We start from the raw sequence: 72,089 nt of genomic DNA on the forward strand, positions 1-72,089 counted from the left end.
GTCAAATAGTCACTAACGGTTCACATAGTCAAATGGTTACAAACGGTTCACATAATCCAACGGATCATCTAGTCAACGGTTATAAACGGTTCACATAATCAATGGTTACTAACGGTTCACATAGTCAAATGGTTACCAACGGTTCATATGATCAAATGGTTACAACGGTTCAAATGATCATATGGTTACAACGGTTCAAAATGTAAAACAATGTGTCCATATGCTGGATGAGCATATGCGACAAAATGTAGTATATGGAAATCAATGTGCTAGCATGTTACGTGAACATACATAGCAAAACACAATGAAATCGTGTACTAATAATGTACTATTGAACATAGTAAGTATATGATATAAAAACATGAGAAACATGAAAGTATCAAGTAGGCACATGTGTTCCACCCCAAAACAGTTTGAAAACAGTAAAAGAGGGGACTATGTACTCACCTGAGGGTGCTTAGAAGTCTTGAACAACAACCAAGCAAAGCTAGAGTGATCAGGGAATCAAACGGCACCCTATATAGGTAACTATGTAAATAACCGGACCTAAATCGGGAGATAGGATAGAATGAGGTTCTATAAATCAAATGAGTAATTGAACTCATATGGTATGATTTAATAGACCCTACATTCTGATTGAAAGGCCTACCTAAGTGCTCTTGACCCGTTTCGATACATTATGGTAACATAAGCTACTATAAGGCGTCGTTAGCGTAAAACTATGTTCGAATGGTTAACTATGTGCTATGCCAAGTCTTACATGCCCAATTATCCCTAAACATGTTACTAAATCAGATTACTTGTCAAAAATATGTTCACATAGGCAAAATACGGATTTTAGCTTCAAAAGGGCATTTTGGTCATTTCCTATGGGCATACAAGCTAACAAGCAAATGACTAACCAATCCTATGTGATCATAAGGTATAACCTCAGTGGTTATTCCCTATGCAACTATGATCACTAACTAAGCTTGGTCGGATCCTAAAGATCGACCAAACGGGTCGGGTTCGAAAGGCTAAGCGGTGGTTTAGACCGCTTACCTCACGACCCTAAACAAGCACAAACTAGTAGTGTCGTGTTAGACATGTCAAAGCATGTCTAACCTACTGATTTGGTATCAAAACAAAGTGTTTTGATACCCTAAAGTAGTTCCGAGGCAAAATGCGTGCTAAAACGCATTTTGACCGAAACTTTGACTCGACACTACAACTAGATAACGTGGTAATCAGCGGTTATAATCGCGAAGGATTATAACTATCGTGATTACAATCACGTGTCAAAGTTCAATTGAACTTTGACTTGACCAATTGATGGTCAAAACCGAAAGTCAAACTGTTGGCCAAACTGTTTGACTTTCTGCACTACATAAGGAAAAAGCAAGAAAAAGAATGAAAGAAGCTCACTTAAGGTCCTTGCTATCTTTTCTACAAGAAGACAAAGTCCCAAATGCTTGAGAGAGAGCTCCAAAGCAGATGTGAAGAGAAGAATGAGAAGAATGAGCAAGGAATGAATGAAATGGATGGGCTATTTATACTTGTGGTGATGCTCTAGGATCATCACAAGTGGTTTGTTTAGCCATTAAGGAATAAATCTCATCCATACAAGTGTTAGGAGCAGGTGCAAAGCCTTGGAGAACACTTAAACTTGCTCAACACACCAAGAATTTACCAAAACAGCCCCTGAATTTGCAAACAGATGCTGAAAACACACTTTCTGCCCAGATGAGGCGCTCGCGTAGCGCGACTGCATAGGCCATAGGGCTCGCGCTACGCTACGGTGTGTCTGATTCAGCAAAGTTTCAAAAAATGGCAGAAATGGTCCCTGCACGTGTTTAAAGCCTTTTTCGATGCGTTTAAACCCCGTTAACCTCATTTCAAGGCTCTAAAATGAAGTTAAAGCATAGGGGACTCAAAACATGCTCAAAAATATCTCGGATGTCGGTTCGTTTGGTCGTACGGTCACGTTGTTCGGTTATTTACGACGAAACTCGAACGGACGCGAAAACGATCCAAATTAAGCGACGAATGGAATTTTTGCATGGCGATCACTAAAACAAAAATATTTTAGTGTGTACAAAAATTTTGGATGTCCAGATGTGTCCAGAACGTAAGATATGCGCGAAAATGCAAACTTACGCCGTTTATGACACTTTTAGTCCCTGTAAGATCATATAAGCATGTTTTCACACACCGAACCTATCAAAGCTTATTTCTAAGCCATATTTAGGTTATATATGGTATGTTTAACTTATGATCAAGTTCCGGACTGTTCGACACCATACGAATCGGTATAGTTTCGCAGTTTGACACAAATAGTCCCTGCGATCGAATAAACTTGATTTCGGCATACCAAACCATCCAAAACTTATTTCTAAGTTATGTAAAGGTTATTTAAGGTATGTTAAGCCTATGTCACTATTCCGGAGTGTTTGTTGCATTAAACTGGTTATATTTACGCATCAGATCGTGTATAACCTTCCAGAAAGCGACTTAAAGCCCGAAATCGAACAAGAATTGATATGTGCAAATGATACACATATTTTCACAATTCCCAAGTATGAAATACAAAATTTCATTGGTTTGGCATTTGTTTGACGGTCACAGTGACACAGGTTTCACACTAATAATGTTACCTAATCAATTTAGATGTCAAAATTTAGGTTACATATGCTTAAAATGAATTTATGCGTAAAAAGGGCATTTTGGTAATTTACCTAAGGCATATAAACTACCTGTCATATAACTACTTAAACGAAGTGACCACAAGGTATAACCTTGGAAGGTTATTCCCTATGCAACTATGGTCACATAATATGCTTGGTCGGAATCTAATGATCGACCAAACGGGTCGGGTTCGAAAGTATAAGCGGTTGTTTAGATCGCTTACCTTACGACCCTACATAAGCACAAAACCTAAAGTGACGAGCTAAACATGTTAAAACATGTTTAACGAATTTAGAAAACAGGTTTTGTATCAAGACAAAGGGTCTTGATACCTAAAAGTAGTTTGGTTACAAAATACGCAAGAATACGCATTTTGGCCGAAACTAAGACTCGTCAGTATACCTAAACAATGTGGTAATCAGTAGGTATAGTCACTAGGGACTATAACCATCGTGATTACGCTCACGTTATGAAGTTCAAATGAACTTCGTGTTGACCGTAAACTGGTCAATGCAGAAAGTCGAACAAAGTTTGACTTTCGTGCTAAAAACGCATAAAAGAACGAAAGAGGACTTACAACGGGTCCAAAAACGGAAGTTTTGATCCGATTACTCTCAGGTATGAAGTGAATACTCCGACTTAGAGAGCCAAATCAGATCAAAAGTGTGGGTTGCAACAATGAATGGGTGGGGTATTTATAGATTTCATAGAACCGTTAAGATCGTTCATCGAAAACTGAGCTTTGATCTGGACCTTACATTTGTGCCCATGGTTTTCTAAAACCATGGGAGCCCCTAATATGAGTCCATAGTATCAAAAAAAAACCATTAAATACCATTGCATGGTTTTGCAAAACCATGGGTTAAAACCATCAACACTTCAAAATTGGACTAGGTTCATTGAATCTGGTCAGCAATTTCAAAAATGGTCTCTGCAGTTGTAAAACGTGATTTTTTGTACTTTTAAGCGCCGTTTACCCCATTTCAAGGCTCTAAAATAAAGTTAAAGTATAGGAAACTTAAAATATGCTCAAAACCATCTCGGATGTCGGTTCGTTTGGTCGTACGGTTGCGTTGTTCGGTTAATTACGACGGAAATCGTAATGAACGCAAAAACGATCAAAATTACGCGACGAATGGAATTTTATCATGCCAATCACTAAAATAAAATATTTAAATGATTACATAAATTTTTGGGTATCCGGATATATTCAGGACATAAGATATGCGCGAAAATGCAAACTTATCCACTTTTGACGCTTTTAGTCTTTATTGATCAAATAATTCATTTTAGCATACCGAACCCCTCAAAGCCTATTTCTAATCTATGTGAAGGAAATTTGGGGTATGTTTAACTTATGATCAAGTTCCGGAATGTCCGTTACAGTACAAATCGGCATACTGTCGCAGTTTGTCGAAATTAGTCCCTGTAAGCGAATAAACTTGATTTCGCCACACCAAACCCTCCAAAACTTATTTCTAAGTTATGTAAAGGTTATTTAAGGTATTTTAAGCCTATTTCACTATTCTATAGTGTTTGTTGCATTAAACTGGTTACATTTATCCATCAGTGCGTGTATAACCTTCCAGAAAGCGATTTAAAGCTTGAAATCAAACATGAATTGATATGTGCAAACGATACACATATTTTTACAAATACCAAGTATGAAACACAATATTTCATAAATTTGGTATTTGTTTGATGGTTGCAGAGGCACAGGTGTCACAAAAATGGAAGTCTTTGACCACTTTGATTTTCTAACATCGGTATGATCTTTAATAAAACAAACTATATATATATGTATGTGTGTGTATATATATATTTATTATTCGGTTACGTATTATTATCTTATAAATGATTAGAACATCAAACATCTATATGCAGCTTAATGCACTTCAATATAGAAGAATGGAGTTTGATGAATTCTGTGTAGCGGCATTAAGTGTGCATCAGCTTGAGTCTCTTGATAGATGGGAGGAGACTGCACGTTCCGCGTATGAAATATTTGACAAGGATGGGAATATGGCCATCATGATTGATGAACTCGATTCGGTATGTAATAAAATATAACCAAATTTCGGGTATTTTTTCGCATAAACAAGTTGGGTAACAAGTCAAAATCGTTAAATGTTAGGGCGAGTCAAAACGGGGCAAGTAGGTTGAATACTATTCTCAATATATATATGTATATATATATATATATATAGTTTTATTATTATTATTATTATTATTATTATTATTATTATAAAAAATCTATTTACTTTTTTTTTTACGAAAAAGTCCCTCAACCTAACTTTGGTATGTTAAAGTCTCTCAACTTGTAAAAAATACACGTAAATATAACTAATGTAAAATATAAATAACTGATGTTTGTATATTAAAGGTCCTAAACTTGGTTAATGTTGACTGGTTAATAACTCTTAACGGGGTTGGATCCCAGGGGTGATCTTTTATGTGTGCTCAATTGGGTCGGATTGGAAGGGGTAATCCTATATGTGTGTCGAAACAGGTTGAGTCGAAAGGGGTATTTTTTTATATATGTTTAAACGGGTCGGACATGAAGAGATAATCTTTAATGTGTGTTCAAACAGGTCGGATCTGAAGGGGTAGTCTTTTATGTGTGTTCAAACGAGTCGGATCAGGTTCGATCGACTTATCCACTTTTTTTAGTTTCATAAACAACATGGTATCTAAACAGGAATATAAAATCTATATTGTTCAGTTAATCATTAGAGTTTAAAATATACATAGTTTTATTTTAGCTAAGTTTACAACATGGTATCATTGGGTTAAAACAGTGTTTTGAAACCACTTTTGAAACGACTGTCCGGTTAAACAGCGTTTTGAAACCACTGTTAGGTTAAACAATGTTTGAAACCACTGTTGGGTTAAACAGTGTTTCGAAACGACTGTTAGGTTAAACAATGGTATCAAAACACTGTTGGGTTAAAGAAGTGTTTTGTGGAGAAAACAGTGGTTCTTTTTTTCCAATATAAGAAAGTGAAACGTAACAAAATCGATATAAACTATGGATTGGAAATAGTATGTTATGAGTTATGACCTTAGAAGTCAAATATGTACTTTCAGGATATGGCTGCACACTCAGCATGTGACTTTGGTGGAGGTAAAGCAGAGAAGAAGGCTCTGGCCAGATACCGTAAAGCAATATGGCAAGGGGGTCATGAACTCACGGTTCACCGATGAAGAATTAAGGAACCAGGGTCATTGCCCTTTGACACCGGAAGAAATCGGCTTATTATTGACCGCTTTGGGCTTTGACAATAGTACCTGCTTGTACCTCGCTTCTCACAAGGTAAATCTACATTTTTTTTACCAAAACCCATCATTAAAATAGTCAACAATTTGACTTCCAAGTGTCAGTTGAGTTTTAAAATTTTGGGCGGTGATTCGGGATACAGGTGTACGGTGGTGAAGCTAGGATCTCATCCTTAAGGAAACTTTTTCCACAAATTGAAAATAAAAAGAGCCTTGCTTCTGTTGTCGAACGTGCTCAGATAAATGGGAAAGCTTCTTTATCAGCTGCTGTTGATTATTATGTCAGCATGCATAGTGATATCTTTGTGTCCGCTTCTCCTAGAAATATGCACAACGCAATGGTACGCATGCATATAATTTAAGGCTGGCAAAACGAACGGTCAGGTCTGGTTAGGTAACAGGTCAAAACAAGTTCGGGCCAAACTGGGTTCTGGTCAAAGCAAGCTGTTTTAAAAATATATATATAAATGTATATCAAATTGGCTCAATTACACTTGGTCGTCAACTTTTACTTTTAGAGTCACATTTATACGATACAGTAATGGATGTTTGATTATATAGTAACAGACCAGCTTGAATTTGGACAGGTGGGGCATAGAACATACTTGAATTTGTCAAACCTTTATACATGAACAAAATTAATAATAATATATATAAGTAACTTTCTTCAACCCGGGAAGCAATCCCGGGTAATAACCTAGTTTTAATATATATATATATAGGGTTAGGTTAAAGTACAATATCCCTTATCGTACAATATGTACGCGCTCATCTCAGCCGTCAGATCTTCATTCCACATTGAAATCGCATGTTGTTTTTTTGTAACAATTTCGCATGTTGGTTTTTTAACATGCGATTTCATCAAAACTACCACATGCGAAATTGTTACAAAAAACCAACATGCGATTTCATCAAAATTATCACATGCGATTTCATCCATGCTATTTTATAACATGCGATTTCACATCGCGTACGCATATGTATAATATAGGGTAGGGATATTGTAAGTACACTTTCTCTATATATATAGGGTAGGGATCCTAAGAGAAGTCCACCCCATTGAGAAACTTGAGAAGAATTCTAAACTACACATTCTCCTAAGCTTTTCGTAATATACACATATGTATAATTTAAAATTGACTATATACATATGTGTATAATTCAAGATTTGACAATATACATATATGTATATAGTCAATTTTAAACTATACATATGTGTATATTACAAAAGGCTTAGCGAAAATGTGTGGTCCATAATGTTTCTCATGTTTCTCAATTAGGCTAGTGTTTCTCATATGATCCTAACCATATATATATATATATGTATATATATATATATATATATATATATATATATATATATTAGAGTTTCACAAATTTATACATTCATTTTTTTAATTTTGGAGCTTGACAAAATAGGATTAATGAGAATCCATGCAAACGAATATTATTAAGAGTTTAAATTGGGTTTGCTGTAGCCCACATGTCCACTAAGAGAATAACTCACATGGAAGCTTTTTATATACATGGAACGAAAAAAAAGACACGAGTAAATCTGTGTATGTTTAGGTTACAATCTATTTAGTTTTTGAATCTTTTGACTGTGTATATGTGTAAATGTTCATCTTTTTGTTACTTACACATGTGTAGACATATTTTGTACATATGTGTAAATGTTGATATTTTTGTTAAAAAAGATTGTCAATGTTGATTAAGTTATATCTTTTGAGTGATGAATCTCTTTTCCGTCCATTTACATATACGTAAATAGACAATTTGTTTGAATAGTGGAAGCTTAGTATAAAGATTTACCTATATGTAAGTAGATGATCACTTTGAAAAATGAAATTTAGTATAAAGATTTGCATATATGTAAACAGACTATTGGTTTTAAAAGTGAATAATTAATATGAAAATTTACAGATATGTTAATAATGTATTGGTTTGAAATATAGATGATAGTAAGGGTTATATATACGAAATTAATAGACGTTCATCTTCGAAAATTTGAGACCAAAAGATTTACATGTATAAAAATAGTAGAATTACACACATGTATAAGTAATTGTACAATACCTAAACAGTTTGGTCTTGAATGAGTTTAATGCATGATCATATTAAAGATCATTTTAGTTATTCACGTATGTGTAAATATGTAAGTAATTAAACATTACAAAAGGAATATAATATATTTATTTAAAATAATGATCAAGTATTTTTTAGGGAATCAAACATTACAAAGTGTATATTTTGGATTTATGTTTCAGTTAGGTAACCTTTAAAACATTTGAATGAGTAAAAAGTTCTATTAGGAAAATATTGCTCATGATTACATATCTTATTCTAAATGGAGAGAGAAGAGAAAAACAATTCAATAATTACCTAATTAGAGAGAGAAACTATATATTAATTTACAATTATACCCTTTTGTATTTATTTTTAATTGTCTAAGATTGATTAAAATGAGTGGACTACAATGGTTCTTAAAGTTCTCACTAAAAATGGGGTTCTGTAAAGAGCCCATATATATATATATATATATATATATATATATATATATATATATATATATATATATATATATATATAGAGAGAGAGAGAGAGAGAGAGAGAGAGGAAGTGTAGGATACAAATCCCCTAATCCTACATTACGTACGCGATGCCCACAGCCCTACACGTGTCCCTAATCTCATTTTTCTTAGATAAGGGTATATCAGACATTCCGTTCAATCATTAGAGGGCAAATTAGACAATTCTTTCAACAAGCAAGCAGATCATGAGTTTCGTTAAACAACTATCTCTGTCAGTTCGATTTTTAGGGTTTTATTGATTGTTTGATTGATTCATATCAGATAAGAGCATTACGTTTGAAGAAACCTAAACACATGCGATTTCATGAACAATAACATGCATATTAAAATAATAACATGCGATTAGACGTTGTGCAAATTAAATAATAATATACATATGCGATTTCATAACATATAACATACACAATTAAAATAATATAACATGCGATTATGTTTTAATGTCACATGCGAATTCCCAAAAAAAAAAAATGTAACATGCAAACTCTAACAACTAACTAAAATATGCACTTTAAAGTATAGAACATGTGAATTTCAATTAAAAGTAACATGCGAAACTAACTAAAAATAAAAGTAACATGCGAAACTAACTAAAATATGCACTTTAAAATATGGAACATACGAATTCAAATTAAAAGTAACATGCGAATTCCCACATTAATAACATGTAACATGCGATTATTTTAATGAATTCCATTAAATGAATAATTATTGCAAATTGATGATTCACATGCGAATTCCCACATTAAAATAACTTGTAACATGCGATTATTTTAATGACTTCCATTGCAAAATCATAACATGCGAAATCTAAAACATGAATAAGTATTGCAGATCGCGACGATTGACGATTTTAACTTTGGCGGTATGATTTATATATATTAATTTGATTAATTAAATCATATCAAATAATTAGACCCGCGTTTAAATGATGGATGATCCTACGGCTGGGGTAATCGCATATAATATGTAGGATTAGGGCTATTGTACAATAACCTATATATATATATATATATATATAGGGGGAAAGGTTCAAATGAAAACCACTTTTATTGTGAAAACTTGAAAACTAATTAAAAAAAGCCTAAAAAACACACAAATTCTTTTTTTTCAATTTTTTTTTATAAAAATCGCTGGTTTTTATATATATAAAAAACATTTTTTCAAAAAAAAAAATTTGTGTAGTGCACATGTGTAATAATACACATGTGTAGTACACATACACATTTGTAGTATTACACATGTGCACTACACAATTTTTTATTTTTTTTGAAATTTTTTTTATATATAAAAACCTGCAAAATTTGGTTTGCAAAAAAAAAAAATTGTATGTTTTTTTGGCGTTTTTTAATTAGTTTTCGAGTTTTCATAATAAAAAGTGGTTTTCATTTGAACCTTCCCTATATATATATATATATATATATATATATATATATATATATATATATATATGGGTTGAGTTCATTTCAGAACTCTAAATTGTAGGATCGGTGTACGACCTAAACGAGTCGATCAGAAGAGTTCTTGATCAGTACCAGAGGCGGAAACAGACGTATTGATGTTGAATCAGCTTCATATACTCTAAGAATTACTTTAACTGTCACTTGTATTGATATAACAACGTTTTACAGCCTTGGCGACACATTGACAGAGCTTCGCTTCCAGATTCCAAAGTTACAAATGAATGACCAAGCTCAAGTATTTATAGGAGAGGCCAGTCCCCATGAACCTGACATTACCACTTCATGCGAAGTGGCCACTTCGCACGAACTGGCTTTGCGAGTTCGTGTGAACTGGTCAAACAACATTAAAACCCTATTTCTTGACTTCTGAGCACTGGTTTATCCTATCTAGTTAAAAGACTCCATACAAGACGAAGTCGACAGACATATGCACCAACACAAATAACTACAGAACTTTCATAACTTCTAACAAACAATCATTTTATATATAAATTTTTGTATTTAAGATCTTTTTATCATATATTATATGTATTTCTTTGATTACATATATGTTAAAAACTAGTTTACATACGTGTAATTATAAAATTACATATAAAAAATGATAAAATTACTCTTAACATGTATGTAATCAAAAAAATACACATAATAAATGATAAAATTATCCTAAACATAAAAATATATAAATAAAAATATTGTTTATTAGGAGTTCTGCGAGTTCTGTAATATTTATGGTTCTAAAATGATCCTTGCCATATATATATATATACATATATATATATATACATATATATATATATATATAGGGGATGGATCATGAGAATACTAGTTTAAATGAGACAACCAAAAAACTAACTAAAAAAGCCTAAAAAACATACCAAATTTTTTTTTACATTTTTTATAAAAAAATCGCTTGTTTTTATGCATGGAAAAAAATTTTCAAAAAAAAAAAAAAAAGAAAAACCCTCTTTGTTGTATTACACATGTGCACTATTACGGATATAGTGCATATGTGTAGTGCACATGTGTAGTCCACATATAATGTATATATATTGCACATATGCAGGTACAACAAATTTTTTTTTTTTGAAATTTTTTTCCATGCATAAAAACAAGCGATTTTTTATAAAAATTGTAAAAAAAACTTTTTGGTATGTTTTTAGCTTTTTTTTGGGCTTTTTTAGTTAGTTTTCTAGTTTTCTCATTTTGTAGTTTTCTCATCATTCTCTCCCTATATATATATATATATATATAGGGGGCCGCTAGAATGAGAACCACCTCGAGTTGTAAGAACCGCGAGAATTACTTGATCCGGGCGAGGTGGACAAATTTTTTTTTTCAAAAACGTAGATGCATGTATTATAAACACATTCGTAAAAAGAATTTTAAAAATGTCGTGCGTGTAGTTTTTTACACCACAAAACATTAAGTGAATAGACGAATGAAAATATCAAGACGCTTAAGACAATTTTAAATTGATACTGCATGTTTTGGAGGTTTTGCAACCAATAGCTTCCCTTGGCTCCTTGAACATTTAAAACCATAAAGATAACCAATCGACAATTCCTCGCCTCTCATCAAGTAACTCCAAAACCTATTCGCTATAAGCATAGACCACAATTTGAATTAGTACATGCATTATATGTATGATGTACAAAATGTCACACCCTGGCTTTGCGGAAGCGTGGTTAATTTGGTGTGACTTCTTAATACCATAGCTTAATCATAACCAAGCTATATGAATTAAAAATATGCAAGATCATCCATTAAAATAAAAATACCATAACATTGTCTTAACGGGATAACACCCTAACAACCATAAACTTGTTCACCAAACATTACAAATTCAAATCTTAACATAAACATGATTCAAGGACTGTGACTTGTCCAGGAAAGAGTCACATTCCCCGAACCCTGGATGACCTCGGTGACTAATGCAACGTGAAAATCATGCCATACCGTGCCAGATCTTTAATTCCCTGAAATACATGTAAGTTGAAAAATCAACAATAATATTGAGCGAGTTCATGTGTAAGTGAGTAAATAAACCTTTGTCTTTATCAAAACCCTGGTATGTAGCAAATAAGGAAAAAAGAGATCACCAATGGTTTGCAAGGCCATTGATATGTGTGAAGTGCAAGTAGGAAGACTCAAACCTAGCGGATTTATGCGTCGGGCACTAAGTCACCCCGAGGTCCGTTATGCTGGACCTGGGGCTGGGCTCGCTACACCCAGATTGATCTACCGCTCCTGTCCCTCGGTCCTACCATGAGGATTAATGGCCTCAAGTTTCCGCCTACCCACTCACATGATCTAAGTAACAAACCTCCTTACGCTAACCATACCATGTATAAAGTATTCATAATCAATGTAACATGTATTTCACCCCCGCAGTTTAGAAAACTGAAAACAGTTAAGAGAAAAGGGGGACATGAACTCACAGTCAGTGCGTCGCTATACCAAGTACTCCGAATGTCAGGCAGCTGTGCAACGACCTACATGTGCTAATTCTATTAGACGGATGGCCGTGCCTTAGCTTTATAGTTTAAGTTTTTGGGAAATAGTTAGACAACTATTTCGTGTTTATATTTTGCATGTACTTGGTAGTTAATCTCCTTCCCAAGGATGGGGGATTTAATACATGTGTATTTGTATTATATCATTAAGTCCCACTTAATATATTTTTACTTCTACTTCCAAAATATAAATATTTTTCTCAAAAATATTATATTTTCACTTCACATAATACTTCCAAAATAATGTGTTGACAAAATACGCGTTCATGAATATTTCCGTATAATGCGTAAGTTACGTTTTAACGATTAAGTGGTAATAATAATTACCGGTGTAACTTATACGTTTGTCGTGTAAGCGTTTGTATTATTTTGGAGCTGTTATCATTCGAATTATTATTTTTACTCTAAAAATAATATTTGTGTATTTTCACAAAATAATCATAAACAGTGTGGTGAAAAATATATTTACCAAATATATATTTGTAACGTTTAGTTTTGTGAAAATCCCACCTCCAAATATTTGTAAATAAAGTCGTGGCGAAATATATTTTGAAAACATATCAAAATAATTCTAACACTTGTAAATAATTCTAAGTGTTAGGTTTTTAGAAAAATTTCGCCAGAGTTTCCCCTGTAACTGGAGGTGGCCACGCTTTCAAGCGTATCATTTTCTTTTACAAAATCATTTCAACACTTCTTTAATCAATCAATTTCCGACACATCAAACTAGTCGACAAGTATGTAAATCGTATAATCACATGAACTTGTGGTTTTTCCGAAAACTATAGTGTAGATCCGGTTATATTTTGTGGATCTATGTGTAAAATAACTTATTATCGTAAAAACCTCGTTTTTAGAATAAATCATCCTTTACAACTTCCCGTCATCTTTCTCAAAGATTGTTATTTTGTCGAAACTTTTCATTTCACAAGTGTTTATACACTTGTGGTTTGTAAAATCATATTTGTTAGTGTGTCATCCGACTTTTAGGAAACATGATTCTCGTGTTTTGAACACTATTTTACAAGTAAAAATACTTTTACACAAGTTCATGTTTCTCGTGTGGTAGAGTTTCACCTTTTAACCCTTGTACCGTTCGAAACAAGCTTATGTCAAGATCCATGATCTTAACAAAGTCGGGTTAAACGATGATCCGAGCTACCACTACGTAGATCGGGCCTAAATAATCACCACTTTCCAATACTACAACTTTTAAGCTTTTAACCAACCATATTCATGTTTTAGTAGACTTTAAAGATTCAAAATGCAAGTTTCCGAGTTTTAACCGTTACAAATCTTATTAACCACCTTAGATTAGTTCGAGAATGAGTTTTAAGTGTTATACCTCTAGCTCGGGGCTAGGGAAGATTCTAGGCGAAAAGGTGGTGGATAAAAGCAAGATAACGATGTCCTTCCACTTCTGTTAGCTCCAAGACTCCTTATGCGTGACCCGAAAGGCTTGTGTATACTTGGAATGGATGGATCAAAAGCCGAAAATGGGTGTGTAGGGGGTGGGGTGTTCGGCCGAGAGCTATGTAGAGGGAGAGAGAGTTGTGTTTGAGTGGTTTAGTGAGTGATTAATCTCTTTTGTGTTTAGGCTAGGTATTTATAGACAAAATCAAGATCATCGTCCAATGGATTATATGTCCTCTTGATATTAGGCATAAACAATAAAATATTCAAACTTTTGTACCCTTGTGTTCCCCTCTAGTTGGCCGATCTTAATGGGGGGGGGGTCTTGGTTCGATTTCAAGTGGATAGTTAGAGTTTAGTTTAGTTAAGTAGGTTAGATTTAGGGGTTAACTCGGTTAGTGGTGTGATGCGTTCTAATGCGGGTGTTAGGGTAATCAGGGACCCTAACTGGCTCAGAAAAAGACCAATAATATTATTGTCAATATTTTTATGTTCCGGGTATAGTCCGGTTGTTCGGTTGGATAGAAATCCGTTAAAGAGCTTAAGTAAGCTTTTAAGCGTCGTTAATAATATTTTTAGTGACACAACTTATTCTACAAAGTGTCAGGAATATTTTCCTCATGTTTTGGCACTTTATTAGTTAGCCAGAAGCTAGTATGTTAATAAAAGTGCTGTGTTTCGTGCTTAGAGTACGTTTTAGGCACATCCAATCATTATATCTTATTCCTAGAGACGCAGTTCTACAACCCTTGTATCCCTACACTCACTATGGGTGTAGTAAAATATTTCTGGCTCATACAGGCCCTTAGAGGCAGTGTCTGCCTGATGCTGGCTTTATCAGCATGTTCAATAGGTTATCCGTTCTAATGCTACTGTGCTTTAGTGCATCATGTTTGTCACTAAGGTTCAACTTGTAAATAATGTAGTGACGGAAATCAAAGTATGATGCAGGAATATACAAGTACTAGAAATCAAGTAGCAGTTTGTCAGTAATTTCAGTTAAGCACAGTAATTAAGCAGCACTTAATTATTAATTAAACCGTACGGATACCTGGTTTAGTGAGGGTTGTCACATTCTCCCCCGTTAGAAAAATTTCGTCCCGAAATTTTTAAGCTCTGCTTGTAGAAGCAGGGTTCTCAGGAAATAAGTGGGGGTATTTCTCTTTCATTCGGTCCTCACGCTCCCAGGTGAATTCAGGACCATGCCTAGCATTCCAACGAACTTTGACGAGCTTGACACTGCTCCGGCGGGTCTTGTTTACTTTCCAATCCGTGACCTCAACAGGTTCTTCAACGAAATGGAGCGTGTTGTCAACATGAATTTCGTCGGTAGGAATGACAACGGTATCTTGTGTTGGACTTCTCTTCAGATTGGATACATGAAATGTATCGTGAACGCCATTCAGTTCGGCAGGTAGGTCCAACTTGTATGCTACTAACCCGATTCTCTCCAAGATCTTGAACGGTCCAATATACCTCGGATTCAACTTTCCACGATTCCCAAAGCGTGCCACCCCCTTCCAGGGTGATACCTTCAACAAAACCATCTCACCAATCTCAAACTCTAGAGGTTTCCTGCTTCGATCCGCGTAGGCTTTCTGCCTGTCACGTGCCGCACTGATGCGGTCTCGTATCTGTGCGATCTTATCTGTGGTTTCCCGTACCACTTCAGGACCAACCAATTGTCTATCACCTGCGTCAGCCCAACAAAGCGGTGATCTGCACTTGCGCCCATATAAAGGTTCGAATGGCGCGGCACCAATACTGGTGTGGTAGCTGTTGTTGTATGAAAACTCAACCAGAGGCAAATGTTTATCCCAGCTACCGCCTAAATCCATAACACATGCTCTCAGCATGTCCTCTAATGTCTGAATCGTCTGCTCGCTTTGACCGTCGGTCTGTGGGTGAAACGCAGTGCTCAGATTCAACTTTGAGCCAAAAGCTTCCTGGAAGGATTGCCATATCCTTGATACGAACCTTCAGTCTCTATCAGAGATAATCGAGAGAGGTACTCCATGGCGTGTAACAATCTCTCTCATGTAAATTTCAGCCAGTTTGCTCGTATTATCCTTCTCTCGGATAGGTAGGAAGTGTGCTGACTTCGTTAAGCGGTCCACTATTACCCAAATAGTGTCATGGCCTCTTGGCGTTCTTGGCAACTTCGTAATAAAATCCATAGAGATTTGTTCCCACTTCCACTTGGGAATCTCTGGTTGCTGCAGAAGTCCCGAAGGCTTCTGGTATTCCGCCTTAACCTTGGCGCATGTTAAACATTTGCTCACATAAACAGCAACATCGCCTTTCATCCTAGGCCACCAATAATAATCTTTAAGATCCTGGTACATCTTATCCGCTCCAGGGTGGATAGAGTACCGCGATTTGTGAGCTTCGTCGAAAATAACCTTCCTTAAACCACCAAACAGAGGAACCCAAATCCTTTTCTCAAAACACAACGTTCCTTTCCTGTTTGGTACCAATAACTTCTCCATCCCACGGAGATACTCTTCTTCAAGGTTTCTTTCCTTGAGAGCTTCTTTCTGCGTGGCACGAATGCGCAGAGGAAAGTCGGTTCGAATAACCATCTCCAAAGCCCTAACCCTTATGGGCTTGATTCTCTCCTTTCGACTTAGGGCATCGGCGACCACATTCGCCGTCCCTGGATGATACTTAATCTCGCAGTCGTAGTCATTCAACAGTTCTACCCATCGTCTTTGCCTCATATTCAACTCCTTCTGGTTGAATATATGTTGGAGGCTCTTGTGATCTGTGAAGATTGTGCACTTCGTACCATAAAGGTAGTGTCTCCAGATCTTTAAAGCAAAAACTACTGCGCCGAGTTCCAAATCGTGTGTGGTATAGTTCTTTTCGTGTACCTTCAGTTGGCGTGACGCGTAGGCAATAACCTTTTGGCGTTGCATCAACACACAACCCAATCCTTGACGCGATGCGTCGCAGTATACCACAAAATCATCTGTACCTACCGGTAGGGCTAAAATTGGCGCGTTGCAAAGCTTATCCTTCAATATTTGAAATGCTTCCTCCTGTTTGATTCCCCAATCAAACTTCTTGTCCTTCTGCGTGAGGAGCGTCAATGGTTGAGCGATCTTTGAAAAATTCTCAATGAACCTTCGGTAATAGCCAGCCAAACCCAAGAATTGCCGAATCTCGGTTGGCGTCTTTGGCGTTTCCCAATCCTTGATTGCCTTGATCTTGGTGGGATCCACGTGGATTCCATCTCCATTTACCACGTGCCCAAGGAATTGCACTTCTCTTAGCCAAAACTCGCACTTAGAGAACTTGGCGTACAACTGTTCCTTCTTTAGCAGCTCCAGAATGGCTCTTAAATGCTGCTCGTGCTCAGCCTTCGTCTTTGAATAAATCAAAATATCATCGATGAATACAATCACGAACTTATCCAGGTACGGCTTGCAAACTCGATTCATCAAATCCATGAACACTGCAGGTGCGTTTGTCAAACCAAACAGCATAACGAGGAACTCGTAGTGTCCATATCGAGTTCTGAAGGCTGTCTTTGGGATACTCTCTTCCTGTATCCGTAGCTGATGGTATCCAGATCGAAGATCGATCTTTGAATAAAAGCTTGAACCTTGAAGTTGGTCAAACAGATCATCGATTCTTGGCAGGGGATACCTATTCTTGATCGTCAGCTTGTTCAACTCCCTGTAGTCAATACACATACGGAAACTACCGTCCTTCTTCTTGACAAACAAAACTGGAGCTCCCCAAGGCGAGAAGCTCGGTCGGATAAATCCCTTGTCTAACAACTCTTGAAGTTGCGTCGACAGTTCCTGCATCTCAGACGGAGCAAGTCTGTAAGGTGCCTTAGCCACAGGCGCGGCGCCTGGAACTAAGTCTATGTGGAACTCCACTTGTCTCTGAGGCGGCAATCCAGGCAAGTCTTCTGGAAAGACTTCTGGATATTCCCTCACGACAGGGATGTCTTCGATCTTTGGCTCAGCAGCCTTCTTATCTACAATGTGTGCCAGAAAGGCAGCACATCCCTTCTGCAAACACCTTCTTGCCTTCAGGCAGCTAATAATCCTCAACGGCGTCTCACGCTTTTCTCCGTGAACAACAATGGTCTCACCATCTTCGGTCGGGTTACGAACGACCTTCTCATGACAAACTATCTCGGCCTTGTTACTTGATAACCAATCCATCCCTACTACCACGTCGAAGCTTGCCAACTGGACTGGTAGTAGATCTAGAGCGAACTCACGCTCTCCCAATTCGATTACGCACCCTCGAATCACTTCATTAGCTTCTACTAACTTCCCATATTCTTAAATTCTAATTCGATCGAGTACGGAGTATCTAACTTACTCTTGTAATGCCCAAGATCACCACAATTGAAACACCCAGGCCTCTGCCCGTTCCCACCATTGTTTCCCGCTTGGTTGTTTACCTGATTTCGATTCATGGCGCCCGCTTGGTTTGCATGATTGACCCGATCCCCATCACCTCCATGGTTTCCTTGGGGGCGGTTCCCATTACCACCACGATTATTCCTATTCCCAGATCCTCCTTGGCCTCCCCGGCCAGCACTAGCCCAACAAAAATCCTTCGTATGACCAGTCTTCCCACATGATTCACAAACTCTTAGCCTGCAACGACCAGAGTGATGTCGTTGGCATGAGTTGCACTTGGGTTGTGCACCCATATATCCCTTTCCTTTCTTCCTACCACCAGCTGTATCCTGAGCTGGCGTGTTCTGCTCTCCTTTCTTAACCACCACCCCGGTGCCCTGCTTGAAGTTCGAAAACTTTCGTTTGTTCCCTCCAGATGACTCCACATGAGTCTCTTTCTTCTTGGGCTCAGCTTCATCAAACTTGTTCAAACGAATTGCCTCCTCCGTGAGAGCCACACTCAAATCAATGGCTTCAGTGATAGTTGCAGGTTTGGAGGAGGTCACCATGCTGATGATTTGAGGAGCTAATCCCCAAATGAAGCGTTCAATTCTCTTGAACTCAGGTGTGACCATGTAGGGTACCACATGCGACAAGTCGTGGAATCTTTGGACGTACTCAGCTATCTTTGAACCTTCCATTTTTAGATGCCAGAACTCGGTCTCCAATCTCTGGATTTCAGCGCGAGAACAGTACTTTTTGCGCATGAGTTCCTTCAGTTCAGCCCAAGTCAGCGCGTAAGCAGCAGCTTCGCCAAGTGTCTGTACTTGTAGATTCCACCAGGATAGGGCTCCATCCAGAAATAGCCCAGAGATATAAGTGACTTGTTGATCCAGCGCGCATTTGCTCATGCGAAGTACGGATTCGGTTTTCTCAGCCCATCGGACGAAGGAGACAGCACCACCTGTGCCATCGAAGTTCATGGGCTTGCAGTCTAAGAACTGCTTGTAGGTGCACCCTGCACATACATTATAACATATGATTGGCATTAGCACTTTTGCTAAGGGGATCTATTTAGGTCATGGTTTGTCTTAATGACTTAGGGTTACCATGAGGTGGATTGTTGTTGTTGCCCGTGTTGCCAGAGTTGCTTCCACTCATTCCTCCTTGAGAGGCAGCATATTGAGCAATAGCTGCAGCAATGACTTGCTGTAGTTCGTCCTGAGTAGTGGGCATTTGCTGTGGTTGACGTTTTGGCGGCATCTTCTAAAGATGTGTACGTCGGTCAGGCCATAGTAAAGCGTACGTATATAGTAATAGTAATAGCACATAACATCTCATGTTATCAATATATCACAATTACTAATCACACAACATCCCATGTCATAAATATTATACACACAACATCCCATGTCATAATAATGTAAATAAGCAATCAAGCGAATCAAATATGATGAGAACACTGCGATTGCCATATACATCGAGACCACAACGTAAGTGTATCAGTACATCACTGTGTCATACAATCATCAATCAACTAGGGGCTACATCACCCCTGTCCAAAAGCTATATCAAATCAGTGTCAAATACATCAAATACATCAAGTATGTGTCAAAAGTCAGTATCATCATGTAGTCTCCAAAATGCTATGCAATCAAAAGCAATCGCGGTCCTCTCACCAACGTCTACACAAGCAGTACTGATGAGCTCTATACAGATGGCGATGGAGGAGGGGGAAAGTAAGTGTAAAGCAAGCGACGTAACTGGAGCCAGTCCTCCTCCAAAGCTTGCTGAGTACGGATGACAGAAGCAACCTGCTGCTCTAGTGTAAAGAGACGAGCAGCATAATCTGGGGGTAATGATCGACATGGCTGAAGAGGAGAGTGTATCTGAGCATTGCATGAACATGGTGGCAGCTGAGCTCTCTCGAGCTCCTGGAGACGCTGCGTGTGTGACTCGTGCTGATGAACGAAGGACATCAAAACATCCTCTATAGTGTGTCCTACATGAAATGGATGGTAAGGATCAGTAGGTGGCATGGCGGGCGGTGTCGACCAGAGTAAAGGCTCACTGGTGGGGTCAAATGGTGCCACACGAAACGGTGAAGTAGAGGGTGGAACAGATGACATCCGGGGCATGAAGGGAATAGACATCGGTACGTGCCCAAAAGGGTGGGCTGAAGAGCCCTCTCCAGGCCTCGCTGGAGGTACAAACTGAGGAACTTGAAAAGTGAAATCAACAGGTCGTGTAACAGGGATCTGAGGGGGCAAAGGTGGAACGTCCTCATCAGCAGGTATCCAACTGTGCTGTGCATGCTCATCCGGTGGATCCATGTGGTCTGCAAACAGTGCGTGCTCAGGCTCAAGTGGAATGGGATCAAATGGGGGAGCAACAATAGGATCAACTGGTGCAATGTGCTCAACAGGGATATCAACAACAAAAGGTGGAGGAACAACAGGATCGACAGCAATAACATGATCATCCTCCAGATGATCATCAACGGGCGGGTCAGCTAGAACGGGCCCAACTGAGATGCCAGCATGTACGGGGTCATGCTCGGGCATAGGATCTAGAGCAGCTGCCTGCTCAGGAGCCAAGGCAGGCTCATGGTCATCAAAAGCCATCTCGAAATCAAAATCGGGATCAATAGGATCAACTGGATCAGCGGGATCCTCCATGGGCTGGTCCATCGGGATAAACTCAATATCATGATCCGGGTCGAATCCCGGAGGAAAAATGGGATCAGAATCCTCTATATCGTCATGCTTAAATGCAAAGCTCAGAATAGGTGCGGCAGAGGATGCCTGGTCAGGATTCGAATCGTGTGCAAAGTGCTGTGCGCTCACCTCGTGAGAAGGTGCGGATGCCACAGACTCAAAGGAGTCTGGGACCGGTGAATGTGCGGGTGAGTCCTCGGCAGGGGCATCAGCGATCATCAGAAGATCGCCAGCGGGAAGTAGGGCTGCGTCCGGGATCTCATCCTCTATAGGCTCATCCTCAAACAGATCGATATCGCCGTCAGCCTCGGCGTCAAGTAGTAAGTCATATGCGGAATAAACAGCTAAAGGTATAGGAGCCGGAATCACAACTAGAGGTAAGTACTCAGCAGGGGGGCCATCCGCAGGCTCATCAGCACCCTCGGGTAGTGCGAAGGGCTGGAAATCGTCGTCGTCTGTGCTAGTGGAATCAGATGTATGCACCTCATGCTCCGAAGATGTGGAGGTCATCAAATACGATAGGTAGGGGTCCGGTGGTGTCCGAGTCACCTATGCCTGGTGAGTCCATGTGTCTGTAACACCAACACAAATATGCACAAATAATCAGTCATACAATCAGGTAATCACATAAGCTACCAAGTAAGATATCACATAATCCTCCTAGTCCCACTAGCCTCCCAACCTCCCAGACTGCCTTTTCCTAGTCCCACTAGCCAATTCTCCCAGCCTTCCAGACTGCTCTTCCTAGTCCCACTAGCCTCCCAGTCCCTCAGACTGACTCCCTAGTCCCACTAGTCAATTCTCCCAGCCTCCCAGACTGACTCCCTAGTCCCACTAGTCAATTCTCCCAGCCTCCCAGACTGACTCCCTAGTCCCACTAGACAACTACCTCGATCCATTGGATCGAGCCTCGGCCTCCCAGACCGAGCCTCAGCCTCCCAGACTGAGCCTAAAATAATAAATAAAATGCGCTCAACATTTGTTTATAAAAAGGTTTTGGATCTGGACTTAAGTGGTATGCAGTAAAAATGTTTTCGTGAGAGCCCTAGTGATCATAGTCTAGACTCGAGAAGGAATCCTAGTTCGCTATGATTAGAGCTCTGATACCAAGCTGTCACACCCTGGCTTTGCGGAAGCGTGGTTAATTTGGTGTGACTTCTTAATACCATAGCTTAATCATAACCAAGTTATATGAATTAAAAATATGCAAGATCATCCATTAAAATAAAAATACCATAACATTGTCTTAACGGGATAACACCCTAACAATCATAAACTTGTTCACCAAACATTACAAATTCAAATCTTAACATAAACATGATTCAAGGACTGTGACTTGTCCAGGAAAGAGTCACATTCCCCGAACCCTGGATGACCTCGGTGACTAATGCAGCGGGAAAATCATGCCATACCGTGCCAGATCTTTAATTCCCTGAAATACATGTAAGTTGAAAAATCAACAATAATGTTGAGCGAGTTCATGTGTAAGTGAGTAAATAAACCTTTGTCTTTATCAAAACCCTGGTATGTAGCAAATAAGGAAAAAAGAGATCACCAATGGTTTGCAAGGCCATTGATATGTGTGAAGTGCAAGTAGGAAGACTCAAACCTAGCGGATTTATGCGTCGGGCACTAAGTCACCCCGAGGTCCGTTATGCTGGACCTGGGGCTGGGCTCGCTACACCCAGATAGATCTACCGCTCCTGTCCCTCGGTCCTACCATGAGGATTAATGGCCTCAAGTTTCCGCCTACCCACTCACATGATCTAAGTAACAAACCTCCTTACGCTAACCATACCATGTATAAAGTATTCATAATCAATGTAACATGTATTTCACCCCCGCAGTTTAGAAAACTGAAAACAGTTAAGAGAAAAGGGGGACATGAACTCACAGTCAGTGCGTCGCTATACCAAGTACTCCGAATGTCAGGCAGCTGTGCAACGACCTACATGTGCTAATTCTATTAGACGGATGGTCGTGCCTTAGCTTTATAGTTTAAGTTTTTGGGAAATAGTTAGACAACTATTTCGTGTTTATATTTTGCATGTACTTGGTAGTTAATCTCCTTCCCAAGGATGGGGGATTTAATACATGTGTATTTGTATTATATCATTAAGTCCCACTTAATATATTTTTACTTCTACTTCCAAAATATAAATATTTTTCTCAAAAATATTATATTTTCACTTCACATAATACTTCCAAAATAATGCGTTGACAAAATACGCGTTCATGAATATTTCCGTATAATGCGTAAGTTACGTTTTAACGATTAAGTGGTAATAATAATTACCGGTGTAACTTATATGTTTGTCGTGTAAGCGTTTGTATTATTTTGGAGCTGTTATCGTTCGAATTATTATTTTTACTCTAAAAATAATATTTGTGTATTTTCACAAAATAATCATAAACAGTGTGGTGAAAAATATATTTACCAAATATATATTTGTAACGTTTAGTTTTGTGAAAATCCCACCTCCGAATATTTGTAAGTAAAGTCGTGGCGAAATATATTTTGAAAACATATCAAAATAATTCTAACACTTGTAAATAATTCTAAGTGTTAGGTTTTTAGAAAAATTTCGCCAGAGTTTCCCCTGTAACTGGAGGTGGCCACGCTTTCAAGCGTATCATTTTCTTTTACAAAATCATTTCAACACTTCTTTAATCAATCAATCAATTTCCGACACATCAAACTAGTCGACAAGTATGTAAATCGCATAATCACATGAACTTGTGGTTTTTCCGAAAACTATAGTGTAGATCCCGTTATATTTTGTGGATCTATGTGTAAAATAACTTATTATCGTAAAAACCTCGTTTTTAGAATAAATCATCCTTTACAACTTCCCGTCATCTTTCTCAAAGATTGTTATTTTGTCGAAACTTTTCATTTAACAAGTGTTTATACACTTGTGGTTTGTAAAATCATATTTGTTAGTGTGTCATCCGACTTTTAGGAAACATGATTTTTCTCGACACTTGGTCCTTTGAAAATACCACTTGCAGATACGTAGATCCGCTAGTTTTGAACACTATTTTACAAGTAAAAATACTTTTACACAAGTTCATGTTTCTCGTGTGGTAGAGTTTCACCTTTTAACCCTTGTACCGTTCGAAACAAGCTTATGTCAAGATCCATGATCTTAACAAAGTCGGGTTAAACGATGATCCGAGCTATCACTACGTAGATCGGGCCTAAATAATCACCACTTTCAAATACTACAACTTTTACACAAGTATTAAGCTTTTAACCAACCATATTCATGTTTTAGTAGACTTTAAAGATTTAAAATGCAAGTTTCCGAGTTTTAACCGTTACAAATCTTATTAACCACCTTAGATTAGTTCGAGAATGAGTTTTAATTGTTATACCTCTAGCTCGGGGCTAGGGAAGATTCTAGGCGAAAAGGTGGTGGATAAAAGCAAGATAACGAGGTCCTTCCACTTCCGTTAGCTCCAAGACTCCTTATGCGTGACCCGAAAGGCTTGTGTATGCTTGGAATGGATGGATCAAAAGCCGAAAATGGGTGTGTAGGGGTGTGGTGTTCGGCCGAGAGCTATGTAGAGGGAGAGAGAGTTGTGTTTGAGTGGTTTAGTGAGTGATTAATCTCTTGTGTGTTTAGGCTAGGTATTTATAGACAAAATCAAAGTCAATCGTCCAATGGATTACATGTCCTCTTGATATTAGGCATAAACAATAAAATATTCAAACTTTTTTACCCTTGTGTTCCCCTCTAGTTGGCCGATCTTAATGGGGGGGGGGGTCTTGGTTCGATTTCAAGTGGATAGTTAGAGTTTAGTTTAGTTAAGTAGGTTAGATTTAGGGGTTAACTCGGTTAGTGGTGTGATGCGTTCTAATGCGGGTGTTAGGGTAATCAGGGACCCTAACTGGCTCAGAAAAAGACCAATAATATTATTGTCAATATTTTCATGTTCCGGGTATAGTCCGGTTGTTCGGTTGGATAGAAATCCGTTAAAGAGCTTAAGTAAGCTTTTAAGCGTCGTTAATAATATTTTTAGTGACACAACTTATTCTACAAAGTGTCAGGAATATTTTCCTCATGTTTTGGCACTTTATTAGTTAGCCACAAGCTAGTATGTTAATAAAAGTGCTGTGTTTCGTGCTTAGAGTACGTTTTAGGCACATCCAATCATTATATCTTATTCCTAGAGACGCAGTTCTACAACCCTTGTATCCCTACACTCACCATGGGTGTAGTAAAATATTTATGGCTCATACAGGCCCTTAGAGGCAGTGTCTGCCTGATGCTGGCTTTATCAGCATGTTCAATAGGTTATCCGTTCTAATGCTACTGTGCTTTAGTGCATCATGTTTGTCACTAAGGTTCAACTTGTAAATAATGTAGTGACGGAAATCAAAGTATGATGCAGGAATATACAAGTACTAGAAATCAAGTAGCAGTTTGTCAGTAATTTCAGTTAAGCACAGTAATTAAGCAGCACTTAATTATTAATTAAACCGTACGGATACCTGGTTTAGTGAGGGTTGTCACACAAAATACATTAAAATATTCAAACCTTGTAACTTGGTAGACATGCTTCCCATACATGCATAAACCTTCTTGTTGAGAACATCACAAGACCCATTTCCAGCTCATATCTGTTGAATTGTTTTTCAACCTTGAACTTGGAGTGACTGCATCCACTATAATACCATAGATGATTAGTATTTACTGAAGTAATCGATCCGACAATAACAACTTTCTGGACCTAAGAATAAATAGATAAAGAAAATAAGTACATAAGATTTCAATACATTACTGAAAAACATAAGCAAATTATTATATATAAATTTGTCAAAGCTATTATCAATACCTTTGAATTGTACAAAGATAAGCAATCAAAATAAAACTTTTCGAATTGATATTAAATTTACCTTAAATAATGTTAATGATTAGTTTTGACTAAAATGCATTTACAGTCAAACAAATTAACCAAAAAGATGAAATAAGTTAATATGTTACCTTAACTAAGTTTACCATTTAATATATTTACTTGTTTTAATAGTTTTTATTTTAATATGCATATAAAAAGAAATTATGTATGGCAATTCAAATATACAGAGTACAAATAACCATATAAAAAACTAGATCTATATTCGAAAGTAGCACAGGTTTCCACTAAAGTCTGTTCCATTTAATTTCTACTTGGTATCAAGCATATAAACCAACAAAAACCATCCCTAAAGTAGCGTCTAATATCCGATTCAAAAGTAACACAAGTAGCATCTAAAATAAAAAAGGTAGCATCTAAAATCTTGATTAAAAAGTGTCTCTCTAGCAGTAAAAGGAGGCAATGCTAATTGACTTTGGTAAGGACCAATGTACATTTCCTTCTTGGAGGAAAACAAAAGTGCAAGTCTGACCGACTGACATACCATTTGAACACATGAAGTCTGGCCATCCTTTGACAGGATACCTATAGTCATTTCTTGAATTCTCACGTCTGAAAACCATTATGCTATTAACACATGCCAAATTCCTTATGCGCACCTTGAGAAATACATCCATGGCAGCCTTCACCGCCCAATTTTTCTATGATCCCAAGCTCCTTATAGCTTCTTCCGGGGTTATATAACAATCTCGATCCATATTATTTTGAATTACATCGATGTTTTGTCCCATATGCTTTTACATATAATGCATTTAGCTTTTACATATAATGCATTTAGCGAATACCAAAGACGAACAATTTGCTTAGTGTGAACAGTCGTATCTTTACCTTGCCCCCAACCCATCGAAGGGTTGATGGATCATTATAGTGGTGTTACGAAGAGCTCCACTTCCCACTCTTCCCACAAAAATAAGCATCATACACAAAAATACATTGGCTTGAGAAAACACCTTAACAATAAATTCAATAATTAAGAAACAAAAGACGGATGTACCCATGGTGAATGCACTAAACATCGTGGCCAAAGCATTAGATAGTTGTTAATAGCTCTCACATAATTTCAAGTCCACCTCACGAATATAATGTACTCCATCCATGGAATTCAAAGCCACCCGAACCCGAATTAGGGGTTTTCTATGAAATAAAATGTTGGTTAATATTTATTTTAGTTTGAAAATAAAAAGTGATACAAAGAGAAAGTGTGTCATATGAGTAAAACCACACTTCATGTAGGCCAAGTTAAGCAAAATAACTAACTTTTGGGTGTGTGTTGTTTCAATCAAAGGGCCGGTGGTTTAATCAAATTTTTTATATTCTTCTTTGAATGGGGAAATTTAGTGGAGTTTGATGAATGTACCTTGACTACATTATGACATAATAGAAAGAGATTCAGAAGTTCTTATGCAGCTCCTACATCACCTAACAATAATCGGCCACATCACCTAACAATAATTGGGAAAAAATGTACCTGGTGTACCAACATGTGACTAAGAGGAGATTTCGGTGGTCGAAGAAGAACACTATATTGAGAGGACGAAAGCAAACATGGACCCACTTGAATCTTTAGTTGAACAGCATAACATAATTATAATCACATAACTAAAAAATCAAACACGAAGACCTTATTCTGGTGATAATATCAGAAGACAAAGAAAATTGCATATCAATAATTGTAAGAACCCTTACCTTGTAAAAGAATGTGTAACTACAGATCGGTGAAAACAATTCCTAGATCATCAACCTGAACTACAACAAAAGCTATCATCATCAAACTACAAAATCGGCGATAAAACTCAGACAAATACATATCTATTCTGCTAATTATAACCCTAATGCATCACTGGTCCGAAGAACGTACTCTGTGCTTAATGCAAGAGAATTTACCCAATGCCCATGACCATGTTTTTTATAATATGAACATATCATTTAAATAATTTGATTATTTTAATCGTTATTTTTAGTGAAAACTATAAATATTTTGACAAATAATATAATTATTGTGACCATACTAACACATGTACTTTTATAGTGTAACTTGTAGTTAGTTCAAACTGATTACTTTATGAATTCAAACATAAATTGAATAATAAACTGTAATAAAATTTTGATAAACATATTAATATGTATGCAAGTACCAACAGATAGTGTTCTTTAACTTAGTAGATATGTATTGATCTTAATATCTTAATATTGCCATTCACTTCCCGTAGTAATTAAAAAAAATGATGATGAAAGGAAGGACTTTAAATATAAAAGTCTTCTATGCAATAAACAAAATATGCATATACCAAATTAGATATATTCGTAGTGCTATTCAAATAGATAGTGACTCGAAATTTGAAGATTGCTTAGCTCGAGGTAAGGTTCGCTCACTTAAATTAACCCCCAGCTTATATCATTTTATAGCAGTAATAAAAGTTGATTAATATTTTAAGCCCGATTTTACATCATTATCCGGTCCACTTCATATCAAGAGTTTTTTTTTTTCTTTAAGTTTTAACAATACAAGCAAGCCAAAATCGGGATAGCAAGATTCGAGGCAAACTAAGCCAAGTTTTCTAAAGTCGAGTTGAGCTCAAGTTTTCAACTTGGTTTATACTTTCGAGCTCAGCCGACTTAGTTTATATTTCTCAAATCACAGCCAACAACCCCAATCAGTATCAGAAAATCTAACCCGTCGACTCATTACCGAAATGGAAACTCAAACTGCCATGACCCATATCTTTACTTGCTTTTGCACCAATGCTTTCTTGTCTACATAATCGTACATGTTCATCAGCCATAGAAAGAGTGCCTGCAAATGCAAATTTTATTATGTGGATGTGTATATTGATCGAGTATTTGAAATACTTATAATGGCCATCAGGTTACCTGGCAAGGTGTGCTACACATATGATCAAGTCTCTGTTTCAATTGGTCATCACTGAGATTACTGAGATTAGAACTGAACATGATTATACTGGGTCGATCCGGATTATGTTTCATCTTTCAACGGGTCAAATGGGTAACATAAATGAAATTGACTTAAAAGAGTCAAATGAGCTAAAAAAAGTTTAAAAATGTTAAATATTTGGATAAAAAAGTAATTCAGGCCAAGCAGACCTGACCTAGCCCATTATGTGAATTCCACAAGCCATCCAAAACAACCTATTCTGCCACCTGTAAGTTCACAAATGTTGCATACATAGTTATTAACTTATCTTCCAATTCTCATAATAATCAAGGTGAAGGTAAAAGGAATCATCAAGAATTTCAATCACAAATAACATGAGTAGTCAATAAATCAATAAAGATATTGTGTTGATTGCATCCACCTGACCCACTGCATGCTCACAGAAAAAAGAATCTAATATAGTAACCAATAACCTCCAGTTATAAAAAAAATGAGCTTTCAAGGTTTAAAGCACCTAGGCCTTTTAAGTTTATACTTTTTTGTCATAATATTGAAGTTTTTTCATACTGAAATCTGCAGAGCAACAAAAATTCATATTTACCATCAAGAAAATCTCAATAATGCCTCCCAAATATAGGATTTCCATAAACTGGTATTAGAAATCATGTTTGACAAACACAATATATACACTCAACGTATTTTAAGTACCCATTCATTCTTTATACCCAAAATCAAAGGGTGATGTATATCAAGAAGAAAAGGTTTAGAAAAGTATTATAACTTAAATTCTTTTACACATTTTTCGTAAAAATCACAAATCAAGAAACTTATAATTAACAGCCCTAAAGGCCAAACAACATCTCAAACGAAAAAAAGTATATCAAACAACAATAAGCAAACTGAATCAGTTGATTCGATCAACGAAACATAAACATACCTACACAACAATCAACGAACTGAATCACCATCGGTGCCTTCGGAACCTAACACCAGCGATCGTTTGGTGCCTTAAGAGGAAAAAGCAGATGAAGAGGTTTGGACTTGAGGTTTGTGAGAAAATGGAATTGTGAGAAAGAAGGAAGCGTTAAAAGATATAAAGGATCACAAGACAACGATGAAGGGATGTAAGAAAGATGAAGAATCATCATGAGATGAGGAAAATTGTGAGGCTAAATGATTTAGGCTGAAGATTTAGGGGTTTTACTACACACAAAAAAGGCGGATGAGAGTTTAGGCGGGAAAATGAAAAAATTATAGCCCTCATCTCACCTCGTGGCCCAAATTCTTTTCATTTATTATATATAATTAGCGGTAAGACCCATGTGCAAACACGGGTCGTTTCTTATAAAACCATGCATAACACATCTTGACAGAGAGTAAAAAAATAATTAGTGCAGACTTACAAAATTGATATAAATTAATGAATAATAGGTTTATTCAACAGCAATTCCATTATGTTGATAGCAAACCACTGCTGTCTGTTAACTATTAAAAATTTCTGTTGCTTTCCAATAGACTTTAATAAGAACTGTCGTCCATTATCTCCAACAGAGCTTGCCAGATGGATAGATAGTAACTATCAGATGTTAGTCAACCCATGTTAAAAAGGTCAGTCAACAGAAACTACAAAGGTTAGTAAATAGATATTAAGAGAATAATGTTATTAACAACATGTGTTAGACAACCATGCATAACACATATTGATAGAACATATACATATGTGTATAGATGATGTGCGTGTGGTGTTATATATATTTTATGTATATTTTTAGCCCTTTTTACACTTTAGTCAAGTTTTAAATTTATAAAACACGACATTTTACTAACACTAAACACACATATGGGCAAGTGCACCCATCGTGAGCGTAGTATAGCATTGGTAAGATACCAAGGTCGTCCAAGGACACAAGAGCTTTTAGTACCGGTTTATCCTCAACGCCTAATCAAATCAAAATTTTAGAAAAAGGTTAAAACATGAAAATAAAAACTAAAAATGCTGAAAATAAAATAAAAATAAAAACAGATAGACAAGATGAATCACTTGGATCCGACTCGCCTTTAGTGTAACCTTTGATTATTTTCGCACTTTTGCACTTTTTAAGAGATTATCTTAGTTATAGTAGTACGCCCCTCTTTTGAAGGTGACATTACCCTCAACCCAGTAGTTTAAGTCAGCAAGGATACAATCCTAAAGGGTTGGATTATTGAAAGATAATTAATTAAGTTATTAATGCGTAATGTGGTAGGCCCCTCTTTTGAAGGTGACGTTACCCTCGGCTAATGATTTAATAGTAGTTTACATATGAGGGGATCAAGAAATTCGGACCCCCGCCATCCAATACCAGTGGGTATTGAAGGAGGTCCTACTAAGCTTGACCCAGATCCTTGCAGGATCTATACACTGAACAAGGCAAGACTCTTACCAAACCATTCCCTTAACCCCTGACCAGGTAGCCAACATATCTCCATATAGACCGTGGAGATATGAATGGTGTAAATCTTTTATTTTATATAGACAGTAAAATAAAGCCAAGACACCACAGACAAATGATAAGGAAGATTCACCTTCAACATAAGAAACTAGTTATTAAAGTCATTAATATATAACCAAATAAAAAGTGCAAAATGATTAAAAATAAAAAGTATTACACTAAACACTTGTCTTCACCAAGTGATGTAAGAGACTTAGGCAAACATGGCCTTTGATTGTCAAGAACTCTTACGATCAATCTTGGATCCCAAGACTACTACACACACTCTATGATGGATGATGGATGATGGTGGTGGATGGATGTGGGTTGTGATGGTGGTGGTGGGTGGGTGAAGTGTGAGAGAGGTGGTTTGTCAAGGGATGATTTGCAAGTGAGCCAAGCACCCCTATTTATAGCCTGCACAGAAGCCCGGACACGGCCTCGTGTCCATTGGTCACGGCCCCGTGTCCACCCATCTTCTCTATCTTCATTAAATGCAGTTTGTCTGTATTAGTTGACCACGTCCCTGTGTCCGCTAGGCACGGCCCCGTGTGCAAAAGCGTATCTGTACAATCAAGATTTGCCTAGATTCTACGAATCTTAGCGTTGACCACGGCCCCGTGTCTGCTGGACACGCCCCCGTGGTGGGTGATAGAGGCTTCTACAACTTTGTCTTTTCTGCAGACACTTGGGTACGCCCCCGTGCTCAATGAGCACGGGGCGTGTTCAGCCTTCTGTTCTCTTGTTTTTGCTTCGGAAGATGCTGTCGAGGGGTCGGGCATGCCACGTTTATTCCTTATCTTGTATTATAGTTAGATTTGGCTGCATTTTTGCTTCTTTTGTTCATTTGAGCTTATTTAATCCTGAAAATACAAAAGGAAGACAAAAGCACACTTTTTCCAACATTAGTACTTAAAAAGGGCTAGTTTTATGCCACATTTGATGTAATTTATATGTTGTATTTTACACACATCAATAGATATTGTACCAAAATGTGTTCTCTATTATGGCTAAAAGACAACTATAGACATGCATCATCAGTTAATATATAAGATACATATGAGTATTTCCATTGTGCTATCCACAAAAAAAAGTAGCACCCACCCATTGACAATGAAACTTGTTTATAGACATAACTACATATAGAACATGTCTAAGAAGCAAAATTAGTACCACCAACGAACCAAATGTACAACCACAAACAATCATGACATGAAACTAAGAGGACTTTATCTTTATCATGATATGAAAAACTTTTTTTAACTTCAGCAATTGAGTACACTTGTGAAACTCTAACGAAAGTTCATCACCAAAAACAATATTGCAAGATCTCAGATAAGAAGACCATCCAACAACAGCATAGTTGAATCCAGTATTGGTTTTTCGAGATGTTGTAAACAGTTTCTGGACTTCACATTTGAGATTCTGGATCTTGATCGGCTTAGGATTATCAGTATGCAGATCCAACGCAGAAGATACATCTGATGGCAGTTGTTAAAAAACAGAAAATTGAATAGTGAATTTTATAAAATATTGATATATAACTGAAATTGTTGAAATAACGAAACAAAGCAATGACTACAAAAGCTTACAAGTCTGTCTTCAGCATGTGTAGCATGTGTGGTGAAGTGTAAGACTCATTCTGAAGTGGATGATACTAAACGAACCTTTCGAACTTTACACGGTCTATCAACAGCTTTATTATCCTCTACAATTTTCTTGCCACGAAGTTTGCGCGTCTTTTCCACCTAAGTAAATTAATTTAGAATATAACAACTCTAAATTCTTGAAATTTTATAACTTTCTTTATCAACACAAACTATCTTCTAAACTCAGCTTTGAAGTTTAAGACTCAATCATACAGAAGAATATTAATATATTGAGACAATAATAAAATAGACAGTATAAAACTAATAAACACTTACATTAGATACAACACTTGAAGAGGCAGTTATCGAATAGGAAAACCTTTAGACTGTAGTTGACGAATCAGCTATTTTTACAGAATGATCTTCAGGCTACAACAAAATTTAAAAAAAAAACCTTCTTATACTTATAATACAATAAAATATATGCGTAGAAAATTATAAATTTACAGCATTTTTAACATCTGACTCATCAACCAGACACACAATCTTTAAATCAAATAGCCCATCATCAGCAAACTATATTTATAAGAAGGATCATATATAAGAAACCATATTTTAAATCATAATAATATATAAATATTACATGTATATATATACATTAAAAATATCCTCAAAACTCGTAAGCTGCTTAGAATTACCAACCGAAGCTCCAGTATCCTCCTCATTCAAAGCAACTTCCCCGGAATCCAGAAGTTGTTTGTGTTTAGCCTACAAAATGAGATTTCAAAAGTTATTAGCATAATATAATAAAAGTTACTTATCACCGTCATGTTATCAAACAATGTATTTTATCATCAAAATTTTATACCGCAACCAATAAATCAAACCCAGCATCTCCATAAACTGAATCATCCAAAACAACTACATCAGCTTTCTTGAAGGAAACCTCAGTTCCAGTCTCAGTCTCGGAATGGAAAACGGAAAGCTCAAACGTTTTAGATGCAATCATGGTGAAAACCAACCAAGATTCAACTGGTATGGGAACTTCTTCAATCAACTTTGACCATCCATCAGTAAACCCGCATCCATCAATCCATCCTTTCATCATCACATTCCAAAACCTTTCGCCAACATAGATAGTTGCCATCCCATACTCGTAATTTTTGAAATAGAATTGTTTCCAGAATTTGTTAGCAATTAGCTATAGAAGAAGCAAAGGAATATTTAGCCCAGACTTACAAATTTGATATGAAATAATGAGCAACAGAAGTTGCAACAGATTAGTCAACAAAAGTTAAAATGAGAATTACTCAACAGGGTTAGTCAACAGTAGTTAGAGTATTTACACACAACCTAACCATTGTTTGGCTATCAACTATTACATACCTCTGTTGCTATCCAACAGAGGTTTCGTAACAACTGTCATCCATTGTTGTCACACCCCCCCCCCCCAAAATACCACCTAGGGAAAGTCCTTGTTAGGCGTGTGACATACCAATAACGAGCCACTAATCACATTGAACCCATACAAGCTTAAAATGAAATCCTCAATTATTAAAGAAAAGTACCAATAACGAGTTTAAATGAAAACCAACATGTTCAGCGGAAGCAAATAATAAACCAATGTTAAACTGTTTCAAATACCAATGTACGTTATCATTAGTTCAATCACATAAATCCCTCCAATCGACCCATGACCACTCCTGCTACTCTAGACATCCAAGATATCTAACGACCTGCGAGCATGCAACAAGTATATCAGACAAAGCTGGCGAGTTCACAGTTTGTGAAAACGTTTATTACCAAGTGATTATTCCAGTTCATTAACAAATGCAAAAGTAATATTGATAATATCTCGATACTGAACAAGACGGCTCCTGATGAATGATTTGCCCATTCCCCAGTGCTCCTATCAAAAACACTGGGCCCGACTGGGTCAGTAGTTCACAACCGTCCTCCCCGGTACGGTGTGTGTCACACCTCCAAAAATCCACCATGCGGAGTATCACCGCTTGGAGGCGTGACATGACCAGGATCGAGCCACCAATCATATCGAACAACATATTTAAGAAAATAAAATCAACCACACGATTGGTGACCAAAGCTAGTTAACTAAGTTTAGTTTAAACAGCGGAAGCATAAATGTAAATCCAAAAACATAAGTCCATAGTTTAAAAGTTTAAAGTTCAAATCGTAAGTTTAATAAGTGCATAAGGATTTAAATATTAAGCACGGAACATAACAGCCCGTACATAACAACGACTCCTTCCCCGTGCAAGCTCCAAGCATTTAGCAACCTGTAAGGCATGTAACAACGAGTCAACAACAAAGTTGAGTGAGTTCAAGTTTGGTTGATTAGTTTTAAGTTGTTTATGAAAACGTGGTTTCACTTTCGTTGGCGTAATTGCCATAGTCCATTAGTACACGCCCGTCCGACTGACACGCTGTGAGGTTTGTTAAACCTAATAGCGCTATTAACTAATGACCAGCTCGCCATTGGCCTCGGCGATTAAGTCGATATAAAAATGAGGGACTTATGAAAGAGTTTTGTCTTGTACGTTTTAAGGTTGTTGTCCTACCCAAGGAGGACGAACGTACGTAGTTCTACCCAAGGAGAATACGCAGGAATAATATTGGCATCCTACCCAAGGAGGATGGCTGTACATATCCTACCCAAGGAGGATATGTAGGTTTTGTTTTAATTCTTTAACCCATTCCCAAACCACCGAGAATCCCATGCCTTAGAAAGTGTGTGAACTCACCTCTGTTTGCTCGGTTAGATTCTCAAATATAGCTAACAGTCAAGGTCGGTCAATCACGTCCTAATATGATTACCAGTTAGTCATTTAGTGGTTTTCAAATTGAGCACAAAGTTCCTACACGTATCTAACACATGACACGCATTACTTTAACGGTTTATGCCCATGTAACCTCCCCATCTATTCCCATTCACAAATAAACATACGACATTGCACATAACACTTTTATCGACACATAACATGTTAGATCATTCACAGATAGCATACTCGACATTTAGACACGCAAATTACTACTTATGTCATTTCAACTTAAATATCCAAAACTGGGCTGTTTTTGAGCATTTTAATAAAATAGTTATCTTATTTCGAAAATTCCCAACTTTTTACAGAAGGTTCTAAATGATCTAAATATTATTGTGTAAAAATGTCGGGATCTCATTCATCACCAATATTTTATTAAAAATCATTTTCCAGACTGCACTCAAATTTATCTTTTTCTGACTGCAGTCTACGAAATAATTTATTTAAAATTCATCGAGAGTCCGATTTACGAAATTCTAGTGGGGTAATTACAAATACATCAGCTGTCATATATTGTACAAATTTCATGAGTTGATTCTGTGACAACTGCCAAATAACCTGCAATTCCGTACAAATTAATCACTATTTTATTTACCTAATCTCATGCATATAGCATAATTTAATTACGTAACTGTGTCGTTTATTATATAACAATGTTAGGACAAGAAAACAATGGCAAAACATATGTTGGTTTTCGTCGTATTGCGAAACCAATCAAACAATGTGCTAAAAGTGTTGGTAGAAAGTGCTGCGTGCACTATTCACAGTTACACTATTCATGCCAGCAAAACCGTGAAAATAGAACGAAACAATGAGAAACGACACACGGATAACATGACTGAGTCCATATACGTAAGAAAACACAAATGTGAAAACACATCTTGCAAAAATACAAGACTTTCCGATGCGACGCCCTAATCGCTAAATCGTCCGTTTCGGCTAAAAATATAACATTTTTAGTTGGTCCGTATTAATAATTAAGCATTTCTGGAACTTCGGAATTATGACAATTAATGACATATACACTAAAACACATTAGGAATATCATCGGAGTGCCCAAAATTACAAGTTTCCGGTATTATATCGCTATACACATAACTAGTCCGTTGTTGCCCCTAAAAACTAGTAAGCGGTATTTTCGTCACAAAACAACCAAACTAAGAAGCTAGCGAACTAGTTAAGCTTATTTTGGGACTTGGAATCACTTCATGCATAGCTTAACGGTGGAATAACAACTTGCGACAAAGCTTCGTCGGTACGACGCAAACGTGTCGTTAACTAGCCGACGCCTAAATGGAAAACATTTAAGGTATCAAGATACAACCTACACTAGTCTAGCGAACTAGTTAACCACATTTTGGCATCGTAAGCACCTTAAATAAACGCCATGACATCGATGATAAAATAAAACCATGGCTCCCGGTATTATACCGCATCCTTGTATATCACCCGGTATCGAATCGATGAGCGAACTAGTGGTAGTTTTACCATCCGAAACTAATACCAACTAGTCTAGTGAACTAGTTAATATCACTTAACATCTTAAATAATTAATTACACTCTACCTTACCTAGTAAAGTAAAAAAAAATTAATTACACTTAACATTATATATATAAGAAAAAAATATATATAAATCACCATTTACATCCAATATTTCGGCCAAGTGGGGCCAACCCCATAACCTACAAGTTAGTAGGAATATGATGGAAATAAGTATGGTTGCAAGATATGTATTTGACCTTTGGAAAGATTGAGTAGATATAATATCATCTACATAATCATTTCACTTCATTACTTACACTTTCAAAGTTCACAAACCTCTTTCCTTGTTTCCTTAACCTACGGCTAACTTTAATATCCTAGAACCCTTCATTTTCAAATCCTAAACTACCAAAATTAAGCTTTACAAGTCTATTTTATGGTGATCTAAAAGAGTTGCAAGCATGGATGCTCACTAGAAGCCTATTTTCTACACTTGGAGCTTCACATCTTCTTGTTCTTCATCATCTTTTTTCATCTAGATCTTCCCTAGCCTAAGTGCTAGTAGTAAGATTTCTAAACTCATTTTTTAGTTATGTATATTATATAAGTACAAGAGAAATCATCTTGAAACTCACTAAAAGAATACTCAAAAACTCTAAAAAAAATAATAACAATCAAGATAATATGACTAAATATATAGTATTCTTGATGATTGCTATAGTGTGGATTATGTTAGATAATATGATTTTGCCATATTATGATTAAAAGTATGATCTAAACATGAACGTGTTTAGCCTAAGCAAGATCATCATCCTCAAAGCTTCATAAAATTCATATGTAAACACGAAGAGGATTTCTTTTGGAAAATGTAAGGTTGTTAAAGAACTTAAAAGCATGATTTCTAAACTAGTGACCTTGTAACATGTTATATAAGCATATGGAACTTGTGGATAAACCTAAAAACATATTTATTTTTAGTGGTCTTGAAAGATTTATATAAACATGTTTATATAAAAAGTGTGATTAAATATAGAGCACAAAAATAATGTTATTTTTAGAAGGCTTGACAAATATCTAAATATGTTCATGAAGACTTGAAGATGCATATGTGTGATTTTACTTGAAAAGTTGTGTTTTGTAAATTGGTTTGTGTTGATGATAATTTTGGAAAATTGATTTGGTGATTTAAACGCGTTTTGAAAACGTGGGAAACGTCATAGTTTAGGGGAAACTGTGGCGATTTTTTTTCTAAAAATCTAATCGTGATTAAATTTGGGGTTAAAGGGTGATTAACAAAGTTAAATGCGATTAGTGGTTTTAAACGTCATTGTGGAAGCTTTGATGAGAATAGTTAAGCCTCAAGTATTCAATAGTTCTTATGAACTTAAGCATATATTTTCGCAAAATAAAAGGGTGAAAATAATGACAATGTGTAAATATAATTTTTGACAAAAAATTATATATTTTGGAAACTTATCTAGTATATGTATTTTGTGCTATGTGTATGTACATAGATACCTTTAGGGTGATCAAAATAATACACTCATAATTGCAAGAAATACTTGTATGCGACAAGTATAAAAAGACACCAAAGATACATATACATGTTTCCTACATGTTCCAATGAAATGCTATTAAACGGACGAATAAACTAAATTGTCGAAACGGTAATACATAACACTCGACGACGACAATTGGGCGTATCGACATCGCGAGGAAAATTACTGTTATGTCGAGTCTAAAAATAACATATTTTAGACGTTAAAACGAGCACATATATAAGTGACCGATAACAAGAATCCGAAAAGTCGAAAACTATAAAAATTACCAAGTATTTTTCATAGGAAAAATGAACTTATTTAAAGTTTACTCCTTGGTAACATTTTGGTAAAAATTGCAAGATTATGTTAATGGACTCCTAAATTTAGAATTGGGCATATCAAAGCTAGTAATGGGCTAGGCCCAAATTCCTTAATACATGGGCTAGGGCCCAATAACAATATAACATGGGCTCGGCCCAGTAACAATAAAACATGGGCTCGGCCCAATAACATTAAAACATGGCTTAAATACGATAACATAGATGACATGGGCTAGGCCCAATGACATGGGCTCGGCCCAATAACATGAGCAAAGGCTCAATGACATGCGTGCACTGCACGAGGACATATGAAGAACGAAGCCTGTTCACACATAAGTCAATACACATAAAATACATGAATACGCTTATGAATTCAATACGTATAGAATATATGTATATACATAACAATCGAGCGAGTAAACTATCAACGCTCTAAAATACAAAGTTGTTCCAAAGATGACAAATGAGAATATAATAAAGAATTCAAGATGAACAACTTGTACGAGGTCCGAAAAGACCTAGTGTCTAACGAGATTAGTATACATGTAGGTTATTGACACGTACGGACGCTCACTTCGATATCATAATACACGGAACGCAAACTTGTGAGTTCATGTCCCTCCTTTCACTGATTTCAATGTTTTGTATTCAAAAACATGGAGGGGAAATACATGCTAAAACTATTGGTATGTTAGTTACGGAGTAGTAGATAACATGATCAATGTGCATAAGTAGGATGATAACATTAGTAACCATTAATCACTTAGTGACCAAGGTGCAAAAGGTGTAGATCTATTGGGCTTGAGGCACGCCCCACTCCTAGTTGTTAACCGTGGAGTGCTTTTGTGATCCCAAATGATAACAAAGTGTTCTCGGGTTGGTTATTTACTTATGGTACATTATGTCAGGGGGCTCGCTACCCACTGATAGATCCTTAACAGACTCCATGAATGAATCAGAACATACCATGATTACAAGATCTAATTTTCATGAATACTACTATTACAAGATTTCATTTTCATGAATACTACGATTACATATGATAACAAAAACTGCATGAACTCGCTCAACTTTTGTTGACTTTTTAAAACTACATTGATTTCAGGAAACAAGTCTTGAGCCGGTGATACATGATTGGATGCAATGATTACCTTTCTTACGTCACACGCAACACGCTTCCGCAACTAGCAGGGTGTGACAGATTGGTATCAGAGCTCCGATTGTAGTGAACCGGGGACAAGCTTTTACAAAGTTTGGTCTACAATCACCAAGGGCTCTCACATGAAAACAATGTTGATAACATTACAAAGATGATTTCAAAAAGTATGACAAAATGACAAAAGGTTTTCATTGTGTCACTATAACATGAGGATCTATCACGCGGGCTCAATCAAAAGTAACTGATATGGTTCAATACATGTTTAGTCTATGAGGAATAGATTTGAAAACACTAAGGCTTACATGTGAAACATGAGAACAAATACAACATGAGATTTAGTGATTATATATATATAATGTCTTTGTATATGTATTGTACGGAATATTTGCCAAGGATGAAAATACCTTCGACTACGAATTCTATTATTACAATTGACTGACGCGATGAGAATGACAACCTCGCGGCTATTACGAAGCTTATGGTAGGCGTGGTCCCTGAGAGAGACCCTAAAGCATTGATCCCAGGGAAGATGGTTGTTTACCCTCGGGTGGTATATGCCTGGCTTCGGTAGTGACGACGAGTCGGAGGTGTCGGCCTTGGACAACAACTCTACTAGTGGGACGGTCCCTGAGATTCATATTAGTCATGCTCGATTACATTCATGTCTAGACAAGGAATATGAAGTACTCATCTTGAAGGTGCCCCTCCAGTTGTTAGTATGACAAATTCTTTTATTACTATTTCGGCTAACGTTGTGCCCTTCCACGAATAATGAAAATGGGCATTAGCACGTGGACCATTACGAAGGTCCCTTCTATGTTGAAGGTATGTAGACAATAGACTCCTCTCTCTGACTGATCGCCTGCTTTGAACGAGAGACACTGGGGTGACCATGCAAGACAATTTATTATTACGGGGGCCCACGTAATAACAACTTGTAGTGCATGGGAATCCTGGTGGGCTCTGCGGGTCAAACCAAGAGATCACCATCCATTCGAAGTTCTTATGTTGTTCAAATTTCTATCTAGTAGAACACTAACCAGAATGGTTACTATAACACTCTACAATACAGGAAGACTACACGTATTGCTTGCACTTAACATTCGATCTATAACACGAGTCGTCTGAGACTCGTTAGCCACTCATGGAGGATTTTCCTCAACATTCTCGAAATTCTTGTACATGGGTTGGTTCTTTGGTGTCTGTGATACCTTACCTTATCTTAGTTATTGGAGATGATTACATTAAACTCTGTCGTTTGATATTTGTCTTATTCCAAGGGATACTATGGCATGAGCCAAGCTACAACCCCTTCATTGTATTATTCGACATCTATGGAAATTATAACAATTTGGTCGAAGCTCGTGGAGCTCAAGGAGTATCAACGTATTCGTCAGACGGGCTAGTGCAGCGAAGGATTTTTCCTACTTTGGGCGATCGAGATCCAGGAAGTATGGGATACATGTTGCAAAAATTGGAGACGACCGTTTAGTTTCTCCTCCTCAACGAATTACTTCTTTTCCCATTTAGGCACATGGCTAATACACTCAAGAGGTACTATGCATTTTAGAATGCATTTATTCATGAATATCATTGTTCAAACATACCGGAGCAACGCTATCTTGAGGTTTCCATGACCAATCACATTCTTAATTCTTAGGCGCATGATAGGCTATATCTGTCCAAATAAAAGCATTGACCCAATGATACTATGTATCGGAAACAATGTGGCGTCGACAAGAAAATCTACGCCTAGAAGAGGGTCAGTTAATCAGCGCCCTACTATTAAAGTTGAACTAGAGGTCATATGGAACAACATGAGGTTGTCGAGTCGACACTATTGATGGTACTGATGGTACCAGTAGTTCAAGTGGTTCAAATCCCGATGGGACGAGAATGAGTGGCAATGCCACATTTGGGATGCAATCACGCCAGATTTTAATTCTAAGGCTTTCACGGATTATAAGCCGCGAGACCTCATTGATACGAGAGGTGCGGTAAGTCATGACCGCTTGATAAAGACAATGAAGTCAGTTAACCATGCTAGTAAATGTACTCCTAAGTAAATGATTTGGTAAACGAATAGTCATCTGTTGAGGGAGACGATGACTTGGTGGAATCTCCAAGTGCAAACTATAGGGAGTAATACCAGAAATAAGTTATTATGGGAATAACTCAAGGATCTTACGTGAGAATAGTATTGCTAGCTAGTGGTAAATTCCAAGGTTGGGAACCGAACTCTAGAAATCGAGTATGATTAGAGCAAATGTAGCTAGTTACCCCCGACGCCTCTACGATCTCTAAAAGATTGTTGCATACTAGATAACACCTGAATCCAAACACGCTGAGTGCTACATTTAGGGTTTAGCCCTGAAATATGAAGCTGGCATCAAGGAGTACGCTAATAACTTGCCAAAATTCTAAGTGAGATAAGTGAAACTCTCACCACGAGGGCACTTGCAAAAGTGCCAAGAGTAGCAGTGTGGTGAGACTGAGCACAAAACGGAAACAAATGAGTTAGATATACTCATGAAAGAACTAGGAGATTTTGACGGTGGCAAAGAGATCACTACAAGCATGGATGTTTAATGGCGAATCAAGCAAGTGAATAAGTAAGTGTATAGATAGAACTATGAATACTCCCCAAAATCCCATTGTTGCCATGGGTACGTTCTACTCTACAACTAGCATGTATCAATTCTTTGGGTACCAACGTCGGCTTAACTTAGTGTCTTTAGAGACTAAGCATATATATGAGTTAGAGTCATGAAGGTTAGACATTTCTTATTCTATCAAGTTAGCTAATGGGGAATTAGCGGAGTCATGTGAAGTCATTAAGGGTCACCGATACGTTTCCTATCAACTGACCAGTTGCATCCATCTTGTTTGATACTGGTGTCGGTATTAGTTTCATCCCCCTAGGATTCAAAATATACTTGGTCTGGAGTCAGGTAAGCTAGACGTCCTCTGATGTGTGTAAAATGCAACATATAAATCACATCAATTAAGGCATAAAACTAACCCTTTTTGAGTACTAATGTTGGAAAATAGTGTTTTTGTCTTCCTTTTGTATTTTCAGGATTAAATGAGCTCAAAATCACAAAAGAAGCAAAAAGACAACACATTCTACCATAAATACAAGAAAAGGAACAAAAGTAGACTGCCCGGACCCTCAACGGCACCTCCCAAAGCAAAGGAGAAGAAACAGAGTCTGAACACGCCCCGTGTCCAGCGAACATGGGGGCGTGCCCAGGAAGCAGCAGAAAAGACAAACCAGTAGAAGCTTCCATTGCCCACCACGGGGCCGTGTCCAGCGGGCACGGGGGCGTGTGAAAGTACAGCAGGCGCATTAATTGTAATTCGCAATTACAATTAATGAAGAGAGAGAATGTCAGACGGGCACGGGGCCGTGTCCAGCGGACACGGGGCCGTGTCCAGCCTTCTGTTCAGCCTATAAATAGAGGAGCTTGGTTTCATTCTCTCTCATCCCTTGGCACACCACCTCTCTCACACTTCATCCACCACCCACCACCACCATAACACCATCATCCACCACCATCATCCATTGTCCATCGTAGAGTGTGTGAGTCGTCTCGGGATCCAAGATTGATCGTAAGAGTTCTTGACAATCAAGGCCATGTTTGCCTAAGTCTCTTACATCACTTGGTGAAGACAAGTGTTTAGTATAATACTTTTTATCTTTAATCTTTTGCACTTTTTATTTGGTTTTGTATTAATGACTTTAATAACTAGTTACTTATGTTGAAGGTGATCTTTCCTTATCGTTTGTCCGTGGTGTCTTGGCATTATTTTACTGTCTATATAAAATAAAAGATTTTCACCATTCATATCTCCACGGTCTATATGGAGGTATGTTGGCTACCTGGTCGGGGGTTAAGGGAACGGTTTGGTAAGGGTCTTGCCCTTGTTCAGCGTTTAGAGGTCCTGCTTGGGACCTGGGTCAAATTTAGTAGGATCTCCTTCAATGCCCATAGGTATTGGATGGCGGGGATCCAAACTCTTTGACCCCCTCATAAGTTAACTACTATTAATACTATAACCCGGCTATTTAGGACTGTATCCCTGCTGACTCAGACTACTTAGCCGAGGGTAACGTCACCGCCAAAAGCGGGGCCTACCACAATTTGCATTAATAACTTAATTCATTATCTTTCAATAATCCGACCCTTTAGGGTTGTATCCTTGCTGACTCAAACTACTGGGTTGAGGGTAACGTCGCCTTCAAAAGAGGGGCCTACTACAATAACTAAGATAATCTCTTAAACAAGTGCAAAAGTGCAAAAATAATCAAAGGTTATACTAATACACGTGTCGGATCCAAGTGATTCATCTTGTCTATCTGTTTTTATTTTATTTTTATTTTCAGCATTTAGTTAGTTTTTATTTTTCTTAGTTTAAAACATTTTTCTAACTTTTTGATTTGATTAGACGTTGAGGATAAACCGGTATTAAAAGCTCTTGTGTCCTTGGACGACCTCGGTATCTTACCAACACTATACTACGTCCACGATGGGTGCACTTGCCCATATGTGTGTTTAGTGTTAGTGAATATCGTGTTTTATAAATTTAAAACTTGGCTAAAAGTGTAAAAAAAGGGGCTTAAATACTCATAAAAAATATAACACACTTCACGCACATCAAGTTTTTGGCGCCGTTGCCGGGGACACAAGGATTTTAAGAAAGTTAGGAATCAGCGGCCTAATCATATTTTTATTTTTCTTTAATTTTTTTTTAGGATTTTTTTTAGTTTTTCAGCTTCTGCAGAGCTCAGCACGGGGTCGTGCCTGGTTGGACACGGGCCGTGCTCAGCATCGTTACTGGCAGTTTTTGTTTTTCAAGTTACAGAAGGCTGACCACGGGGCCGTGCCGGTGCAACACGGGGCCGTGTCCAACTTCCAGTAACTGGGATCTGAAAAACAATCACTGTAATTCCGACCACGGGGCCGTGTTCGCTCAACACGGGGCCGTGGTGAACCTTCTGACCAACATTCTTTTCTGTTTTTATTGCAGGACTTGGAACCCGACGCCAACCTAACGTAGTGCATGAACTCCAGTTCCAATAAAGACATAAAAGAACCATTAGAAGAACCCGAACGCTTTCTCAGAAAAAGGTTAAAAGCCAAAAACCAAGAGAAGGTTTCGGGTGATCCACCTCCAATGGCGGACCAACGTACCCTTATGGATTATCTACGGCCCACCGTAGGTAATCTAGGCACCGCTATCAATGCTCCGAATGTCGAAGCCAATAACTTCGAGCTTCGACCGTATTTGATACAAATGCTCCAAAACTCCGCAACCTTCCACGGGCTTGCGGACGAGGATCCCCATCTACATATAACTAATTTCTTAGAAATATGTGATACCTTTCGGATCAATGGAGCATCAAACAACGCCATCCGCCTCCGTATGTTTCCATTCTCACTAAAAGACCGAGCGAAAGCTTGGCTCAACGCCCTCCCAGCTGGTTCGGTAAACACCTGGGATGAACTAGCCCAAAAATTTCTATATAAGTATTTCCCTCCTGCTAAAACTGCTAAATTAATGACTGAAATTAATACATACTCACAAGAGGAGGGGGAATCCTTGTATGAAACTTGGGAAAGGTTCAAGGAGCTATTACGCAAGTGTCCCCATCACGGCCTCGCAATATGGCAACAAGTATCCACTTTCTACAATGGATTGTTGCCACACACTAGGCAGACACTTGATTCTAGCTCCGGGGGACTTTTAGGTAACCGACGCCCACATGAAATATATAATCAGATTGAGGAAATTGCTCAAACCAATTTTCAATGGCACACCCCCCGGGGAAATAAGTCTATCGCCCCGGGCGCCCATAAGGTCGACGAAAGCACTTCTTTACAAGCCCAAATCGAGGCCCTTTCTTCAAAAATAAAAAAATTAGAAATGACAAAAACCGTCTCGGTTATGGCTTGTGAAGGGTGTGGTGGGTCACATGAAAATTGGAGTTGCATGAAAGAAACGGACGATCAACAAGAAATGGTAAACTACAATGATAATAGACCTAGGCCGTCAGGTCCTCCAACGGGAACTTACAACTAAGGATGGCGAAACCACCCAAACCTTGGTTGGAGGGAACCCGACAATAGTAGTAACCAACAAACCCAACGAACAAACTTTCAGCAATCAAGAAATGAGTCACAAAATTTCACTCAACAACAAGGTGGACGAGAAAGGCTCGAAGATACTATATCTCGCCTCGTCTCTGACACTGATAAGAAAAACTCGGAAAGATTTCTACAATTAGAGTCTAATTTTAGGAATCAACAAGCTAGCATTCAAAACATAGAAAAACAAATAAATCAAATAGCTCAAAACTTTTTCGAGAGACCGCAAGGCGCATTACCTAGCAATACCAAAACAAACCCAAAGGCGCAAGTTCACCTCATCACACTACGAAACCGCACCGTAGGGCCTGCAGAAGTACCGCCACCTACGGAAGAAACGATGCCAACACCTCTGCAGGAAAAGAACTCTCCTCCATCACCAGAGCCTACCAAGGCTCCTCGAGTTCCGTACCCCGGTAGGTTAATTCGTCAAAAGACCAATGAGCAATTCGCAAAATTCGAAAGTCTGTTAAAACAGTTGCATGTCAGTATTCCTTTTATCGAAGTCCTAACCCAAATGCCCAAATACTCTAAATTTATGAGGGACTTCCTTACCCATAAAAAGAAAATTGAAAATTTGCAATTAGTTAATTTACGCGAAGAATGCTCTGCCCTCGTACTCAATAAACTACCCCAAAAGAAAATCGATCCCGGAAGTTTCACGATTCCATGCTCAATAGGGGAATCACTCGTTCGCAATGCCTTGGCCGACCTAGGGGCTAGCATTAACCTCATGCCCTCATCAATGTTCAAAAGGCTTGGCTTGGGAACCACGAGCCCTACAAAAATAAGCATACAACTCGCTGATCGATCCGTCAAGTTCCCACAAGGTGTCATCGAGAATGTCTTGGTAAGGGTAAGCAGATTCGTTTATCCAGTTGACTTTGTCATACTCGATATGGAGGAAGACACCGAGGTCCCCCTTATACTAGGGAGACCCTTCCTTGCCACAGCACAAGCAGTGGTAGACATGAATGACGGGACACTCACTTTGAGGTATGGGGATGATGAGGTGAAGTTCGGAGTTGGGAAGAGAATAGAGGACGACGACCCAGTCAATTACATGAAGGTTATTGATTCGAGCCTGGATGCCGCTCTCCGACGGTGTAACATGGGAAGCCAGGCATCCCACTCAGAAGATATATAACCTCGACTCGGGTCTAGCCAAGGACCCTTATAAACATGGCGCACCACGGAGGCATTCCGCGGAACTATCCTTAGTTTAGTTTAATCTTTTAGTTTTTTGCAGAATAAAACACACTCATGGTGGTAATGGATGAAAAAGGGAACGAGAAAAATGGAACCATGCAAGAAGAACAGAGCAACCCGACAAAAATCTCCATCACAGAAGGCTCAACACGGGCCGTGCCCAACCAACACGGCCCCGTGCTAAGCCTCCTGCAGAAAATCACCCAGTTCAGGTAACTGGACACGGGCCGTGTTCAGCGGACACGCCCCCGTGTCCAGGCTTCTGTTTCAATTCTCTAATTTTTTGTTACTGGCACTTGACCACGGGGCCGTGCCCGGTCAACACGGGGCCGTGTCCAGAATGCCAGTAACACAAAACTTTGCTTTTAAACCCACTTTTACACATTCTAATCAACCAAAAACTTTATTTTTGGACACATTGAGGACAATGTGTAATATAAGTGTGGGGGGATGCTAAAACCTTGAAATTTTGCAAAATCCTAAACACAAGCCTTACACAAAACTCTATTGGAACCGCTAAACACCCCAAATTTTTTCAAAAACTTTTTCATTTTTTTATTTACTTGTCTTAGTTTAAGTTGGGAATAACAAGTTCTAAAAAGGTTATATTTTTACAAGTTTACAACCGATAGCGTCGTGATAAAAAAAAAGAACCAAAATAAGAAAATTATGAAAGGGCATAACAAGTCTAGTTAAAAATTCGATTATATATACTTGATCACATTAAAAACCCATTCCCACAAAAGTGAGTTTTGAGCCTTTATTGAGCACAAAAATATACATATTTAGATTAAATGCTCATTTTTCATTTCTTGTGTGAATAGCCGCTTGGTTCTTACAAATCTAGAACTTGCCACGACGATACATTCCCGGTCCTTACCAACTTAAACCCAAGTAAGTAAATGATGGAGGCATTAGGACTAACCATTTTCTTTCAAAACCATTATTTTTCATTTTTTTATTACCTACCCAAAATCCCCCTAGATAGCCCCTTTGAGCCTAAACCTTTCATTTCATTACCCCAAAACCCTTTTTACCCACCAAAAACCTTTTTATTTTTCACCCTTTATTTTAGTAACAAGCTCGCTTTTTCGTAAACTCACCTTTTTATGTGACGATCAAAAAAAAAATTAAATAAATATAGTGATGAAGTCAAAAACAAACAAAAGCTATATAAAAGCTTGTTTGGAGAAATACTTCAAAAAAAAAAATAAAATAAAATAAAAAAAATAAAAAGTCACTAAAAACAAGGTATTTCACGAAAACCGACGCTTGTTACGATTTTCGCCCTTTTTACTAACCACTAACCAACCACCCACCTTTAACCCAAGCCTAACCCTTTACCCCAAAAAGTCCTCTTGATATTTACAAAGGTAAAAAGTTAAAAAGGAGGAGGATTGATTGCTTGGCAAGCCTATGGAAGGCGTAAGTTCCATGCCGCTCTCGAGTGATTCACTAAAATATACACCTTCGGCCGAGTGTTGAGTGATCTCCCGTGAGGTATGTGAACTTGTATATAAATGGAATTTTAATAAGGCATGCTATGACCAAATAAGTAATTTATCTTATGAAACGTTCAAAATAAATCATAACGAATAGGATTGTAAATAAATAAAAATAAAACTTACAAAGACCTTGGATTCCCGACACTCTAGGACAAGCTAAAAACTTCTCTTCTACCTATTCCATTTGGGAGTGTAAGCCACATTTAAAGAGTTTTGCTTGAGGACAAGCAAAAGTTCAAGTGTGGGGGTATTTGATGTGTGTAAAATGCAACATATAAATCACATCAATTAAGGCATAAAACTAACCCTTTTTGAGTACTAATGTTGGAAAAATAGTGTTTTTGTCTTCCTTTTGTATTTTCAGTATTAAATGAGCTCAAAATAACAAAAGAAGCAAAAAGACAACTAATTCTACCATAAATACAAGAAAAGGAACAAAAGTAGACTGCCCGGACCCTCAACGGCACCTCCCAAAGCAAAGAAGAAGAAACAGAGTCTGAACACGCCCCGTGTCCAGCGAACACGGGGGCGTGCCCAGGAAGCAGCAGAAAAGACAAACCAGTAGAAGCTTCCATTGCCCACCACGGGGCCGTGTCCAGCGGGCACGGGGGCGTGGTGAAAGTACAACAGGCGCATTAATTGTAATTCGCAATTACAATTAATGAAGAGAGAGAATGTCAGACGGGCACGGGGCCGTGTCCAGCGGGCACGGGGCCGTGTCCAGCGGACACGGGGCCGTGTCCAGCCTTCTGTTCAGCCTATAAATAGAGGAGCTTGGTTTCATTCTCTCTCATCCCTTGGCACACCACCTCTCTCACACTTCATCCACCACCCACCACCACCATAACACCATCATCCACCACCATCATCCATTGTCCATCGTAGAGTGTGTGAGTTGTCTCGGGATCCAAGATTGATCGTAAGAGTTCTTGACAATCAAGGCCATGTTTGCCTAAGTCTCTTACATCACTTGGTGAAGACAAGTGTTTAGTATAATACTTTTTATCTTTAATCTTTTGCACTTTTTATTTGGTTTTGTATTAATGACTTTAATAACTAGTTACTTATGTTGAAGGTGATCTTTCCTTATCGTTTGTCCGTGGTGTCTTGGCATTATTTTACTGTCTATATAAAATAAAAGATTTTCACCATTCATATCTCCACGGTCTATATGGAGGTATGTTGGCTACCTGGTCGGGGGTTAAGGGAACGGTTTGGTAAGGGTCTTGCCCTTGTTCAGCGTTTAGAGGTCCTGCTTGGGACCTGGGTCAAATTTAGTAGGATCTCCTTCAATGCCCATAGGTATTGGATGGCGGGGATCCAAACTCTTTGACCCCCTCATAAGTTAACTACTATTAATACTATAACCCGGCTATTTAGGACTGTATCCCTGCTGACTCAGACTACTTAGCCGAGGGTAACGTCACCGCCAAAAGCGGGGCCTACCACAATTTGCATTAATAACTTAATTCATTATCTTTCAATAATCCGACCCTTTAGGGTTGTATCCTTGCTGACTCAAACTACTGGGTTGAGGGTAACGTCGCCTTCAAAAGAGGGGCCTACTACAATAACTAAGATAATCTCTTAAACAAGTGCAAAAGTGCAAAAATAATCAAAGGTTATACTAATACACGTGTCGGATCCAAGTGATTCATCTTGTCTATCTGTTTTTATTTTATTTTTATTTTCAGCATTTAGTTAGTTTTTATTTTTCTTAGTTTAAAACATTTTTCTAACTTTTTGATTTGATTAGACGTTGAGGATAAACCGGTATTAAAAGCTCTTGTGTCCTTGGACGACCTCGGTATCTTACCAACACTATACTACGTCCACGATGGGTGCACTTGCCCATATGTGTGTTTAGTGTTAGTGAATATCGTGTTTTATAAATTTAAAACTTGGCTAAAAGTGTAAAAAAAAGGGCTTAAATACTCATAAAAAATATAACACACTTCACGCACATCAAGTTTTTGGCGCCGTTGCCGGGGACACAAGGATTTTAAGAAAGTTAGGAATCAGCGGCCTAATCATATTTTTATTTTTCTTTAATTTTTTTTTAGGATTTTTTTTAGTTTTTCAGCTTCTGCAGAGCTCAGCACGGGGTCGTGCCTGGTTGGACACGGGCCGTGCTCAGCATCGTTACTGGCAGTTTTTGTTTTTCAAGTTACAGAAGGCTGACCACGGGGCCGTGCCGGTGCAACACGGGGCCGTGTCCAACTTCCAGTAACTGGGATCTGAAAAACAATCACTGTAATTCCGACCACGGGGCCGTGTTCGCTCAACACGGGGCCGTGGTGAACCTTCTGACCAACATTCTTTTCTGTTTTTATTGCAGGACTTGGAACCCGACGCCAACCTAACGTAGTGCATGAACTCCAGTTCCAATAAAGACATAAAAGAACCATTAGAAGAACCCGAACGCTTTCTCAGAAAAAGGTTAAAAGCCAAAAACCAAGAGAAGGTTTTGGGTGATCCACCTCCAATGGCGGACCAACGTACCCTTATGGATTATCTACGGCCCACCGTAGGTAATCTAGGCACCGCTATCAATGCTCCGAATGTCGAAGCCAATAACTTCGAGCTTCGACCGTATTTGATACAAATGCTCCAAAACTCCGCAACCTTCCACGGGCTTGCGGACGAGGATCCCCATCTACATATAACTAATTTCTTAGAAATATGTGATACCTTTCGGATCAATGGAGCATCAAACAACGCCATCCGCCTCCGTATGTTTCCATTCTCACTAAAAGACCGAGCGAAAGCTTGGCTCAACGCCCTCCCAGCTGGTTCGGTAAACACCTGGGATGAACTAGCCCAAAAATTTCTATATAAGTATTTCCCTCCTGCTAAAACTGCTAAATTAATGACTGAAATTAATACATACTCACAAGAGGAGGGGGAATCCTTATATGAAACTTGGGAAAGGTTCAAGGAGCTATTACGCAATATGGCAACAAGTATCCACTTTCTACAATGGATTGTTGCCACACACTAGGCAGTCACTTGATTCTAGCTCCGGGGGACTTTTAGGTAACCGACGCCCACATGAAATATATAATCAGATTGAGGAAATTGCTCAAACCAATTTTCAATGGCACACCCCCCGGGGAAATAAGTCTATCGCCCCGGGCGCCCATAAGGTCGACGAAAGCACTTCTTTACAAGCCCAAATCGAGGCCCTTTCTTCAAAAATAAAAAAATTAGAAATGACAAAAACCGTCTCGGTTATGGCTTGTGAAGGGTGTGGTGGGTCACATGAAAATTGGAGTTGCATGAAAGAAACGGACGATCAACAAGAAATGGTAAACTACATTGATAATAGACCTAGGCCGTCAGGTCCTCCAACGGGAACTTACAACTAAGGATGGCGAAACCACCCAAACCTTGGTTGGAGGGAACCCGACAATAGTAGTAACCAACAAACCCAACGAACAAACTTTCAGCAATCAAGAAATGAGTCACAAAATTTCACTCAACAACAAGGTGGACGAGAAAGGCTCGAAGATACTATATCTCGCCTCGTCTCTGACACTGATAAGAAAAACTCGGAAAGATTTCTACAATTAGAGTCTAATTTTAGGAATCAACAAGCTAGCATTCAAAACATAGAAAAATAAATAAATCAAATAGCTCAAAACTTTTTCGAGAGACCGCAAGGCGCATTACCTAGCAATACCAAAACAAACCCAAAGGCGCAAGTTCACCTCATCACACTACGAAACCGCACCGTAGGGCCTGCAGAAGTACCGCCACCTACGGAAGAAACGATGCCAACACCTCTGCAGGAAAAGAACTCTCCTCCATCACCAGAGCCTACCAAGGCTCCTCGAGTTCCGTACCCCGGTAGGTTAATTCGTCAAAAGACCAATGAGCAATTCGCAAAATTCGAAAGTCTGTTAAAACAGTTGCATGTCAGTATTCCTTTTATCGAAGTCCTAACCCAAATGCCCAAATACTCTAAATTTATGAGGGACTTCCTTACCCATAAAAAGAAAATTGAAAATTTGCAATTAGTTAATTTACGCGAAGAATGCTCTGCCCTCGTACTCAATAAACTACCCCAAAAGAAAATCGATCCCGGAAGTTTCACGATTCCATGCTCAATAGGGGAATCACTCGTTCGCAATGCCTTGGCCGACCTAGGGGCTAGCATTAACCTCATGCCCTCATCAATGTTCAAAAGGCTTGGCTTGGGAACCACGAGCCCTACAAAAATAAGCATACAACTCGCTGATCGATCCGTCAAGTTCCCACAAGGTGTCATCGAGAATGTCTTGGTAAGGGTAAGCAGATTCGTTTATCCAGTTGACTTTGTCATACTCGATATGGAGGAAGACACCGAGGTCCCCCTTATACTAGGGAGACCCTTCCTTGCCATAGCACAAGCAGTGGTAGACATGAATGACGGGACACTCACTTTGAGGTATGGGGATGATGAGGTGAAGTTCGGAGTTGGGAAGAGAATAGAGGACGACGACCCAGTCAATTACACAATTACATGAAGGTTATTGATTCGAGCCTGGATGCCGCTCTCCGACGGTGTAACATGGGAAGCCAGGCATCCCACTCAGAAGATATATAACCTCGACTCGGGTCTAGCCAAGGACCCTTATAAACATGGCGCACCACGGAGGCATTCCGCGGAACTATCCTTAGTTTAGTTTAATCTTTTAGTTTTTTGCAGAATAAAACACACTCATGGTGGTAATGGATGAAAAAGGGAACGAGAAAAATGGAACCATGCAAGAAGAACAGAGCAACCCGACAAAAATCTCCATCACAGAAGGCTCAACACGGGCCGTGCCCAACCAACACGGCCCCGTGCTAAGCCTCCTGCAGAAAATCACCCAGTTCAGGTAACTGGACACGGGCCGTGTTCAGCGGACACGCCCCCGTGTCCAGGCTTCTGTTTCAATTCTCTAATTTTTTGTTACTGGCACTTGACCACGGGGCCGTGCCCGGTCAACACGGGGCCGTGTCCAGAATGCCAGTAACACAAAACTTTGCTTTTAAACCCACTTTTACACATTCTATGTGACACTCGGGGTTTTTCCGAACGAACACCTTGTAATATTTTGTGTATATAAATATTATTAAATGAAAACGTGACCTTTGTGCATGATAGGTGATGAATGTATGTATTATATATATATATGAACGAGAGCCGAAACCACGACCCGAGACCATGACTCGCAACCGGGCGGTTGCGAGTGGGCCACTCGGTCTCGAGTGGGCCGTTGAGCCGAAACCGGCTTGGGCCGAAACCCCAAGCCCAACCCGAAACATCCCCTTGTATATATCCCACCTTTCCCCACTTCTTCCATTTTTACACACACAAACACTCCTCAAACTCTCTCAACTAGAAACCCTCAACAACACACCCCAATCTCTTCCTATTTTCGGTTCAAGCAAAGATCCCGGACAAGAAACTCGGTCAAGACTATCACTCGGACATTCCATCTTCTCGGTTCTCTTTTCTTTGTTTTCGGCCCCTCCTTTCATAACCGGTTAGTGCTATCTTTTGTGTTATCTTTTGTGTATAAGATTTATGTGGGTTAAATGAACTAGAAATGTTTGGTTAGTAGTTTTTGGTATGACTTTTAGGTTGATTTGTAAAAGTTTGACACTATGTGGTTACATGTTTAGAAATGGTAGTGTAGGAATGTTCATGCCAACCAAAACTATGTTCAAGATTATAAAGTGAATGCTTCATTGTTCTTGCAAAAATGATGTTGTTAAATATGAGATTTCGGATATATAATGCATGATTTCTTATTTTGCATCATGATCTTGTTGTAAATATGTAAATTTTGGTTCATAAATGTGTGATTTGTTATGGTGAAAACCCTAGAAAAATATGAAGATAGGATGAACTTGTTTGAATATGACTTGAAGATGTAAAAATGGCAAAGTTTGATCTATCTTTACTAGTATTCAGCTTTGGCAAAGTGTTAGTGAAACCTTATTGGTAGTTTCCTAAAATGGGCCTGAATTCTTGGTACTATTTGGACTGTCATACCTGCATCATCACGTATATATGAAAGTGACAGATTACGACTCGCAACGACAGCCTTCCGACTCGAAACCGCACCGTTGCGACTCGCAACCAAAGCATGACAAGTCGAAACCACGTGATTGCGACTCGAGACCACGCCGATTGCGACTCGCAACCAAAACGTGATGACTCGAGACCACGGTTACGACTCGCAACCAAAGCATGGCAAGCCGAAACCACCTGGTTGCGACTCGAGACCAGCTGGTTGCGAGTGGGCTGTCCATTTTGGTTATTGGGCCATTCTGTGTTTAACTTGGGCTACTGTTGACTGGATTATGTGTTGCTGTTGACTGTTTAATTACTTAGGCCGGCCCAGTAACCCACTGTTTACTTATATGCTTGATACGTGTTAGTTACGTGCCTATATGTGTTTTACGTGAATGCTTGTACACCGAACCTGACCTATACCGGTAACCATGTTAGGACGTGGTGACCAACGTGATTGACAAGTAACCTAAACCTACCGAGCAACCCAAGGTGAGTTCACAACTTAAAAGCATGCGTCCCGGTGGTTTGGGACACGAGACTAACAACCCTATCCCCTGGTAAAAGGGGATACCATTTACATACCTTCCCTAGTTATTGGGAACAAAACTTACTTTTCCTTCCCGGGTATTGGGAAACCTTTTGGTTAATTACTGTTTATACGGATTGCAACTAACAGCACTAAACGAAACTCTATCACTCAAGTCCCTACTACAAATACCGATTAGTCGCCGGGTTAGGCGAACGGGTTATTAGTTGATAGCGCTATTTAGGTGTTTACCAGCCTCACACCGTGCCCTGGTTTGGGACGGGCGTGAACTAATGTACTCAGAAATTCGTCAATGATGATAGAACATTGACATCGGGGCATCCTGCGGATACGCAACGGTTACCTAGTGTTCGGTATTGGAAAATCAGTTTAGTCGCTAACTTTTGGGGTAGCTCCCCAGGGCATGTATAAACGGATAAATTAACCGGTGAAACAAGTTTTTGGAAATTAAAACTGGACAACTAGTGAACTCACTCAGCATTATTGTTGACCCCTTACTGCATGCTTTGCAGGTAACCAGTGACGAAGGAGCTTGCAGCTTGGGAACGTGTAGTGTCTAATCACCCTGGTGTTGGGTGTTACCTTATTTTGAATCATGAACTTTGTTTTAAACTACTTTACCTATGCTTCCGCTACTTATTACTGTTTTGGAACTTAAAACTTAAAACTCTGAACTTAATATTTGCTAAGCTTATGAATAGTAAGTATTACTTTTGTTATCAACTTAAGTATTCGGTATAATTGGTGGCTGGATCCTGGTCGGTCACGCCCTCGAAGCGGGTGTTATCCGCAGGTAGATTTTGGGGGTGTGACAGATTGGTATCAGAGCCATTGGTTATAGTGAACTTGGTTTTAAAAAGGGGAAAATCTTTTTGGAGAAAACCAGACTATAACCCGTGACTCGTAACGACACTACACTCCAAGTGCAAGGCTCGACACATTTGACCTCATAGCTCGGACCAGTGTTTACTTGTTTGCTTTATGTTTCCTGTTATGCTATACGTACTAGTGTGCCTAAACTAGATAGATACACCTCTCCCTTCTATCTCATTCTCGCTACACTACGACATCACACTCATACTGTGTTTTCTGGTTATGAAGACAATGAGTGGACGCGGAAGAGGAAACATTAACATGACGCAGGCTCAGTTCACTAACCTGCTCAACACAGTGGCTGCGGCTTTTGCAGCTCACCCTTTAGGTAAGCTCGTTGTTTTAGGATGTTTAGGTCCTACCGCCACATCGACTTTTCGCCTCTAAACCTATACGCTTCGCTTCTCACGAACAGGTCAGCATGCACCTGCGCAACCACCAGTGTGTACTTTCAAAACTTTCATGGATTGCAAGCCTCTCCCTTTCAACGGCACTGAGGGTGCCATAGGTCTTCTACATTGGATTGAGAAAATTGAAGCTGTTTTTGCTGTTTGCGAGTGTCCCCCTGCGAACTGGGTGAAGTTTGCTACTGCTACGCTTGAAGGAAGCGCGCTTTCTTGGTGGAAGGCGCAGATTCAGATATTTGGGTTGGAAACTGCAAATGCTACTGCGTGGGAGGATTTCAAGGATATGATTAAGGATGAATACTGTCACCGGGATGACATTCACAAGCTTGAGAACGAGTACTATGAGCTCAAGATGGTTGGGTCAGAGATTGAAACCTACACCAAGTTGTCCAATGACTATGCTGCTCTCTGCCCGAACATGTCACGACCAATGTACCGAAGGATCGAACTGTACATCAAGGGTTTGGCTCCTGAAATTCGAAGCCATGTCACTTCAGCCAACCACACTACCATTCAGCCGATTGTTCGACTTGCTCACAAACTTACTGATCAGGCTGTAGAAGAGGGCAGGTTGCCCAAAAGGATCAGTGCTACTGTCGGAACTTCTAGTGACAGCAAGCGTAAGTGGGAAGGAAGTCAAAGCAAGGATGCTAACCCCACTCAGGCCCCAGCACAGCAAAGGAAAACCGAAAACAACAAGGGCGCTCAACAACAGGGTGGCTATCGTGGAAACCACCCCAAGTGCAACAAGTGCAATCGACATCACAGCGGGCAGTGTGTGAAGGGCCAGTGTCAGCGATGTAACAAAATGGGGCATGAGGCCAAGGATTGTAGAAGTCAGTTCCCAGCCAGACAGAATCAGCAACAACCCCAACAGCAACAGCAGCAGGGAAACAACCGGGCATGTTTTAAGTGTGGAGCTGAGGGACACTTTAAGAAGGATTGCCCTGAACTGAATCAGAACCGCAACAATAATCAGGGAGCTGGGAACAACAATCAGAACAACAATGCTGGGAATGGTGCTAGAGGAAGGGCATTCGTGATTGGAGCTGGTGAAGCAAGGAATGACCCCAATGTCGTGACGGGTAAGTTCCTACTCAATGATCGTTACGTTTCTGTGTTATTTGATTCCGGTGCCGATGCTAGTTATGTATCCCTACGTATTAGTAAGAAGCTTAAGCGTCCGCTTTCATTACTAAGTTCTCCTCATATCGTCGAGTTAGCTAATGGTAGAAACATCGAGGCCTCACACGTTGTCAAGGGCTGCAAACTAGAGTTGTCTGGTCAGACATTTAGTATCGACCTTTTCCCTGTTACTCTCGGAAGCTTCGACGTCGTTATTGGTATGGATTGGTTATCCAAGCATCGTGCTGAGATCCTCTGTCAAGAGAAAGCAGTTCGTATTCCTCGCCGTTCTGACAAACCCCTCATTGTACAAGGTGGCAAAAGCGGAGAAGTCTCCGGCGTTATCTCGTTCATGAAAGCCCAGAAGTGCTTACGAAAAGGGCACACCGCTATCTTAGCACTTGTTACCAGCACGCAGGAAAAGGAAAAGAGGATTGAAGATTTTCCAGTAGTGCGTGACTACCCCGAGGTATTTCCTGAGGAACTACCTGGACTCCCTCCCCATCGTCAGGTCGAATTCCAGATCGAGCTAGCTCCCGGAGCAGCGCCTATAGCTCGTGCACCTTATCGACTAGCCCCCGCAGAATTGAAGGAACTCTCAACGCAACTACAAGAACTTTTGGATAAAGGGTTTATTCGCCCTAGTTCGTCACCCTGGGGAGCACCGGTACTCTTTGTTAAGAAGAAGGATGGCACGTTCCGAATGTGCATTGATTATCGTGAACTGAACAAGGTTACCATCAAGAATCGTTACCCTCTCCCGCGAATCGACGATTTGTTTGATCAGTTGCAAGGATCGAGCTACTATTCCAAGATTGACCTGCGATCCGGCTACCATCAGTTAAGGGTCCGTGATGAAGATATTTCCAAGACTGCATTCAGAACTCGTTATGGTCATTATGAATTTCTCGTCATGCCTTTTGGAATGACCAACGCACCTGCAGTGTTCATGGATCTCATGAACCGGGTATGCAAACCCTACCTCGACAAATTTGTGATCGTGTTTATTGACGACATCTTGATCTACTCGAAAAGTCAGGAAGAGCATGAACAGCATCTACGCCTTATCCTCGAACTCCTCCGCAATGAGCAACTGTATGCCAAGTTCTCGAAATGCGACTTCTGGCTTCGAGAAGTCCATTTCCTTGGGCACGTGGTTAACAAGGATGGAATCCACGTCGACCCAGCTAAGATCGACTCTATAAAGAATTGGCCTACCCCTAAGACTCCCACTGAAGTTCGCCAATTCTTGGGATTGGCAGGTTACTACCGCAGATTCATTCAAGGATTCTCAAAGATTGCACAACCCCTCACTACACTCACTCAGAAAGGCGTCACCTACAAGTGGAATGAAGCACAGGAATCTGCTTTTCAGAGGCTTAAGGATAACCTCTGCAGTGCTCCTATTCTCTCGTTACCTGAAGGCACTGACGACTTTGTGGTCTACTGCGATGCGTCTATTCATGGACTCGGTTGTGTGTTGATGCAACGCGAGAAAGTTATTGCCTATGCATCCCGACAACTCAAGACACACGAAAGGAACTACACAACACACGACTTGGAACTGGGAGCAGTGATATTTGCGCTTAAGATATGGAGACATTACCTGTACGGTACCAAGTGCACCATTTACACCGATCACAGGAGTCTCGAGCATATCTTTAAGCAGAAGGAATTAAACATGCGTCAACGCCGATGGGTCGAACTTCTGAATGATTATGAATGCGCCATCAAGTACCATCCGGGCAAGGCCAATGTTGTGGCAGACGCCCTCAGCCGAAAAGACACTGTACCAAAGCGCGTGCGAGCGTTACAACTTACCATCCAGTCTAGTCTCCCTACCCAGATCCGAAATGCTCAGGTTGAAGCTCTGAAACCGGAAAATATCAGGGCTGAGTCCCTGCGAGGATCGAGGCAGCAACTAGAACAGAAAGAAGACGGCGCCTATTATGTGGCAGGGCGCATTTGGGTCCCACTTTACGGAGATCTACGAGAGCTTGTGATGGACGAAGCCCATAAGTCCCGTTATTCAGTACATCCTGGTGCAGATAAGATGTACCACGACTTGAAAACCACTTACTGGTGGCCTGGCATGAAAGCCCACATAGCAGCTTACGTTGGCAAATGTTTGACCTGCGCAAGAGTCAAGATCGAGTATCAGAAACCAGCAGGCCTACTACAGCAACCCGAAATCCCGAAATGGAAATGGGAACAAATTTCCATGGATTTTGTTACAGGGCTACCTAGATCTCAACGCGGGAATGATACTATTTGGGTGATAGTAGATCGATTGACTAAGTCTGCACACTTTTTGGCCATTAAGGAAACAGACAAGTTTTCTACCTTAGCAGAAATCTACTTAAAGGAAGTAGTCTCCAGGCACGGAGTGCCAACTTCTATTATTTCTGATCGAGACGCTCGTTTTACTTCCGAGTTGTGGCAAGCTATGCACAAATGCTTTGGCTCACGTTTGGACATGAGCACCGCTTATCACCCGCAAACGGATGGGCAGTCTGAACGCACCATCCAAACCCTGGAAGACATGCTTAGAGCATGTGTGATCGACTTTGGCAAAAACTGGGAGAAGCATCTACCGCTGGTGGAATTCTCCTACAACAACAGCTATCACACTAGTATTCAGGCGGCACCTTTTGAGGCATTGTACGGTCGTAAATGCCGATCACCTCTCTGCTGGGCGGAAATAGGTGATAGTCAACTTACAGGCCCAGAACTGGTAGTAGATACAACGGAAAAGATTTCCCAGATCAGGCAACGCATGGCGGCAGCTCGTGACCGTCAGAAAAGCTACGCAGACAAGCGTAAGAGACCATTAGAATTCCAGGTCGGGGACCGGGTTCTACTTAAAGTCTCACCCTGGAAGGGTGTGGTTCGTTTTGGTAAACGAGGCAAGCTGAATCCACGGTATGTTGGACCGTTCGAAATTACCGAGAAAATCGGTAAGGTTGCTTATAGATTAAACCTGCCTGCAGAGCTGAGTGCAGTGCACAACGTTTTTCACGTATCTAACCTGAAGAAGTGTTTGTCGGATGAAACACTTGTGATTCCTTTTAAGGAACTGACGATTGATGAACAGCTACACTTTACTGAGGAACCGATTGAGATCACGGATCGAGAGATCAAAACCCTCAAACGTAGCCAGATACCCCTTGTGCGAGTTCGTTGGAACTCACGGCGCGGCCCAGAGTTTACCTGGGAGCGGGAGGACCAGATGAAGTCCAAGTATCCCCAGTTATTCCCAAACGAAAACCCCAGCACTGAAGCTACAACCGAATTTCGGGACGAAATTCCAAACTAACGGGGGGATGATGTGACACCCCGTTAAAACACACTAGCTTGGCAGTGGCTGCTTCAACTTTCGGGACGAAAGTTCTTAAAACTTGGGGATAATGTGACACTCGGGGTTTTTCCGAACGAACACCTTGTAATATTTTGTGTATATAAATATTATTAAATGAAAACGTGACCTTTGTGCATGATAGGTGATGAATGTATGTATTATATATATATATGAACGAGAGCCGAAACCACGACCCGAGACCATGACTCGCAACCGGGCGGTTGCGAGTGGGCCACTCGGTCTCGAGTGGGCCGTTGAGCCGAAACCGGCTTGGGCCGAAACCCCAAGCCCAACCCGAAACATCCCCTTGTATATATCCCACCTTTCCCCACTTCTTCCATTTTTACACACACAAACACTCCTCAAACTCTCTCAACTAGAAACCCTCAACAACACACCCCAATCTCTTCCTATTTTCGGTTCAAGCAAAGATCCCGGACAAGAAACTCGGTCAAGACTATCACTCGGACATTCCATCTTCTCGGTTCTCTTTTCTTTGTTTTCGGCCCCTCCTTTCATAACCGGTTAGTGCTATCTTTTGTGTTATCTTTTGTGTATAAGATTTATGTGGGTTAAATGAACTAGAAATGTTTGGTTAGTAGTTTTTGGTATGACTTTTAGGTTGATTTGTAAAAGTTTGACACTATGTGGTTACATGTTTAGAAATGGTAGTGTAGGAATGTTCATGCCAACCAAAACTATGTTCAAGATTATAAAGTGAATGCTTCATTGTTCTTGCAAAAATGATGTTGTTAAATATGAGATTTCGGATATATAATGCATGATTTCTTATTTTGCATCATGATCTTGTTGTAAATATGTAAATTTTGGTTCATAAATGTGTGATTTGTTATGGTGAAAACCCTAGAAAAATATGAAGATAGGATGAACTTGTTTGAATATGACTTGAAGATGTAAAAATGGCAAAGTTTGATCTATCTTTACTAGTATTCAGCTTTGGCAAAGTGTTAGTGAAACCTTATTGGTAGTTTCCTAAAATGGGCCTGAATTCTTGGTACTATTTGGACTGTCATACCTGCATCATCACGTATATATGAAAGTGACAGATTACGACTCGCAACGACAGCCTTCCGACTCGAAACCGCACCGTTGCGACTCGCAACCAAAGCATGACAAGTCGAAACCACGTGATTGCGACTCGAGACCACGCCGATTGCGACTCGCAACCAAAACGTGATGACTCGAGACCACGGTTACGACTCGCAACCAAAGCATGGCAAGCCGAAACCACCTGGTTGCGACTCGAGACCAGCTGGTTGCGAGTGGGCTGTCCATTTTGGTTATTGGGCCATTCTGTGTTTAACTTGGGCTACTGTTGACTGGATTATGTGTTGCTGTTGACTGTTTAATTACTTAGGCCGGCCCAGTAACCCACTGTTTACTTATATGCTTGATACGTGTTAGTTACGTGCCTATATGTGTTTTACGTGAATGCTTGTACACCGAACCTGACCTATACCGGTAACCATGTTAGGACGTGGTGACCAACGTGATTGACAAGTAACCTAAACCTACCGAGCAACCCAAGGTGAGTTCACAACTTAAAAGCATGCGTCCCGGTGGTTTGGGACACGAGACTAACAACCCTATCCCCTGGTAAAAGGGGATACCATTTACATACCTTCCCTAGTTATTGGGAACAAAACTTACTTTTCCTTCCCGGGTATTGGGAAACCTTTTGGTTAATTACTGTTTATACGGATTGCAACTAACAGCACTAAACGAAACTCTATCACTCAAGTCCCTACTACAAATACCGATTAGTCGCCGGGTTAGGCGAACGGGTTATTAGTTGATAGCGCTATTTAGGTGTTTACCAGCCTCACACCGTGCCCTGGTTTGGGACGGGCGTGAACTAATGTACTCAGAAATTCGTCAATGATGATAGAACATTGACATCGGGGCATCCTGCGGATACGCAACGGTTACCTAGTGTTCGGTATTGGAAAATCAGTTTAGTCGCTAACTTTTGGGGTAGCTCCCCAGGGCATGTATAAACGGATAAATTAACCGGTGAAACAAGTTTTTGGAAATTAAAACTGGACAACTAGTGAACTCACTCAGCATTATTGTTGACCCCTTACTGCATGCTTTGCAGGTAACCAGTGACGAAGGAGCTTGCAGCTTGGGAACGTGTAGTGTCTAATCACCCTGGTGTTGGGTGTTACCTTATTTTGAATCATGAACTTTGTTTTAAACTACTTTACCTATGCTTCCGCTACTTATTACTGTTTTGGAATTTAAAACTTAAAACTCTGAACTTAATATTTGCTAAGCTTATGAATAGTAAGTATTACTTTTGTTATCAACTTAAGTATTCGGTATAATTGGTGGCTGGATCCTGGTCGGTCACGCCCTCGAAGCGGGTGTTATCCGCAGGTAGATTTTGGGGGTGTGACATTCTAATCAACCAAAAACTTTATTTTTGGACACATTGAGGACAATGTGTAATATAAGTGTGGGGGGGATGCTAAAACCTTGAAATTTTGCAAAATCCTAAACACAAGCCTTACACAAAACTCTATTGGAACCGCTAAACACCCCAATTTTTTTCAAAAACTTTTTCATTTTTTTATTTACTTGTCTTAGTTTAAGTTGGGAATAACAAGTTCTAAAAAGGTTATATTTTTACAAGTTTACAACCGATAGCGTCGTGATAAAAAAAAAGAACCAAAATAAGAAAATTATGAAAGGGCATAACAAGTCTAGTTAAAAATTCGATTATATATACTTGATCACATTAAAAACCCATTCCCACAAAAGTGAGTTTTGAGCCTTTATTGAGCACAAAAATATACATATTTAGATTAAATGCTCATTTTTCGTTTCTTGTGTGAATAGCCGCTTGGTTCTTACAAATCTAGAACTTGCCACGACGATACATTCCCGGTCCTTACCAACTTAAACCCAAGTAAGTAAATGATGGAGGCATTAGGACTAACCATTTTCTTTCAAAACCATTATTTTTCATTTTTTTATTACCTACCCAAAATCCCCCTAGATAGCCCCTTTGAGCCTAAACCTTTCATTTCATTACCCCAAAACCCTTTTTACCCACCAAAAACCTTTTTATTTTTCACCCTTTATTTTAGTAACAAGCTCGCTTTTTCGTAAACTCACCTTTTTATGTGACGATCAAAAAAAAAAATTAAATAAATACAGTGATGAAGTCAAAAACAAACAAAAGCTATATAAAAGCTTGTTTGGAGAAATACTTCAAAAAAAAAAATAAAATAAAATAAAAAAAATAAAAAGTCACTAAAAACAAGGTATTTCACGAAAACCGACGCTTGTTACGATTTTCGCCCTTTTTACTAACCACTAACCAACCACCCACCTTTAACCCAAGCCTAACCCTTTACCCCAAAAAGTCCTCTTGATATTTACAAAGGTAAAAAGTTAAAAAGGAGGAGGATTGATTGCTTGGCAAGCCTATGGAAGGCGTAAGTTCCATGCCGCTCTCGAGTGATTCACTAAAATATACACCTTCGGCCGAGTGTTGAGTGATCTCCCGTGAGGTATGTGAACTTGTATATAAATGGAATTTTAATAAGGCATGCTATGCCCAAATAAGTAATTTATCTTATGAAACGTTCAAAATAAATCATAACGAATAGGATTGTAAATAAATAAAAATAAAACTTACAAAGACCTTGGATTCCCGACACTCTAGGACAAGCTAAAAACTTCTCTTCTACCTATTCCATTTGGGAGTGTAAGCCACATTTTAAGAGTTTTGCTTGAGGACAAGCAAAAGTTCAAGTGTGGGGGTATTTGATGTGTGTAAAATGCAACATATAAATCACATCAATTAAGGCATAAAACTAACCCTTTTTGAGTACTAATGTTGGAAAAATAGTGTTTTTGTCTTCCTTTTGTATTTTCAGTATTAAATGAGCTCAAAATAACAAAAGAAGCAAAAAGACAACTAATTCTACCATAAATACAAGAAAAGGAACAAAAGTAGACTGCCCGGACCCTCAACGGCACCTCCCAAAGCAAAGAAGAAGAAACAGAGTCTGAACACGCCCCGTGTCCAGCGAACACGGGGGCGTGCCCAGGAAGCAGCAGAAAAGACAAACCAGTAGAAGCTTCCATTGCCCACCACGGGGCCGTGTCCAGCGGGCACGGGGGCGTGGTGAAAGTACAACAGGCGCATTAATTGTAATTCGCAATTACAATTAATGAAGAGAGAGAATGTCAGACGGGCACGGGGCCGTGTCCAGCGGGCACGGGGCCGTGTCCAGCGGACACGGGGCCGTGTCCAGCCTTCTGTTCAGCCTATAAATAGAGGAGCTTGGTTTCATTCTCTCTCATCCCTTGGCACACCACCTCTCTCACACTTCATCCACCACCCACCACCACCATAACACCATCATCCACCACCATCATCCATTGTCCATCGTAGAGTGTGTGAGTTGTCTCGGGATCCAAGATTGATCGTAAGAGTTCTTGACAATCAAGGCCATGTTTGCCTAAGTCTCTTACATCACTTGGTGAAGACAAGTGTTTAGTATAATACTTTTTATCTTTAATCTTTTGCACTTTTTATTTGGTTTTGTATTAATGACTTTAATAACTAGTTATTCATGTTGAAGGTGATCTTTCCTTATCGTTTGTCCGTGGTGTCTTGGCATTATTTTACTGTCTATATAAAATAAAAGATTTTCACCATTCATATCTCCACGGTCTATATGGAGGTATGTTGGCTACCTGGTCGGGGGTTAAGGGAACGGTTTGGTAAGGGTCTTGCCCTTGTTCAGCGTTTAGAGGTCCTGCTTGGGACCTGGGTCAAATTTAGTAGGATCTCCTTCAATGCCCATAGGTATTGGATGGCGGGGATCCAAACTCTTTGACCCCCTCATAAGTTAACTACTATTAATACTATAACCCGGCTATTTAGGACTGTATCCCTGCTGACTCAGACTACTTAGCCGAGGGTAACGTCACCGCCAAAAGCGGGGCCTACCACAATTTGCATTAATAACTTAATTCATTATCTTTCAATAATCTGACCCTTTAGGATTGTATCCTTGCTGACTCAAACTACTGGGTTGAGGGTAACGTCGCCTTCAAAAGAGGGGCCTACTACAATAACTAAGAAAATCTCTTAAACAAGTGCAAAAGTGCAAAAATAATCAAAGGTTATACTAATACACGTGTCGGATCCAAGTGATTCATCTTGTCTATCTGTTTTTATTTTATTTTTATTTTCAGCATTTAGTTAGTTTTTTTTTTCTTAGTTTAAAACATTTTTCTAACTTTTTGATTTGATTAGACGTTGAGGATAAACCGGTATTAAAAGCTCTTGTGTCCTTGGACGACCTCGGTATCTTACCAACACTATACTACGTCCACGATGGGTGCACTTGCCCATATGTGTGTTTAGTGTTAGTGAATATCGTGTTTTATAAATTTAAAACTTGGCTAAAAGTGTAAAAAAAAGGGGCTTAAATACTCATCAAAAATATAACACACTTCACGCACATCATCCTCTCATTCCATAGTGATGACCAATGGTAAATTAGTCAAGTAAGGAAAGACATCAAAGGATGCACACTCGAACTTGGAGCACGAAAATTTAGTAACGACTTTTCACTCATTCAATTAGGTTGTTACGACTTAACTTCTTGCATAGACTGGTTGGCCGACAACTGAGTAGAAGTAGTTGTGCTGCGAAAACTATTATTCTTTTTTTTCCCTGTCTGACGAGAGAACATCTTTTGGGTGCACGGAGAGAAACACGACACACGGCTACTGACCAACAACTGTATAAAGGCTCGGAAGAGTCTGAGAACATGATGCATTGCCTTTCTTGTCCATGTGGTCGACAAGAAGGCCGAGTAGCACAAGGTGGAGGACATCCCTGTGGTAAGGGGATACCCTGAAGTCTTTCCAAAAGACTTGCCGGGACTACCTCCGTAGCGACAAGTCGAATTCAGTATCAATCTTGTGCAAGGAGCTGCACCGGTGGCGAAAGCTTCATATAGACTCGCACCCTCGGAGATGCAGGAATTATCTACTCAACTTCAGGAATTGTTTGACAAAGGATTCAATAGACCGAGTTTCTCACCTTGGGGAGCTTCGGTGCTATTTGTCAAGAAGAAAGACGGAACCTTTCGGATGTGTATAGATTACCGAGTACTGAACAAGTTAACCATAAAGAACCGGTATCCTTCACCAAGGATTGACGACTTGTTCGATCAGTTACAAGGTTCTAGCTTCTATTCCAAAATTGATCTAAGATCCGGACACCATCAGCTGAGGATCAAAGAAGAAAGCATTCCTATGACAGCGTTCAGGACTCGCTATGGGCATTACGAGTTCCTTGTTATGCCTTTCAGCCTAACAAACGCTCCGCCGTATTCATGGATTTGATGAATCGGGTATGTAAGCCATATCTCAACAAGTTCGTGATTGTATTCATTGATGACATTTTAATATACTCACGAACCAAGGCGGAACATGAACAACACTTGAGAACTATTCTGGAGCTACTTAAGAAAGAACAACTGTATGCCAAATTCTCAAAATGCGAATTTTGGATTCGCGAGGTGCAATTTCTCGGTCACGATGTGAATGAGAATGGAATACATGTGGACCCAGCTAAGATAGAAGCCATAAAGAACTTAAACGCTCCCAAGACCCCAACGGAAGTAAGACAATTTCTAAGCTTAGCGGGATACTATCGTAGATTCATTGAGAATTTCTCTAAAATTGCTCAACCGCTAACCTCGCTCACTCAAAAGGATAGAAAGTTTGATTGGGGTGAAAAACAAGAAACGGCATTCCAATTACTTAAAGATAAACTATGCCAAGCGCCAACTTATCACTCCCTGACGGTACCGATGACTTCGTGGTGTACTGTGATGCAACGCGTCAAGGCATGGGCTGCTTGTTAATGCAACGTGAAAAAGTCATCACGTATGCGTCGCGACAGTTAAGAGTTCATGAAAAGAACTATACCACTCATGACCTGGAATTAGGCGTAGTGGTATTTGCTTTAAAGATTTGGCGCCATTATCTTTATGGTACTAAGTGTACCATATTCACAAACCATAAAAGTCTTCAACGTATATTCAATCAAAAAGAATTAAACATGCGCCAGCTGTGATGGGTAGAATCGTTGAATGACCATGACTGTGAAATCAAGTACCATCCGAGTAAAGCAAATGTTGTGGCGGATGCTTTAAGCCGGAAAGAGCGAGTCAAAACTTTACGTGTACGAGCTTTAGAGTTAACCATTCAGATGAACTTCACTAATCGTGTGCACGATGCACAACTAGAAGCTCTAAAGCCGGAGAACATTCAAGCAGAATCCTTGCGAGGATTAGAGAAACAACTGGAAGAGATCAAAGATGGCACAAGGTACTTCATGGGAAGAATCTGGATTCCTTACTTTGGCGGATTGCGAGACTTGTGTTGGATGAAGCACATAAGTCAAAATATTCAATACATCCCGGATCTGATAAGATGTATCAGGATGTAAAGGAATATTACTGGTGGCCTAATATCAAAGGAGATATTGCGACCTACGTCGGGAAATGCCTAACTTGTGCAAAGGTCAAGGCCGAGTATCAAAAGGCATCTGGACTATTACAACAACCCGAGATTCCCGTTTGGAAATGGGAACATATATCAATGGATTTAATCACAAAACTACAACGGACCTCTGGAGGTCATGATATGATTTGGGTTGTCGTTGATCGATTAACCAAGTCAGCTCACTTCTTACCGATCGCGAGAAAGACAGTACCGAGAAGTTAGCAGAACTTTACCTTAAAGAGATTGTGGCACGTCATGGAGTGCATGTTTCAATAATCTCTGACCGAGATGGTCGCATCGTGTCAAGGATTTGGCAATCATTTCAGGCATCGTTTAGATCTCGTTTAGATCTAGGTACAACATTTCATCCGCAACCCGATGACCAAAGCGAGCAAACCATCCAAACTTTGGAAGACATGCTTCGTACCTGTGTGATGGATTTAGGCGGAAACTGGGACTCATTTACCTCTGGTAGAGTCTCATAGATAACAGTTATCACACAAGCATTAAAGTCGCCCTGTTCGAAGCACTATATGGACGAAAGTGTCGATCACCGCTGTGTTGGGTGGAAGTCGGAGACAAACAACTCATTGGCCCTGAACTGGTCCAAGAGACTACCGATAAGATATCAAATATACGAGACCGTATCAAAGTGGCTCGTGACGGAAAAAAGAGCTACGCGGACAAAAGACGTAAACCATTATCCTTCGAGGTCGGAGGCAAAGTCTTACTGAAAATCTCGCCTTGGAAAGGCGTAGCTAGATTCGGGAAACGCGGAAAACTAAACCGGAAATACATTGGGCCTTTTGAAATTCTGATAAAGGTTGGTATAGTAACTTACAAGCTACAGTTGCCAGAAGAACTTAATAACATATACGACACAATTCATGTGACGGACCTCAAGAAAAGTTTAACCAACGAAACAATTATCATCCCAGCGGATGGAATTCACGTAGACGACAAAATCCTGTTTACCAAAGAACCTATTGAGGTTATGGACTGTTAAGTCCACAAGACAACGAAAAGTCGTATTAAACTAGTAAAGGTCCACTGGAATTCGCGTCATGGACCCAAGTATACCTGGGAATGTGAACATCAGATCAAGACACAGTATCCCCACCTGTTCGAGAAGACTCCTATAGGGGATAACCCAACGTGAATTTCGGGACGAAATTCTTTTAACAGGGGGAGAATGTGACAACTGGCAAATAACCTGCAATTCCGTACAAGTTAATCACTATTTTATTTACCTAATCTCATGCATTTAGCATAATTTAATTACGTAACTTGGTCGTTTATTATATAACAATGTTAGGACAAGAACAAAATGCCAAAACATATGTTGGTTTTCGTCGTATTGCGAAACCAACCAAACAATGTCCTAAAAGTGTTGGTAGAAAGTGCTGCGTGAAAATAGAACGAAACAATGAGAAACGACACACGGATAACATGACTGAGTCCATATACGTAAGAAAACACAAATGTGAAAACACATCTTGCAAAAATACAAGACTTTCCGATGCGACGCCCTAATCGCTAAATCGTCCGTTTCGGCTAAAAATATAACATTTTTAGCTCGTCCGTATTAATAATTAAGCATTTCTGGAACTTTGGAATTATGACAATTAATGACATATACACTAAAACACATTAGGAATATCACCGGAGTGCCCAAAATTACAAGTTTCCGGTATTATATCGCTATACACATAACTAGTCCTTTGTTGCCCCTAAAAACTAGTAAGCGGTATTTTCGTCACAAAACAACCAAACTAAGAAGCTAGCGAACTAGTTAAGCTTATTTTGGGACTTGGAATCACTTCATGCATCGCTTAACGGTGGAATAACAACTTGCGACAAAGCTTCGTCGGTACGACGCAAACGTGCTGTTAACTAGCCGACGCCTAAATGGAAAACATTTAAGGTATCAAAATACAACCTACACTAGTCTAGCGAACTAGTTAACCACATTTTGGCATCGTAAGCACCTTAAATAAACGCCATGACATCGATGATAAAATAAAACCATGGCTCCCGGTATTATACCGCATCTTTTGTATATCACCCGGTATCGAATCGATGAGCGAACCAGTGGTAGTTTTACCATCTGAAACTAATACCAACTAGTCTAGTGAACTAGTTAATATCACTTATCATCCTAAATAATTAATTACACTCTACCTTACCTAGTAAAGTAAAAAAAAATAATTACACTTAACATTATATATATATATATATATAAGAAAAAAATATATATAAATCACCATTTACATCCAATATTTCGGCCAAGTGGGGCCAACCCCATAATCTACAAGTTAGTAGGAATATGATGGAAATAAGTATGGTTGCAAGATATGTATTTGACCTTTGGAAAGATTGAGTAGATATAATATCATCTACATAATCATTTCACTTCATTACTTACACTTTCAAAGTTCACAAACCTCTTTCCTTGTTTCCTTAACCCACGGCTAACTTTAATATCCTAGAACCCTTCATTTTCAAATCCTAAACTACCAAAATTAAGCTTTACAAGTCTATTTTATGGTGATCTAAAAGAGTTGCAAGCATGGATGCTCACTAGAAGCCTATTTTCTACACTTGGAGCTTCACATCTTCTTGTTCTTCATCATCTTTTTTTCATCCAGATCTTCCCTAGCCTAAGTGCTATTAGTAAGATTTCTAAACTCATTTTTTTAGTTATGTATATTATATAAGTACAAGAGAAATCATCTTGAAACTCACTAAAAGAATACTCAAAAACTCTAAAAGAAATAATAACAATCAAGATAATATGACTAAATATATAGTATTCTTGATGATTGCTATAGTGTAGATTATGTTAGATAATATGATTTTGCCATATTATGATTAAAAATATGATCTAAACATGAACGTGTTTAGCTTAAGCAAGATCATCATCCTCAAAGCTTCATAAAAATCATATGTAAACATGAAGAGGATTTCTTTTGGAAAATGTAAGGTTGTTAAAGAACTTAAAAGCATGATTTCTAAACTAGTGACTTTGTAACATGTTATATAAGCATATGGAACTTGTGGATAAACCTAAAAACATATTTATTT

At 39.1% G+C, this 72,089-nt stretch overlaps 1 protein-coding gene and 1 non-coding gene across 11 annotated transcripts; both read right to left on the minus strand.

The window, feature by feature from the left end:
* Nucleotides 1-11,447: 11,447 nt before the first annotated feature.
* On the minus strand, nt 11,448-30,022 carry LOC110908270. 10 transcript variants are annotated; one of them, XR_004878398.1, is made up of 9 exons: nt 29,752-30,019; nt 29,024-29,080; nt 28,793-28,853; nt 27,608-28,715; nt 26,916-27,520; nt 26,750-26,818; nt 26,406-26,655; nt 25,547-25,673; nt 11,448-11,589 (listed from the first exon to the last, which is right to left on the minus strand). XR_004878398.1 is itself a non-coding variant. In XM_035982665.1 (3 exons), the coding sequence occupies exons 1-3, from the start codon at nt 26,935-26,937 to the stop codon at nt 11,566-11,568; spliced, it is 339 nt and encodes a 112-aa protein (XP_035838558.1). In that variant the 5' UTR covers nt 26,938-27,489; the 3' UTR covers nt 11,448-11,565. The 10 variants fall into 10 exon arrangements, 1 of the variants encoding a protein (XP_035838558.1); XR_004878397.1 differs by lacking the exon at nt 26,406-26,655 and having other exon boundaries at nt 29,752-30,018; XR_004878396.1 differs by having other exon boundaries at nt 26,750-27,520; nt 29,752-30,018.
* Nucleotides 30,023-45,773: 15,751 nt separating this feature from the next.
* On the minus strand, nt 45,774-45,880 carry LOC118486995. The gene has a single exon (XR_004880162.1). It is a non-coding gene; the product is annotated as a small nucleolar RNA R71 (small nucleolar RNA).
* Between the last annotated feature and the right edge of the window lie 26,209 nt (nt 45,881-72,089).

Source organism: Helianthus annuus, chromosome 14 (assembly GCF_002127325.2).
Source record: "Helianthus annuus cultivar XRQ/B chromosome 14, HanXRQr2.0-SUNRISE, whole genome shotgun sequence".
NCBI lineage: Eukaryota > Viridiplantae > Streptophyta > Magnoliopsida > Asterales > Asteraceae > Helianthus > Helianthus annuus.

Coding starts and splice junctions, on each gene's coding strand:
- LOC110908270 (XM_035982665.1), bottom strand. CDS start 26,937: ATGTTTAGTGCATTCACCATGGGTACATCCGTCTTTTGTTTCTTAATT. Junction 25,674..26,749: donor TTCGATGGGTTGGGGGCAAG/GTAAAGATACGA, acceptor ATGGTATTATAG/TGGATGCAGTCACTCCAAGT. Junction 11,590..25,546: donor CATGTCTACCAAGTTACAAG/GTTTGAATATTT, acceptor CTATGCTTATAG/CGAATAGGTTTTGGAGTTAC.